The sequence below is a fragment of the Lolium perenne genome, chromosome 5 (assembly GCF_019359855.2).
Source record: "Lolium perenne isolate Kyuss_39 chromosome 5, Kyuss_2.0, whole genome shotgun sequence".
Taxonomy (NCBI): Eukaryota; Viridiplantae; Streptophyta; class Magnoliopsida; order Poales; family Poaceae; genus Lolium; species Lolium perenne.
In genome coordinates, this window is record NC_067248.2 from 116,451,308 (window position 1) to 116,523,126 (window position 71,819).

Here is a 71,819-nt window from a genome sequence, read left to right on the forward strand (position 1 = left end):
CATTGCGTAGGATTACACGAACCCTCAATGCCGGAGTTAACAAGCTCCACAATTAAATGTTCATATTTAAGTAACCTTATAGTGTAAGATAGATCAAAAGACTAAACCAAGTACTAACATAGCATGCACACTGTCACCTTCATGCATATGTAGGAGGAATAGATCACATCAATACTATCATAGCAATAGTTAACTTCGCAATCTACAAGAGATCATGATCATAGCATAAACCAAGTACTAACACGGATGCACACACTGTCACCATTACATCGTGCAGGAGGAATAGAACTACTTTAATAACATTGCTAGAGTAGCACATAGATAAATTGTGATACAAAACACATTGCAATCATAAAGAGATATAAATAAGCACTTCACTATGCTCTTCATAACAGTGAATAAGTATTCTGTGAAATATAGCCTAAGAGACCCACACGGTGCACACACTGTCACCTTTACACACGTGGGACAAGGAGTCTCCGGAGATCACATAAGTAAAACTCACTTGACTAGCATAATGACATCTAGATTACAAGCATCATCATATGAATCTCAATCATGTAAGGCAGCTCATGAGATTATTGTATTGAAGTACATAGGAGAGAGATGAACCACATAGCTACCGGTACAGCCCCGAGCCTCGATGGAGAACTACTCCCTCCTCATGGGAGCAGCAGCGGTGATGAAGATGGTGGTGGAGATGGCAGCGGTGTCGATGGAGAAGCCTTCCGGGGGCACTTCCCCATTCCGGCAGCGTGCCGGAACAGAGACTCCTGTCCCCCAGATCTTGGCTTCGCGATGGCGGCGGCTCTGGAAGGTTTCTGTGGGTTTCGTCGAACGTATCAGGGTTTTCGATCCAGGGGCTTTAAATAGGCGAAGAGGCGGCGCAGGAGGGCTTCTGGGGGGCCCACACTATAGGGGGCGCGGCCCCCCCTGGCCGCGCCGGGGTGTGGTGTGGGGCCCCCAGGGCTTCCCTCTGGTCCTTCCCGGGTGTTCTGGATGCTTCCGGTGAAAATAGGAACTTGGGCGTTGATTTCGTCCGATTCCGAGAATATTTCGTTACTAGGATTTCTGAAACCAAAAACAGCAGAAAACAGGAACTGGCACTTCGGCATCTTGTTAATAGGTTAGTTCCAGAAAATGCACGAATATGACATAAAGTGTGCATAAAACATGTAGATATCATCAATAATGTGGCATGGAACACAAGAAATTATCGATACGTCGGAGACGTATCACCGTCGAACGGAGGTTCAGATGCGCCGTATCTCTCCGGCGGCGACGGCCGGAGTTGGCCGGAGTAAATCGGCGAAGGCGGCAGCGACGCAGGAGTCGCGAGAGCGAGGAGGTTAGGGTTCGCGAGGAAGAGAAGGGAAGGGGACGGGTGCATCCGACCGAGCCCAACGTGCGGCTCGGGTTAGGGTTAACCCACTGGGCCACCCTGACAGGTGCGCCCAGGGGCATTTTGGGTTTTTCACAATTCCAAATAAAGTAGAAACTTTGAAAATGCATAGAAAATTACAAATAGCTCTAAAAAAATTAAGAATATGAAAATTACTCAGGATAAAATTCTCTATCATAATAAAATATGAAATGGAATGTTTGAAGACAAACAAGATTAAGTCCAAATTTGATGATTTAAATAATCATTTAAATCACACCTGATATTTTCAATAATGAAAATAAGTCCATAAATTCTTTTGGACTTTAAAAACACATTGACAACATTTCAAGGTAGTATTTTAACATAAACAGGATATCCCTAAATCATTCTTAGTATTAACCTCTCACATGAAATGATAAAAACACCGGAAGGGGGAAACAACCCTAAAAGCTTAATCATGCATAATTGCTTCTTTAACCATTGCCCTTATCGGACAATGATGCTATTTTTTAGCAACAGAGGACAAGGGTCAGTCCACACCATCCAACTGCAACACTTTGCAGTGTTTAGGCAAGTTCATCACTTGCTCATGTCATTTGAGTATTTTTACCAAATTACTTGCAAAGTACTATGTTTATCACTATTGCATAAAAAGCAAAACCACTATTTTCTTAACTATGAATATGACTAAGTGGTGGGCAATGGAACCATGGATTATGTTGATATGGTGGAGGTTCCATTGCAAGGGTTTATATCCATCTAGGATTAAACAACAAATGTCGTCCAGTGATTCTTGTGCCGTAATACCCGTGTTAACCATAAGATCTGGAGTGGGACGGAATAGTCAATCGTATTTCCACCTCTTGTACATCAACGGATGCGCTTGCCGTAGACACTTGTATCCTGAGGGACAAGCGGTGGGCTGGGGAAGCCTAAAGTCCCCACGGTAATGCGGTCTATGATGGATTGTAAGGTGTCCGGAACGGTCTATCTATGGTTGATAGGGCAGGGCATACAAATTGTTCGGAACGGTCTACCTTATCGGTATAAGGGAGAACAAATGCCTGGGTCGGTCTCACCATAGATATAGGGGAAGACAATCTTACAAAAGGGTGGGTGTGCGAGGTAGCGGAGGAATATGATTGGCTATGACCTTATACCGGGCCTCACACCGAAGGAAGTGTGGACGGGAAAGCTGCCCGGTTGGCACCAAGGTTAAGATCTCTTATGGGTAAAGCAACACACCTCTGCAGAGTGTAAAGAATCGTGACCTGTCACTCCCTGTTCCGGGATTTGGAACTGCGAACGCGGCCGGAAAGGAACTCCATGAAGTTCTAGTAAACCGGTGAAGGCTGACGGACATAGTTCTTTGGAATAAAAGCAACCTCTTGAAGAAATGTTTATGAAAACCTGCATTGGTATTAGACTTTCTGGTCTATATCGTAGCTAGTGCATTAAACACCTCTTTTCTATAATGAACTTGTTGAGTACGCTCGTACTCATACCACTCTTAAATCCCCTGCTTAGATTGTCTGAACCATCTGGAGGAGGACAACGACAACCCTGAAGGAGCCGAAGTCATCGGCTATGAAGAACCAGGCCTCTCTGGAGGTGTTGAACGTGTAGACTATCTCATAGTCTACGGAACCGGGGAGGATTCCGGAGGAGAGCAAGCCTAGACCGACCAAGTAGTAGTAGTATCCGAGCAGTACGAACTCTAAGTACTTAACTGCTCGAGGGAATAAATGTATCACCTATTAAGACTCTTATATTGTAAGTTAAGTTGGGTTCGCCTCGAACCCAGGAGTATCCCTCTTAGGACCCAAGAGGAGCTCCGAGATGATATGTATATGTTGCTTGTAATAATAAATGAATGAGTTATGGACCTGCTATGTTCTGTTGTACTACTCTGAGGGATTCAATATTTGCGGATTGGTACTTCGTGAATGTTATATCAACAACTGGCATACTATAACATGCAGTGGTATGCAGGGTCACCACATGTCTGCACCGTTTTGCTGCTCTAATAGGCTCTGGTCTTTTGGGAATTGGGAGAATGGCTGGGTGCGGAGCTAGCGATCGCTACGTCAGTGTGACATCGACCACGATGAAAGTTACCAGTGAGGGGCCAGAGGCAAGTCGACGCTGCTCCTTCATCTCATCCTCTGGTGGCACGGCGAGTCTGCTAATACGGCGGCAGTATCGCATGGTATCTCCCAAAATTAAATTCCCACTCACTCTCCATACGAGTTTGCTCTCCTTTCAATAGTGCACTCTAATTATTTTTAATTGTTACCAAGATTTGATTTGCAGCATTGCTCGGTGTGGCTAGAGTAGAGGACGGGCAGCCAAACCAAGATTTGTTGGAAATAGTGCTGCAGTGTCCATGGCCTCAGGTATATTTGTGATGTCCGTCCAACTAATGACATCATCATAATGTGTGCGATTGAGAAAATAAGATTTCGGTTAAGTGCCGGGTGTGTTGCCTCTTTCACTGGCCAAATCTTCACGTGAACTCATCTGCACATAGTTAATGGATTACTATAAACTAGTCGTCAACCCGTGCCCGGGCACGGGTAGCAACATTGAAAAAATCAAAAATATTGGTGTTTTGAAGAAAATTAATAACTCAAAAGAATATTTAGAAGAAACTTAATATACTTCTGATACCATTTTAAAAATATGATTGTAGATGTCGTTTATTCATTGCGCATGCATGCATCCCAATTGATAAGGCTTATTTGGCGATGTTGTAACATTTCAAATCAGTTGAGTCATGCTATTTCCCTTTACTATCACATTGTATAAATATATTTTATGCTTAAGCTATTTAATGTTTCATAATAATAATTTATATAAATTGTTGTATTTTATAAAGACTATAGTATGATTTCTTCATGTTGATTTTTCATAGTATTAATGTCATCGAAAGCATTTATCCATGGGAAACTAATTAAGATAATTGTTAAGCTCCTTATTTTTGATTACATCCTCAAGAATGAATAATCCTCTTTCATGTGTTATTATTATTACTTGTATAGATGACATAATAATTTTAATAATTATGTAATGAATATACATTTATGTCCACAACATTAGATGCAAGTATTGATATTTTTTGAATTTGTTTTTTAAAATTATTATTTTGCAGTAATTTACGTGTGAAACTGTTGTTTCCTTCTATTATGTTTATTTCCATACGTACTTGCAATATTCCAACCGGTAGTTATTGCAAAGAGTGGATATGCCCAGTAATGGCAAATTTAATTTGCATGTACTATATGCACTATATAAATAAGTTATAAAGACACTAAATATTGTAGTTTGATCATTGGGTGGAAAAGATATGCTGAGGTTCTTCGAGGGAAATTGTTGGAATTCGGTGCTTTCAAGATATGGCTACCATATTTCATCCATTGTTAGTCTGGAGTATATAGAGCATCCAGACATGATTTAGTGCATATTTCATGTATGTAAAATTAACAGAATAATCAATAGTATTATTATGGTAATATGGTCTGTCGGGATTGATGGCAAATATAGGCGGTACCTGAACCAAAATATGCATACGTTGATCCGCAAGTATGGTGTTTTCAGTTAATAATATTTTATCAATTAGTTGTTTCATCACGGTATAGGGGGAAAGTGATAGATATAAACTTTAGAGCGCACATGGATGCTTACTGAAGAGATGTCGACTTTGAATGCTAGTGGAGTCATCAGTTGGGACTCGGGGTTACATGTAGATAATGTTGACCTGCCGATGAATAAAAAGTGGGTCAGATCAAGGATTGTTCAGATCGCCGTCATATTGCTTCATAGACGTTCAGAAATAGGGGGATTAATAGCTTCTCACTGGCCTGCTTTATATTATTGAACTGATGCCTTCTTGATTCAGTGAGAAACTGCTGGGTGTAGTCAGCCTCAACAGCCACGTTGGCAGCGTCCTTCGGCAACCTGGAGCAAAAATATCATCGGGCAATGCGTTGGAGGATGGATATAGCTTTGAGACCTCTTCGTAGGCCTACATGCATGTAATAATTTCATTAGGAGAGAAGGAACTAAAACATACATGATCAATTGGAGCTGGTCGAGCAGCAATTACTAACTAAGAAAATTCATGTGCCTTGGCTGCCTCACAAAGCTGGGCGCTGATTCTGTCGGCCTTCCGACGCGTTGCGGCCGCTTGCGATCCTATCATCGTTGCTATATGCTTAGCACCTGGCTTCTGTACGGATGGTAGGACCACACCGTAGTTGCTGACGACGGCAGACACACATACTTTGCACTACAAATTACGATCGATATATCTGCGGATCTGCTAGTCAGCTGCCTCGGCCGACGACCATCTAGGGAATTTCTCGGTCAGAAGTAAAACAGCTAGATGCTCAATCTTAGAACAAAGGAGATTAGTACTGAAAATATAAGATCGCATTACATACTCAAAACCTGCCAGATTAGCTAAGTTGAGCATCACCGTCGAACGCCGGCCGGAGATGGTCGCTCGCTACTGCGGCAAGAACATACAATCTGCATGATGCGAGGAGGCCTCGGGTAGGAAGACTGCATGCATATCCACCAGATCAATCTCGTCCAGCTAGATCGGAGTAGAGGCCATTGATTAGAGATGTGTTTTCGGGAGGAAATTGGAAGGAAAAAGTCACGGGCGTGGGAGAGAATAAGTGCGGCATCCAACGATTCACATAAAATTAACTTTTAATCTAACGGATAAAACTTTATAGCCTCCAGAATTACTGTGGTGGCTGGATGGGAGTCTCCAATTAGTAAATATAAGATATAAGATAGGTGTGGCTTCATCTTGAGCCTCACATGCGGTTTGGGCATTCCAGCATCATATCATTAGGAAATAAATTAAAGCTCCCAGACAAGCATGAGCAAAGCCCAACTCTTTCTTTCATGTATGGCACGGTATGTTTAGGATTCCAGCAAATACATTAGTTTTTTATGGCAAAAAAGAGATAAAACCCGAAAGGAGAGCAAGCCACATTACTGTGCAATACAGAAGAACCTTTCCATTTTTTATACCAGATCTTCCTTAGATTTTAGGTTCTACTATGATTCTCAAGCAGTACTAAATCATTCCCTACCATGATCTCCCAGTATATGTGCCGAGGTTGACAGAGAATTTCCTATACCATTGTACCAACTGACAATCAAGTGACTACATATATGATGATCTCTTCTTGATTCATTTAAATTGAAAGAGTCAACTCATTCCATGTTATCAATGCATGATTTTTTTTATAAACATGTAAATGCATGATATCTCCGTGAAACGTTTCTTCTTTATAAGATCCAACCAGATTTAATAAGTAGTTTTGATTGTGTGTATTCAACATTGTGTTGGTATTTTAACTGCAATATATGATATTTCTTCTTGCTCGATTGTCCATGTAGATTTTATATCTGAAATTTTCCTACTATGTCACGGTAATGCGCGGTGCTTCAGCCCTAGAGGACAAAACCCTCAACATCATTATTATGTAACGATTATGATGAGCTCTTATGTGTTCTCCATGTCGAACGCTTTACCAATAACTGTTCTCCAACAGTGAAAGTAAACCGCCAACAATAACGACATGAATATTGGATGGTACTCCATAGGTTGAGGCCACACAATAACTTCACATCAAAAGTGAATCCAATGTACTTTGCAAGATTCTCTTCAATGTGTGTACAAAATGAGTTAGCCGGTTGACAATCAAGAGTTGAATGAACAAAGCAACCATATCTAAGTAAATAGCAATATGCATAAGAGAACTTTTTTCACAATTGTTCATGCTGAAAAAAATCATCCCTAATGCCCGCAGCAACGCGCGGGGTATCAACTAGTGTTTATAGACAAGCTAATTAACCTTATCCCTATTCTCCAGGTCAGCTCCTGGGCTTTTCAAATTCTTATATCGAGACCTGAGTGAAAAAAGTTAGCTTTGAAACAAGAGATAACAAATAAATCTTGTTCAGTTCATATGAACAAATATAATATGAGTTTAATTGCAAAATTTTAGATGTACCATGATCTTAGCTTCCTCTTGGAGGTAGCGTTCTATTGGAATGTATATATCATTTTTCTGACTTGCTGCTAGCACTTCTAAAGACATATAGGAGACTGGGTGAGTATAGGATGCATAACCTTTAGCATTTCAATATACCAAAATTGCACGCAGACGAACCTTGTTTATGGCTATAAATCTAAAAGTACAATTCTTTGATGAATGGAGTTCTCATCATCCTTTGGTTCACCTGGATTCGACAGTAAGAAGAGCAAGTTAGGCTATAAAAACACCCTGTTAAGTTTCACGGTCTTAAATATGAATGGATTATTCAAAGAGAAAACAAAGATATGTCTTCCCCATATTTTTTGCATGAATTTTTAAAATAGCCAGCTATAGCCCCTCAGAGAGGTGTGGCTAAGTGCATTGGCCCGCTAAAAGGTGGCTATAGCGGGTCTAGCCGTTTTCGCAGGCTGCTACTATAGTCTATAGCCGGCTATTTAAAACCCTTAGCCATTTTCTCACTTGGAATGATTTTTCGTCGATTTTCATCGAGAAGTTTTTTCCTAGAAGTTTCCGGAGTCCGGTTAACACATTTTTTAGTACAAGATGCCTTGGAATCAGTCCTGTTAAGGACATGTTTTGTTGTTCATATGTCAAGGGCTAAAGGTGCATAATCGTGTGTGCCCATGTCACTGCAATTTTCTCCAGTTTGTATTGCGTTAACTCTTCTGGCCGATTGAAAACAAGCTTATGACCATTATTGTTAGGTTGACTTGGAAACTGTGTTATTAGTGTTATGTAAGGCTTCCTGATATGCTAATATTTCTTCCAAGAAATATACATAAGCCTATATTTAGCAATAATGCAAATCTTGGTTTTCCCTTTCCAATGAATCTCGCATTGATCTTGTCAGTTGCTATCTCTGAAACGAATAGATAGGGTAACATTAAGCTCTTTCTGCCAAGTATTTGTTAGAATAACTGCACCCAGGAGAATGCCCTTAGAGTTAGCTTTATATGACATGTTCAGAGTAATCAACTAGAGCTTTGATAACACGACCATGTGTCAGGAAAATGTTGTTAATCTCCCCAACCTCTATATAGTCTATACTCTGCTCTGCCATGCAATGTCAATTGAATAGGTTCAGAAGTGCTTTGCACTTCAAATATCTGATGGTAACTGAATGTATGTTGCATGCATAGAAAAGTTTCCTTCAAATGTAAAGATCATGGCTGTGATACTAAAGGCAACTGTTGTTTTGAAAAAGAACAAGGGAAAGAAGATAAGTGAAAATGATGAAGTTGATTCAGGCAAATGGACAGAGGTGCCCAAAGCAAACCTTATTACAAACTAACAAAAATCTTTCGAGAGCTCCAAGCTCCTGATTGCGGCGAGCCACTTCACGGCATTGTTTCTGTCTTTTTTTCGATAAAGGGAATATATTAATATCAAGAAGATACCAATTACACCCAGCCTCTGCAACAACGCACCACCCTAATGGCACTACGGATGCAAACAGCCAAAAACAAGAAAAGAAAACTAAGAAATAAAAGTCCCGCTACAGTATCTCGGGCCTAACAACAGCAATACATCCACCGCCAAGACAACACCTGAATTACAGACTAGTCTCCACTCTCAAAACAAATGCATCCACCAAGGATATTGCCAGGCACAACCAATTAAGGCCAGACCTTGGGTTTTCACCCTGAAAGGTAGGACTCTGCACTTCACCTGTGTTGTCGCCCCCACTTTCATACCGCAGCTGTGAAGCCCGAAACACCAAGGAAGTCCCTCAACATCACAAAGACTTGAACCTCCCTTAGCTAGTCCTCCCCTCTGGCCTTCATGAAATTCTCTTCTTCCGACTTTCATCATGGATCCATAGTCACTTGATGTCAATCAAAGAAAAAGAGCTTCGCGCCGCTCCCTCCAGAACCAATCGGTCGGAATAAAAACATGGGTGCGCACGACCGAATACCTCCGATCCAACAAACTCCAGGCAAAAGCACTGTTACATTCATCGGCGGAGCCTTCCGGAACTCAACAATCCGGCCAAATCACGAGTCCAGGCCTCCGGTAGGTCCTCCTCTTCACGCAAGAGAGGCCCTAGGACCGCCGCCTTTATTCAGGTCGGACCCCCACGTCGGCGACCATCCCGGGCTGGCCACTCCAACCCACCACCGGCGACACCGACGCTGGCTTCCAAGCTCCTCCATCTTGCCGCCGGAAAGTGGTGATAGATCGATGGATCAACCACCACCAACCGCAGGCCGACCCTCTCCGACGAAGAAGATGGCCACCTCCACCGTCGTACCCAAGGCTGCTGCCCCGGGCGACCTCGTGGCGCGAGAGAAACCCGAGATCGCCTCCACACACGGCCGAGAGGCGGGGGGAAAGTGGCGCAGATCATGGCCTGGCCGCTGCCCGCCACCAGCCCCTCCGGCGTGCTGCGGTGAAGATCCGGCGGAAGGCAAGGGGCTGCCGCTTCTGGCCGTCGCGCAGAGGTCTGGCCGCCGCCGCCCATCACCAAATCCGACCGGCCGCAGCGAGCGTCGAGGGATCCCGGTCGCCGTCCCAGCGCGGCAACAAGGAGAGGCCGCCGCCGCCGCCATGCCCCGCGGCCTCTCCTTGTCAAGTCCAAGGAGGGGTTTGGGAGCACATTGACTTTCTATCTAACCATTGACCCCTTTATGTTACAGCTCCCTGATGAAGCCAAGGAGCTGGACAAAAAACTTTGCCAGATAACAAAGGACAAGAATGAGGCTTTGCGTGGCCAAGATTTTGAGAAGGTATACAATTATTTTGTAGATATGCTCTGAGTTTTATATGAAGGTTCCTAAATGGTCTGCTTTAGTAAGATTGTTTTACATGCAACGTATGAGTTGATTTGGCTGTTTGTACATTGTATTGTATGATACCTCGCAAATCTAGTAGAAGCCAGCCTTTTCTTCCTTTTTCTATTGTATTGTAACAAGAAATAACTGTTGCTGTTTCTTCCATGTTATCTTAATGTTGTTGTTTCTTAACAGGCTGGGAAATTAAGAGATGAGGAGATGGAGATGAAGGCTCGATCAAGTAACTACTAGTATTGACAAGAGCAAGGAAATGATTAAATCTGTAAACAAAATAAGGTGTTCAAGGAATAATTTCCAGTTAGATGCTTCGATTTGGGTCACTCCTGGTTAGAGTCTGCTATGTGATTGCAGGTCGCAGACAAATGTTGGATTCTGCAAGTTAGTTTCTATAAGTTAGATTTTGCTTGCAAATGTTGGTTCCCCCGCCAGGGGCGAAACCTAGCGCCGCCAAAGCTCCGCCCCGCCTGGGCCTCCCCTGCCACTGCCACCGGCGGCCTCCTCCGCGGCGGTGGCGGCACCCCGCTGCCAAAGGTGGTCGGGGAGTTCCTGGGCGCGCGGTGGAGGACCAGCTCGTGGGGGCGATGGCGGTCGGGGCTGGAGGATGCCGAGCCGACGGGCTCGGGCGGGGGGCTGCGGTGGTGGCTGCTCGTCGACGCTGCCAAGGTCGCGGCTGCTCTGGCGGCGGTTGCCCTCGGCGCGGGGCCTGCGGGGCGGCCTGGTCGGCGTCCTCCCAGATCGAGATCCGCTCGATTTGGGGGATTGCATGTCGGCCTCGCTCAAGGAGGCCAGGGCGGCAGCCCTGGGACGCCTTAATGGCGTTGGTGGTGACGGGGCCATGCCCCCGACGCAGGCAGCCGGCAGGGGAGGCCGGTCTGCATCTTCGGCGCCGGCGGCTGGCCGGAGACGAGGATGCTGGGGCAGCGGCCCCGGGGACGCGGTGGTGACGGGGATGTGCCGGCCCAGCTCCTCCTTGGCGTGGTGGTCGCGTGGAGGTCGGAGTTCGGGGCGGCTGCGGAGGGCCACCGTGTGTGGCAGGCTGGCTGGGGTGCGGCGGCCCTTGCCAGTTCCTGCAAGCCTGTGGCGGAGGTGAGCCACAGTGCAAGGATGGCGGCGCGGCGTCGCGGCTCTTGGCGGGCGAGGCGCTGTTCCCAACGTCTCGGGACGGCGACAGGTCGACGTGAGGGGTCGGCCTGTTGCGCGTGGAAGCCGGAGCGGCTGCTCCGGGAGCGAGGTGGTGTTGCTACTATGCCTCTGGCCGCGTGGGTGGCAGGGCATGCTTCCGTTGGCGTGGGCGGCGTCCCGGTGGCTGGTGGTCTGTGCTCGTCCGGCATTTTGGGTTGTCCCCACGATAGCCCAGTGGAGGTGGCTATCTTGGGTCTCCGGATGAAAATCTTGCCCGACTTGGTCGGTGCCGACAACGGCGTCGCCTTCGGGCGTCGCTTTCCTACTTGAAGGCGTTGTCGTGGAGTCCAGGCACCCCTCCGCCCATCATTCCAGGGTGAATACCCAAATTCGGCTTGCCAGATTGGATGACGGTGGCGTCTTTGGATGTCGTGACCTCGTTGGAGGCGTCATTTTTTGGAGTCTTGGAAGCCTCTTGTTGTCGATGCTTGCACCACTGGTTTGGGTCGAGGTCTTCGGGTACCGTCGGGTGCGAGTGCCGCTGGCTTGCTTCTTGCGGCCTGCCTCTCCCCGCGAAGCTTGAAAGGCCTAGCCGTTCCTTTCGGCTCTGACTTCCTTTCCAGGCACGTGGACCGGGCCGTCGTGGTGCTTGCCGTTGCCGTCGTGCTGGTGTCATTCGACGACGCTCCATACCTAGTTGAGCTAGGTCGTGTGGCCAAGTGTGGTTTTCGCTGGTTTTCCTTAAAACTGTGCCGTGTAGGTTTTTGTTTGTCCGGTCTTCCTTATAAAACACGGGTGTCGAATTTGTATCGGTTTTCGGTCGGTTTTCCTTATAAACCGGCTAAATTTTCCTGCGAATGATGGTTTCAGACCATGCTGGTTACAAATACTTTTGATTTCGGGTACCAATAAATAATGTCCACATCACTAGGGCCTGACGCAGTGGTACCCCATACGTGTTTTGTGTTCTAGTAGGAATCTGCTTGCATAGCAGGCCTAGTTTTTGAGGACAATTAGGACTGCCGTGTGTCCGTGTCCTAGTAGTGGTGTAGGTTGTCTAGTACGAATCGGTTCTTCCGAGTCGGCTGCTGCGCCTGTATAAGCAGCGCGGTGGTTCATCGAGGTGTTGGTCTAGTTTCATGCCATCAATCGGTGGACGAAATCCATCAATATTGCAGCTACACACATACGTAACGACTCGAGAAGACGAGAATGGCTGAGCTTGCCGCCGGCAATTGCATCCCCGTCACCGACATCACCAACGTCGATGATGGATCCAAGGGCACGCAGCCTGTCGATCTACATGCATCTGAGGGAAATCACTGCCACGCCATCGACATCGACATCGACGTCGATGATGGGTCCGACGGCACGCAGCCTCTTGATCAACATGCAGCTGAGGCAAATCACCGCCACGCCATCGACATCAATGGCGGTATGATCGACCACCCACCAGAGTCTATCGAATGCGCGGTTTGCATGGAGCGTGCCGAATGGGTGGCAGTCGGTCCGTGCGGCCACCGCGAGATCTGCTCCCAATGCGCAGTTCGAATTCGCTTGGTCGAGGGCAATCGTCGGTGCTGCATCTGTAGGGCGCTCTGTCCCACGGTGATCGTTACCGGGGCCGGCGGCGAGAGGCACATCCACAGTAAGCTTGCTGCCGCTTCCGACGGGCGGGTTGGCAAGTACTGGTACCACGAGGCCTCGGCGGCCTACTTCGAAAGCAAGGAGCAGTACAGGGCAGCGAAGAGAGCTTGCTCGGAGCAAGCAGCTGAGGAGGACATTGCAGACGAGAACGACGATGTCGACCCATCTTCGCCTTTCCGTCTTTTCCTAGTTTATCTAGTCATCAATTTTTTTGGTGGCACGATGCTTTGCGCCGGTCTCGCTGCGGCTGACATCCACTGGGGTCATAAACTTGCAATGTTACTAGGGGGCGGCTTTGGCTGCGCAGCGATGGCAACCATTTTCTGGTTTTTGGTTGACTGGTTTAGAGGCGGGCAGTAGTAGGCCCAACATTACAACAGTGGCTTTACTTCAGTACTGGAGTGCCGTGGAGTCTGTATCTGACGAAGCTGTGTGTCTTACCCAAAGTCATACAGTATTTGGGAGTGCCGTGGAATACTCTTGTAGGCTGAATATGTGAGTATAAATTTACATGGATGCAACTGGCCGCCCTCTCTGCGCATGGGGTTTGCTCCTCGAAAATATCTTTTTACAGTGAACGGTACCTACAGCAGTGATGTCAGTAATGATGTCAGCCATGTGCTGACCAATTTTGTCACAAATTTGTGAAACAAATTTGAAACATAATTGAAACATAACTGAAACACTAATATTTTTGTGAAACAAACCGTAGTGACGTCAGCAATGATGTCATCAGTTTCACTTTTTGTCAGACTGTTTCACAATATTTTCCATGTATCACTTTAGTTTCAAAAAAGTTTCACTTATGTTTCAATTATTAGTTTTATATTAGACAAATATTAAAAGCCTCACCAATCTCAAAGCAGAGAGTGGATGGTAGATGTGACACCTACACCTACCGGCTCCTTTAAAATCACTGCTCTCGTTTGCTCCTCTGCTCAATCTATTTTCCACTCCCTAGTGCGGCGCCTTGTAGACCAAGTTACATGTAACTCGTTTAGAAATAAATAAATAATGGCACTTTAAGTTAAAAAAAATATGAAAACGATCCTAGATATAGATAATGATGTATTCTATAAACGCGAAAAAGTTTCAACCCGAAAAAATAACAAGAGTGGAAATGAAGTAGTAGTGAGCGCTGCAAAGTTTGAAACATCAAAAAACTGTCAGATTTTTCATTTTTGTGTACCCCAAAATATAAGGTGTTTTGAGATGAGATTTGGCACGTTAGTATAATGCATCATTATCAACTTCTACGATTTTTTTTCAGATTTCTTTGAAACTTTAAAATACAATTTTTATTTTATTTTAAAAGGCTTACACGTAGTAGAAGCTACATTTGTAGTTGGGTAAAGTCTGAAAAAAACCTTGAACTTGTTGGGGGTGTCCGAATCAAACCTCGAACTTCCAATACCGGAAATCAGCACCCTCAACTCATAAATCCCGGTTCATTCTCGTGAGGCGCTCGTTTTAGGCAGGATTCGCTGACGTGCCCACGATCAACGCTGGGATTGTTGACTTCTTCTTAATTATTAGCATATGATCTGAAGAGGGAAACATAGGCGTTCTTGTTGCCGTCCTTGAACCTTGATCTATCCAATATATCTCTCACACGCACATACCAGCAAATACCGAGCAGCTTGCACATAGCAGCAACTAAGCGCTACCCAGTAGCTAGCTTAACATGCAGCAGAAACGAGAACGCAGAGCAGCTGCGCCTAGCATCAGAACGGGAAGTCGCGCGGTGCACGGCGAGCTGCATGGCCACGGCGGGAGAAATGGAACCTTCGATTCGAGCTGAGCAGACGCCATGGGATGAGCTCCGGCAGGCGCCTCGTGGGCGGAGAGGATCGACCGCAGTGTGAGCCGAGGCAGTTTTGGGCAATCCATGGCGATGCGGACGAACTCGATCGGGCAGACTGCGAGGTGAGGAGCGGTCGCAGTAGCACCATCACCGGCACCTGCTCGCCAAGCTGCTCTTCGCGGTGTCCCTCCTCTCGTCGCAGCTACGTGCACCACCTCTTCTTGCCAAAGTACACCACGCCCAAGGCACCCACTGACCATTACGTACACGGTTCTCTCTGTTGATTAAGCAGGTGCGGGCGAGAATTGGCGGAGGCGCTATGACAGCATGTCTGGGCGCTGGTGGCGGCTGCAGAGTGCAGAGCACGTCGTGGCAAGGTGGCTGGAGCCACCGGCGTCCGATCCACCCGGAGGTGGCGAAGAGGTTGCGTGTGGGGCGGTAGGAGTGGTCTGCGGGCACGAAGCCACGGTGCCTCGCCGTGCCTCACCGACGCGCCCGTGCCTGATGTCAAGCAGCTTCTGCTCTCTGCTCTCAGCCTAAGCCATCTTGTCTGTGTGACTGTTCGGCGGAATCGGCGATTCTGGCTCCCAAGAAAGGGCCAGCGGAGACTGCTCGCACTGCAGCGAGGATCTCACATACCACGAGATCCAGATCAGGGGAGAAGAAAAGGGGAGTGGAGGAAGATGATAGATATGACATGTGGTCCGGAGTTGTCATTGAGAGAGATGTCCCAAGTCTGCAATCCTTGTTTGGTAATGATCTAGATGTAAATTATGACCGGGAATTAAGAGTTTAGGGTGCTGATTTTAAGGATTGAGAGTTTTGGGTTTGATTTCAACTCCCTCTACCAGTTCAAGGTGTGGCGCCGGAGGAGGGCCCTACGGCGTCTGCGGACCCAGAGGGGGTAGGCCCTTCGTCACGAAGCAAGCCCAAGCGTGCGTGCGCAAAGCGGCCAATGCTGTCAATCCGTAAGGGACGGGGTAAGCGCGCCGGGTAGTGATGAGAGGCCTCATATATAATATCCGGGGCTTTGGGGCGTCTGGGAGACGGTCCCAAATGCTTGATTATCTGCGATCTGAGAAAGTAGATTTTGTGGGCCTCCAAGAGAAGATCAGGCAGGAGTTTTCGGCCTCTGAGCTACGCCGGCTAGAGGTCGGTGGCCAATTTAACTGGAATTGGCTGCCAGCAACAGGGCACTCGGGGGGGGGCTGATGTCTACGCCCCCTCCTTTTCCTGTAGACAGTGTTAGGCCTCCAAGAGCAGAGGTTTGTAGAACAGCAGCAAGTTTTCCCTTAAGTGGATCACCCAAGGTTTATCGAACTCAGGGAGGAAGAGGTCAAAGATATCCCTCTCATGCAACCCTGCAAACACAAAGCAAGAAGTCTCTTGTGTCCCCAACACACCTAATAGGTGCACTAGTTCGGCGAAGAGATAGTGAAATACAGGTGGTATGAATATATATGAGCAGTAGCAACGGTGCCAGAAAATAGCTAGCTGGCGTGTAGTTGATGGTGGTAGTATTGCAGCAGTAGTAACACAAGAAACAAGAAACAAGCAGCGATAGCAGTATTTAGGAACAAGGCCTAGGGATCATACTTTCACTAGTGGACACTCTCAACATTGATCGCATAATAAATAACTCTTTCTCATATGTGCTACATACACTCTTTTGTTGGATGATGAACACATTGCGTAGGATTACACGAACCCTCCATGCCGGAGTTAACAAGCTCCACAATAATGTTCATATTTAAATAACCTTAGAGCATAATAGATCATTGCAAAATAAACCAAGAACTAACATAGTGCACACACTGCCCACATTACACTATGAAGGAGGAATAGATCACATCAATACTATCATAATGATAATTAACTCCACAATCTACAAGAGATCATGATCATAGCCTACGACAAGAACCACATGGTGCACACACTAGTCACCTTTACACCATGCAGGAGGAATAGATTACTTTAATAACATCACATGAGTAGCACACAACTAGTAGCGATACAAAGCTCATATGAATCTCAATCATGTTAAGCAGCTCATGAGATCATTGTATTGAAGTACATAGGAGAGAGATTAACCACATAGCTACCGGTACAGCCCCGAGCCTCGATGGAGAACTACTCCCTCCTCATGGGAGACAGCAGCATTGATGAAGATGGCGGTGGTGTCGATGGAGGAGCCTTCCGGGGGCACTTCCCCGTCCCGGCGGCGTGCCGGAACAGAGACTCCTGTCCCCCAGATCTTGGCTTCGCGATGGCGGCGGCTCTGGAAGGTTTCTGTGGGTTTCGTCAATCGTGATAGGGTTTTCGCGACGGAGGCTTTAAATAGGCGGAAGGGCAGCCTCGGAGGGGGCCTGGGGCCACCACACCATAGGGCGGCGCGGCCCCCCCCCTCTGGCCGAGCCAGGGTGTGGTGTGGGGCCCCCAGGGCTTCCCTCTGGCGGCTCTCGGGTGTTCTGGATGGTTCCGGGAAAAATAGGAACCTGGGCGTTGATTTCGTCCGATTCCGAGAATATTTCGTTACTAGGATTTCTGAAACCAAAAACAGCAGAAAACAGGAACTGGCACTTCGGCATCTTGTTAATAGGTTAGTTCCAGAAAATGCACGAATATGACATAAAGTGTGCATAAAACATATAGATAACATCAATAATGTGGCATGGAACATAAGAAATTATCGATACGTCGGAGACGTATAAGCATCCCCAAGCTTAGTTCTGCTCGTCCCGAGCAGGTAAAACGATAACAAAGATAATTTCTGGAGTGACATGCCATCATAACCTTGATCATACTATTGTAAGCATATGTAATGAATACATCGATCAAAACAATGTAAATGACATGAGTAAACAAGTGAATCATATAGCAAAGACTTTTCATGAATAGTACTTCAAGACAAGCATCAATAAGTCTTGCATAAGAGTTAACTCATAAAGCAATAATTCAAAGTAAAGGTATTGAAACAACACAAAGGAAGATTAAGTTTCAGCGGTTGCTCTCAACTTGTAACATGTATATCTCATGGATATTGTCAACATAGAGTAATATAATAAGTGCAATATGCAAGTATGTAGGAATCAATGCACAGTTCACACAAGTGTTTGCTTCTTGAGGTGGAGAGAAATAGGTGAACTGACTCAACAAAAAGAGTAAAAGAATGGTCCTCCATAGAGGAAAAGCATCGATTGCTATATTTGTGCTAGAGCTTTGATTTTGAAAACATGAAACAATTTTGTCAACGGTAGTAATAAAGCATATGTATCATGTAAATTATATCTTACAAGTTGCAAGCCTCATGCATAGTATACTAATAGTGCCCGCACCTTGTCCTAATTAGCTTGGACTACCGGATCATCGCAATGCACATGTTTTAACCAAGTGTCACAATGGGGTACCTCTATGCCGCCTGTACAAAGGTCTAAGGAGAAAGCTCGCATTGGATTTCTCGCTATTGATTATTCTCAACTTAGACATCCATACCGGGACAACATAGACAACAGATAATGGACTCCTCTTTTATGCATAAGCATGTAACAACAATTAATAATTTTCTCATATGAGATTGAGGATATATGTCCAAAACTGAAACTTCCACCATGGATCATGGCTTTAGTTAGCGGCCCAATGTTCTTCTCTAACAATATGCATGCTTAACCATAAGGTGGTAGATCTCCCTTACTTCAGACAAGACGAACATGCATAGCAACTCACATGAAATTCAACAAAGAGTAGTTGATGGCGTCCCCAGTGAACATGGTTATCGCACAACAAGCAACTTAATAAGAGATAAAGTGCATAACTACATATTCAATACCACAATAGTTTTTAAGCTATTTGTCCCATGAGCTATATATTGCAAAGGTGAATGATGGAATTTTAAAGGTAGCACTCAAGCAATTTACTTTGGAATGGCGGAGAAATACCATGTAGTAGGTAGGTATGGTGGACACAAATGGCATAGTGGTTGGCTCAAGTATTTTGGATGCATGAGAGGTATTCCCTCTCGATACAAGGCTTAGGCTAGCAAGGCTTATTTGAAACAAACACAAGGATGAACTGGTGCAGCAAAACTCACATAAAAGACACATTGTAAACATTATAAGACTCTACACCGTCTTCCTTGTTGTTCAAACTCAATACTAGAAATTATCTAGACCTTAGAGAGACCAAATATGCAAACCAAATTTTAGCATGCTCTATGTATTTCTTCATTAATGGGTGCAAAGTATATGATGCAAGAGCTTAAACATGAGCACAACAATTGCCAAGTATCACATTATCCAAGACATTTTAGCAAATTACTACATGTATCATTTTCCAACTCCAACCATATAACAATTTAACGAAGAAGAAACTTCGCCATGAAAATTAAAAGCTAAGAACACATGTGTTCATATGAACCAGCGGAGCGTGTCTCTCTCCCACAAAAGCATTTATTCAAACAAAAACAAAAACAAAAGCACACAGACGCTCCAAGCAAAACACATAAGATGTGACGGAATAAAAATATAGTTTCAGGGGAGGAACCTGATAATGTTGTCGATGAAGAAGGGGATGCCTTGGGCATCCCCAAGCTTAGACGCTTGAGTCTTCTTGAAATATGCAGGGGTGAACCACCGGGGCATCCCCAAGCTTAGAGCTTTCACTCTCCTTGATCATGTTGCATCATACTCCTCTCTTGACCCTTGAAAACTTCCTCCACACCAAACTTAGAACAACTCATTAGAGGGTTAGCGACAATAAAAATTAACATGTTCAGAGGTGACACAATCATTCTTAACACTTCTGGACATTGCATAAAGCTACTGGACATTAATGGATCAAAGAAATTCATCCAACATAGCAAAAGAGGCAATGCGAAATAAAAGGCAGAATCTGTCAAAACAGAACAGTTCGTATTGACGAATTTTATCGAGGCACCAGACTTGCTCAAATGAAAATTCTCAAATTGAATGAAAGTTGCGTACATATCTGAGGATCACTCACGTAAATTGGCATAATTGTCTGAGTTACCTATAGAGAAAAAAGCCCAGATTCGTGACAGCAAAGAAATCTGTTTCTGCGCAGTAATCCAAATCTAGTATGAACTTTTCTATCAACGACTTTACTTGGCACAACAAAACACTAAACTAAGATAAGGAGAGGTTGCTACAGTAGTAAACAACTTCCAAGACACAAAATAAAAACAAAGTACTGTAGCAAAATAACACATGGGTTATCTCCCAAGAAGTTCTTTCTTTATAGCCATTAAGATGGGCTCAGCAGTTTTAATGATGCACTCGCAAGAAATAATATTTGAAGCAAAAGAGGGCATCAAAAGGCAAATTCAAAACACATTTAAGTCTAACATGCTTCCTATGCATAGGAATCTTGTAAATAAACAAGTTCATGAAGAGCAAAGTAACAAGCATAGGAAGATACAACAAGTGCAACTTCAAGATTTTAAGCATATAGAGAGGTGTTTTAATAACATGAAAATTTCTAGCATCATATTTTCCTCTCTCATAATAACTTTCAGTAGCATCATGAGCAAACTCAACAATATAACTATCACATAAAACATTCTTATCATGAGTCTCATGCATAAAATTATTGCTACTCCCAACATAAGCATAGTCAATTTTATTAGTTGTAGTGGGTGCAAATTCAACAAAGTAGCTATCATTATTATTCTCATCATCAAATATAGGAGGCATATTGTATTCATAATCAAATTCATCCTCCATAACAGGTGGTAACAAAAGACTTCTATCATCATCATAAATAGGAGGCAAAGTATCATCAAAGTAAATTTTCTCCTCAATGCTTGGGGGACTAAAAATATCATGCTCATCAAAGCCAGCTTCCCCAAGCTTAGAATTTTCCATATCATTAGCAACAATGGTGTTCAAAGTGTTCATACTAATATTACTACCAGCATGCAAATAAGATTCCATAGGTTTTTTAATTTTCGCATCAAACAATCCATGTTTTAAATCAGGAAATAGAATAAGAAGCTCATTCTTGTTCATTATGCCAAACTAGTGTAAACAAGAAACAAAAATATGCAATTGCAGGATCTAAAGGAAATAGCTTCGAGTACTTACAACGGCGAAAATAGCTTAGTAGCCGAGATCCGGAGTGTGAGTACCTTTTACCTTTCCTCCCCGGCAACGGCGCCAGAAAATAGCTTGATGTCTACGCCCCCTCCTTTTCCTGTAGACAGTGTTAGGCCTCCAAGAGCAGAGGTTTGTAGAACAGCAGCAAGTTTTCCCTTAAGTGGATCACCCAAGGTTTATCGAACTCAGGGAGGAAGAGGTCAAAGATATCCCTCTCATGCAACCCTGCAACCACAAAGCAAGAAGTCTCTTGTGTCCCCAACACACCTAATAGGTGCACTAGTTCGGCGAACAGATAGTGAAATACAGGTGGTATGAATATATATGAGCAGTAGCAACGGTGCCAGAAAATAGCTTGCTGGCGTGTAGTTGATGGTGGTAGTATTGCAGCAGTAGTAACACAGTAAAACAGTAAACAAGCAGCGATAGCAGTATTTAGGAACAAGGCCTAGGGATCATACTTTCACTAGTGGACACTCTCAACATTGATCGCATAATAAATAAATCTTTCTCATATGTGCTGCATACACTCTTTTGTTGGATGATGAACACATTGCGTAGGATTACACGAACCCTCGATGCCGGAGTTAACAAGCTCCACAATAATGTTCATATTTAAATAACCTTAGAGCATAATAGATCATTGCAAAATAAACCAAGAACTAACATAGTGCACACACTGCCCACATTACACTATGAAGGAGGAATAGATCACATCAATACTATCATAATGATAATTAACTCCACAATCTACAAGAGATCATGATCATAGCCTACGACAAGAACCACATGGTGCACACACTAGTCACCTTTACACCATGCAGGAGGAATAGATTACTTTAATAACATCACATGAGTAGCACACAACTAGTAGCGATACAAAGCTCATATGAATCTCAATCATGTTAAGCAGCTCATGAGATCATTGTATTGAAGTACATAGGAGAGAGATTAACCACATAGCTATCGGTACAGCCCCGAGCCTCGATGGAGAACTACTCCCTCCTCATGGGAGACAGCAGCGTTGATGAAGATGGCGGTGGTGTCGATGGAGGAGCCTTCCGGGGGCACTTCCCCGTCCCGGCGGCGTGCCGGAACAGAGACTCCTGTCCCCCAGATCTTGGCTTCGCGATGGCGGCGACTCTGGAAGGTTTCTGTGGGTTTCGTCAATCGTGATAGGGTTTTCGCGACGGAGGCTTTAAATAGGCGGAAGGGCAGCCTCGGAGGGGGCCTGGGGCCACCACACCATAGGGCGGCGCGCCCCCCCCTCTGGCCGCGCCAGGGTGTGGTGTGGGGCCCCCAGGGCTTCCCTCTGGCGGCTCTCGGGTGTTCTGGATGGTTCCGGGAAAAATAGGAACCTGGGCATTGATTTCGTCCGATTCCGAGAATATTTCGTTACTAGGATTTCTGAAACCAAAAACAGCAGAAAACAGGAACTGGCACTTCGGCATCTTGTTAATAGGTTAGTTCCAGAAAATGCACGAATATGACATAAAGTGTGCATAAAACATGTAGATAACATCAATAATGTGGCATGGAACATAAGAAATTATCGATACGTCGGAGACGTATCAGGGGCTGCTGTTGGGTTTCCGGGATGAGACTCTTGAGGTTGGGGTGTGGAGGAAGGGCACATTCTACCTCAGCGCTCATATCCTCCAGCGGAGGTCCAACAAGAAGTGGTGGTTTGTGCTGGTTTACGGACCTGCAGATCACCGGCGTACCGAGGAGTTCTTGGGAGAGCTTACAAGGGAAGTTAGCTCTTATCAGGACCCGGTGGTTCTGGGTGGGGACTTTAATCTTATTCGCCGGGCTGGGGATAAGAATAACGCCAACATTAACTGGCCCAAGGTCCATAGGTTTAACGACGCCATTGCTAACCTGTCGCTTAGGGAGGTGGCGAGGGTAGGGGCGCGGTACACCTGGACGAACAAGCAATTGTCGCCGGTGAGATGCGTGCTGGACAGAGTCTTCGTGTCCCCTGCCTGGGAGGCTTGGTTCCCACTCCGCTCCTTTACGGCGATCACCCGCATTGGCTCGGATCACACCCCCCTCCTTCTTAAAAGCGGTCAGGACGAGCGATGCGGGCCCGCTAGGTTCATGTTCCAGACTTGGTGGTTTGGGATCCCGGGTTTTTTGGATCTAGTTAAGGATAAACTGGACTCCTTTCTGTCGGACTTTGGTCCTCATAGGGGCTCGATTGAGCTTTGGATGTGTGTGGCCAGGTTGTCGCGTCAGTTCCTCAAGGGATGGGGGGCCAACCTCGGGAAGGAGAAGCGGGACCGTAAGGCTGGGCTCTTGGCGCAGGTCGAGGCGCTTGATGCGCTGGCTGACTCATCTGGTTTGGACGAGGAAGGATGGGCCTTCCGATATCACCTGGAGGACCAGGTGGTTTTGCTTGACTCCTTAGAGGAGGAGTATTGGCACCAGCGGAGCCGCATTCAATGGCTGCTCAAAGGGGACGCGTGTACGGCATATTTCCACGCCATTGCCAACGGGCGCCGTCGAAAGTGCGGGATTCCCCGCCTGATTTCGGAACAGGGCGAGCTTTCGGACCAGAAGGCTATCATGGGACATGTGTATGAATATTACCGCGAGCTGATGGGCACAGCCGGTGAGGCTAGGGCTTTCACCCTTGCTCATGACCTTTGGCCATCTTCCAGACGTATCTCTGATGCAGAAAACTGGGAGTTGGAAAGATCGTTTACCTTAGAGGATCGCTTGATGCCGTCCTTCATGATATGAAAGTGGACTTGGCTCCTGGACCGGATGGCCTGCCTGTGGCCTTCTTTCTGAGGTTCTTGGGAACCCTGCGACCCCTTGTTTTCCAGATTCTGAATGATTTTGCCCTAGGGAGGGTGGACATCTCACGCTTGAATTTTGGGATACTATCCTTGATCCCCAAAGTTAAAGGGGCTGACTCTATTAAGCAATTCCGTCCGATCGCCCTTATCAATGTTATTTTTAAGTTTGTCTCTAAGGCTTATGCGTCTCGTCTTGCGCCGTTAGCACATAGGACGATTGACCACTCACAGACTTCTTTTATCAGGGGTAGGGCCCTTCATGAGGGAGTGTTGGCCTTGCACGAGATTGCTCACGAGCTGCGGGTTAAAAGGCTAGGGGGCCTCTTCCTGAAGCTTGACTTTGAGAAGGCTTATGACCGGGTGGATTGGGACTTCCTGCGCGAAGTCCTAGGTCGGAAAGGGTTCTCCGCCACTATGATTCACCGCTTGATGCAGCTGGTCTCGGGTGGCCAAACGGCGGTGAATGTCAATGGGGAAATCGGCCCTTTCTTCCGCAACGCGCGTGGGGTCAGGCATGGAGACCCGCTGTCTCCCATCCTCTTTGACTTCATGGTCGACGCCTTGGCGGCCATGTTGTCGCGGGCTAAGGAGGCTGGACACATATTGGGGCTGGTGCGGCATTTGATTCCTGGGGGAGTCACTCACCTGCAGTATGCCGACGACACTATGGTGATGATTGAGCCGTTAGATGAGGGTATTGCCAATCTAAAGCTCGTTCTGATTAGTTTTGAGCTGATGTCTGGCCTTAAGATCAATCTTGCTAAAAGTGAGGTTCTCGTGGTTGGGACCACGCCTCTGGAACAGGAGCGGGTGGCTCGGCTCCTTAACTGCCGTTTGGGGAAATTTCCCATTAAGTACCTGGGGTTGCCTTTGAGCAACAAAACGCTTCGCGCCTCGGACTGGGATTTCCTGACGGCGAAAGTGGCCAAATGGGTGGATCCTTGGCAGGGTATCTTTTTGGCTTCAGCGGGACGTCTGGAGCTGACGAATTCTTGCTTGTCAAGCCTTCTGTTGTTTGCAATGAGCTTGTTCATGCTCTTTGACTCAACGCATGCGTCCTTTGACAAGGTGCGCTCCCGCTTCTTTTGGGAAGGGGTGGGGGATAAGCGCAAATACCACATGGTCGACTGGGCAACGGTGTGCCGGCCTAAGGAGGTTGGGGGTTTGGGTATCCTCAACACTAGGCATATGAACATTGCGCTCATGCTTAAATGGGTTTGGAAGCTCTACCACAATGCAGATGGGCTTTGGCTGATCTGATTAGAGCTAAGTACCTTGGGAAGCATGACCTCTTCTCGCCGCTGGTGCCTACCAAGGGATCGCAATTCTGGAACTCGATCCAGAGTGTCAAGTGGTATTTTAAACTTGGCGCGAAGCATTGCGTTCGTAACGGGAAACGGACGTTCTTCTAGCTGGATTGGTGGTTGCGCACCGCTCTGCTCAGGGACAAGTATCCGGTGCTTTTCAGTTGTTGTGACTCACCGTTCATTATGGTGTTGGGGGCCAGGGATGGCCCGGGTTGGCGCTTGCGGTTTAGGCGTCCTTTTTCCCTCGCGGAGTTGGTGGAATGGGACAATCTCACTAGGGAGCTAGACTTCACCCAGGCCAGCGATGATGACGACGTGGTTTCTTGGTGCTTGGAGGCTTCAGGCGACTTCTCTGCTAAGTCTCTGTACTGTCGGTTGTCGCAGGGCGCGGCGGTTACGCACTTTAGGGAGGTCTGGCGGACGAGGGTGCCACCGAGGATAAGGGTATTCTTGTGGCAACTCCTCTGGGGCAAACTGCCTTGCTCTATGCAGGTGGCCAAACGGAGAGGTCCGTCTAATGGGCTTTGCTCTCTTTGTGGTGAGCCTGAGGACTGTGACCATATCTTCTTCACATGTCCACTGGCTCGCTTCCTATATGCGGGAGTTAGGGAGCTCCTGCATTGCTCCTGGAACCCTGCAGGGGCAGGCGATTTCCTTGCTATCTCTCATGGTTTGACCGGGGCGAATAGACGAGTAGTTTGGTTCTCCTTCGCGGCGTTAGCTTGGGCTTTATGGAATATTCGTAATAAGCTAACTTTGGAAAAAGTCCTTATTGGCAAACCAGCTGATGCCTTGTTCAAAATGACCATCTACATGCAGCAGTGGAGGATGCTGGTGAAGTGGAAGGATAGAGGACTCGTGGATGCGGCGATGGACTCTCTTCGGCGGATGCATGCGGACCTGGCGGTGTCGATGGGCTCCTGTTGCCGTCTTGTTTTTCTTTTCTGCCTTGTACCAGGGGGATGGTGCCGGATGTTGTGCTGAACCTTGTTTTATCTTGTGTTGTGGTCATCTTGAACCTTAGCTATGGTTAGGTCTGGGGACCTGATTATCGTTCTGTGCGGCGTGGGAGCGTTTGCTCGTTATGTATCCCGACTTTGTATGGTTATGTTGGTGCTTTATTAATTTATAGCAGGGCTGAGGCCTTCAGTTTTTTTAAAAAAAACAGACTTTACTCTTTGTAGTTTCCGCTCCCGGCTGATGTTTCAATCGAAAATGAAACCCACCCAAACTCAAACACAACAACACCTTAGATCACTCGATACTCCTTCACAATTAAGGACATGATGATGTTTTGTGCCTAATTAACGAATAGCTAATTTGTATGTTAGCCATGAAGAAACATGCACGGCGGTGGTGGTCATGCCCACAAGTGTTGGGATCATTGGAATCTTCGTTGGGAAGTGATAATCAAATTTATAGTTCAACACGATGGGAGCACAAGAATAACAATAAGACATTACAAATTGAGACGTCACTCTGATCTACACATGTGTATCTGTTGAGTAACATATTGTATATTGTATAGGTATAGGTCCCAGTGTTTTTTCAGGGTTGTACCTGTAATTGTACATGTGTCCGCCTATATATATGAGAAGCCGGCCCTATTGGTGTTGTGCAATCTCCAATAACTATTCTACATGGTATCAGAGACCCTTCGGGTCTTGACCTAGCCGCCGCCCTCTTCCCCTAGGGGCGCCGCCGGACACCTCTTCCCACCCCAACCCTAGCCCTAGCCGCTTCTACCTCCTAACACCACCACCGCTTCCGCCATGGACCGCTTCGACTCCTCCGGCTCCGGCTTCAACTCCTCCGGCTCCGGCAGCAGCAACCCCTTCGTCGGCCCCTCCTTCGCCGTCATCCGCGACATCCCCATCGCCGAGCGCGTGCCGGTGAAGCTCTCCACCACCGCTGCCAACTTCTTCCCGTGGAAGACGTACTTCGGGCTGCTCTTCCGCGAGTATGATCTCCTCGATCACGTCGACGACACCATCGACCTCCTCGCCATGCCGCACGACCCTGAGTGGCTCGCCATCGACGCCACCATCATCCGCTGGTTCTACCAGACCGTCTCCAACGACATCTTTCGCACCGTCGTCCGCGACGGCGACTCCGCCCACACGGTCTGGGCTCAGATCACCGGCCCCTTCACCGACAACAAAATCCAGTGGGTCACCTTCCTCCAGCAGGAGTTCTTCGGCACCCACCAGAACGACTTGTCTCTCGACGACTACGCCCTCAAGCTGAAGAGTCTCTCCGACGAGCTCCGTGAGTTGGAGTTTCCGATCGATGACAAGATCATGCTCTCCACCCTGTCGGCGGGTCTCGGCGAGGATCTCAGCAACGCCGCCTCCAACCTCACGCTCCTCACCACGCCCACCTTCGACCAGGTCGTGGCCTACCTACGCCTCGAGGAGGGCCGCCTCAAGCATCTCCGGGCTCGGGCGGCTCACACCGCCTTCGTAGCCGGCTTCTCCCACGGCGCTTCGACTCCCGCGCCTCGCGCACCCGCGCCTCGCCCCACGGGTCCGCCGTCGGGCTTCCCTGCAGCCAGTCACCAGGCCAGTCAGACCGCCCCCTGGACCGGCCCGTCCAGCCAACAGGCCGGTCAGACCGACACCTGGACCGGGCAGGCGGCTGCTTCTGGCGGTGGTCGCCGCGGCTGTCGTCGCTGTGGCGGTGGTGGCAACGGCGGTGGCAATGCTAGTGCCAACGTCCCTGCGCCTCATCCACCTCAGCACACAGCTCCTCCGCCATGGACCGCCGGTCACAATCCGTGGACCGGGGTCGTTCACGCCTACTCCATGCCCGTGCCGCGCCCCCTACCCAGGCATCATGGGGCCGCGTCCAGCCACCCACCAGGCGTTCTACGCGGCGCCCCAGCCCACCCCGGCCTACGCCGCTCCCCCGGGCGCGACCCCGTGGGATCCCGCGCTCCTGACCGCCCTCCAGAGCGCCCCCTCCGCTGGGGCATATGGTGGCGGCGGCGACTTGTTCATGGACACCGGCGCTTCCGCGCATATGGCTGCGCACCCCGGTAACCTCTCATTTTCTTAACCTGCTTCCACTTCATCTCGCATCATCGTTGGCAACAGTCATGCTCTTCCCATTACTCACACTAGTTCTGTCTCTTTTCCTTCCACTTCCACTCCTTTCTCTCTCCATAACGTTCTTGTTTCTCCTGACTTGATTAAAAATCTTGTTTCTTTTAAATCTTTCTGTCGTGATAACCCTGTGATTGTGGAATTTGATGCTTTTGGTTTCTCTGTCAAGGATGGTCGTACCCGGATGCTCCTCCACCGATGTGACAGCCCCGACGATCTCTACCCTGTTGGCGCGGCCTCCACCACCATCGGCCGCCCACTCGCCCTCTCCTTCGGTGTCGACCTTTGGCACGCCCGTCTTGGCCATCCTAGCTCCGCCACTCTGCGTCAAATAATGCAAGGTTTCTGCTTTCCTTGTAATAAAACGGATGCCCAGTCTTGTGAGGCATGTCGTCTAGGCAAACATGTTCGCCTTCCATTTAGTTCCTCCTCCACAGTCGCATCTTTCCGTTTCAACTTATTCATAGTGATGTTTGGACCTCGCCGGTTCCGAGTAATTCTGGTTATAATTTCTATCTTGTGATTCTTGATGATTACTCGCATTTTGTATGGACTTTTCCCCTTCGTCGTAAATCAGATGTTGCCGCCACCTTCACCGCCTTCTTCACTTTCGTCTCCACTCAGTTCGGTCGCCCCATCCACGCCTTACAAACGGACAATGGCAAGGAGTTCGACAACATCACCATTCGCTCACTTCTCGCCACCCACGGCACCGTCTTCCGCCTCACGTGTCCATACACTTCTTCACAGAACGGTCGTGCTGAACGGATGCTTCGTACCCTCAACGACTGCGTCCGCACCCTTCTGTTCCACGCCTCCATACCCCCGCGATTCTGGCCGGATGCCCTCGCCACGGCGACTCTCCTCGTCAACATCCGCCCGTGTCGTGTGCGTTGGTCCTACACGCCGCATCACCTTCTCTATGGTGCGCCGCCTGCCTATGATGACCTTCGCATCTTCAGCTGCCGGTGTTATCCTAACACTGCTGTCACCGCCACGCATAAGCTTGCGCCCCGCTCTCTCCCTTGTGTGTTTCTCGGCTACCCCGCCAACACCAAGGCCTACCGCTGTTACGACCCAGTCTCCCATCGTGTCCTCACTTCCCGGCATGTGTACTTTGACGAGTTGGTTTTTCCGTTTCAGCAGGGACTCTTGGCGACACCTCCGACGACTCCCCCGGCGCCCGCTGGCCCTCTTGCGGCCGCGCGCCGCCGACTGACCGCGGTGGCCCCCTCTGCGCCGGCCCCGCCTGGTCCCTCGGCGTCTCCGTCGCACGCGGCGCCCCCGCCCGCGATGCCCGAGGCGCCCCATCGCCCGCGGCGTCTCCTTCGGCCGGCTCTTCGTCGGCTGCCTCGTTGCCCGCCTTGCCGCCCGTCGCTGCGGCCCCTGAGCCCATGCTCACCCGCGCCCGTGCGGGCGTGCGGCGGCCGTCTACACGCTAGCCCGCCGACCAGTACGTCTGCACGGCGTCTCCGTCCACCGCGTCTGCCTTCTGGGCCAGCGGCAACAGCATATTGCCGCACGACGGCGGCGTACCTTCCAGCAGCCGACCCGGCCCAGAACCCGGTCAAACCGGGCAGACGACCGGCCGGCCCCGTCCAAACCAGCCCTCTGACTGGTGCCAACCGGAGTGGTATCCAGGGGCCTCCGCCCCCTCGCCCGATCGGCCGCCGGTTCAAACTGGCCCCCCAGCCGGACCGTCCGGTCAGCAGGCCGGTCCAACCGGTCCCCTGGCCGGCCCGTCCGGTCAAGCGGTCGGTTCAACCGGCACTGCGACCGGCCCAGCGACTGACACTGCATCCTCCTCCGCTCCTTCGCCGGTGCCCACCTCGGCTCGCGCCGCCTTGCGTGACCCACATTGGCGAGCTGCCATGCAGGAGCAGTACGACGCGCTGCAACGCAACCGGACCTGGGAGCTGGTTCCCCGGCCCCCTCGCGCCAACGTCATCACCGGCAAATGGGTCTTCAAGCACAAGCTCGGTTCTGACGGTACTCTTGAGCGCTACAAGGTGCGCTGGGTCGTGCGCGGCTTTCAGCAACGCACTGGCATCGACTTCACGGATACGTTTGCCCCGGTTGTCAAACCGGGCACGATCCACACGGTGTTGCACCTTGTCGCCTCTCGCCCGTGGCCGGTGCACCAGATGGACGTCTCCAATGCCTTCCTCCATGGCCATTTGTAGGAGCGGGTGTACTATCAGCAGCCCATCGGCTTCGTCGTCACCGAGCGTCCCGATGACGTGTGCTTGCTCTCTCGGTCCTTGTATGGACTGAAGCAGGCGCCCCGCGCCTGGTACCAGCGCATCGTCGGCTTCCTGCATCAGCTTGGCTTCCGCTCCACGCGTTCGGATGCGTCGCTGTTCGTCTATCGGACCGGCAATGACATGGCCTACCTACTGCTGTACGTCGACGACATCATCCTGACGGCCTCCACTGTTGGGCATCTTCGACAGCTCGCCGACAGTCTTCGCGCTGAGTTCGCGCTGAAGGACCTTGGCCCGCTCCACTACTTCCTCGGCATCGAGGTTGTCCGGCGTGCGGATGGGTTTTTCCTTCATCAGCGGAAGTACGCCCACGAGCTTCTCGAGTGTGCAGGGATGCTTAACTGCAACCCTGCACCTACTCCTGTCGACACGAAGGCCAAGCTCTCCGCCAGTGATGGGTCGCTGGCGTCCGACGCGCCGTTCTACCGCTCCATCGTCGGTGCTCTCCAGTATTTGACGTTGACGCGCCCGGAGCTCCAGTACACTGTGCAGCAGGTGTGCTTGCATATGCATGCTCCTCGAGATGCTCATTGGGCCGCGCTGAAGCGGATTCTACGCTACGTCTGCGGTACCATTGGCTACGGCTTGTCGTTGCATGCTTCGCCCTCGACGTCGACCGACCTCGTCGCCTACTCGGACGCGGATTGGGTGGAATGCCCGGACATGCGGCGCTCCACCAGCGGTTATTGCGTCTACCTCGGGTCGTCGCTTGTCTCCTGGTCTTCCAAGAGGCAGCCCACCGTGTCGCGCTCCAGTGCTGAGGCTGAGTACCGCGCTCTGGCCAACGCTCTGGCCGAGTGCACGTGGCTTCGCCAGCTTCTGTCTGAGCTCTCTTGTCATGTTGACAAGGCTACGGTGATCTTCTGCGATAACGTGTCGGCCGTCTACCTCTCCGCCAACCCCGTTCATCATCGGCGAACCAAGCACATCGAATTAGACATCCACTTCGTTCGTGAGCAAGTTGCCCTCAGTCGCGTTCGAGTTCTTCACGTACCGATGTCTCAGCAGTTTGTCGATATCATGACGAAGGGATTGCCGTCCACGACTTTTCCGGAGTTTCGCTCCAGTCTATGTGTCGGTACCGACCCTTCGACTGCGGGGGTATTGAGTAACATATTGTATAGGTATAGGTCCCCGTGTTTTCTCAGGGTTGTACCTGTAATTATACATGTGTCCGTCTCTATATATATATATATGAATGAGCAGCCGGCCCTATTGGTGCTGTGCAATCTCCAATAACTATTCTACAGTATCAATATTCTTATAAGCAAAGGTTGTGAAGTGCAGTTGTTGTAACAAAACAGTAAAACAAAGTAAAAGACAACAATATCAAATTTTTAGTTTTCACCGAAAAGCTTTAAAAAGTATAACTTTCGGAAATTAAAAACGTAGGCATGAGGTGAAATAGGGATGTTGCATGGATGAAATCATGCATGCATATAATAGCAGCATAATTTGCAGCAATACTTGGCTCTAACTCAGGTGCATTTAGGTGTGAGTTTCTATTATAGTCGTAAACGCCAACAGATAACTTGCACAATATGTTTTTTCTAATGAATTGTGAGGCAAAAGCCCCATGGCTTTAAAGTTTATTAATCAAAATGATATGTACAAAAAGGGTATATACAAGTGACTAAGGCATATGATTTAGCCAAAGCTTAACACTATCTGCCACGAGGGAGATAAACTCTTCCTTTCTTCCTCTCCTCTTTTCGTCCTACCACCGCTTCGTTCCTTGAGAGTCGCACCACTGCCCCCGGGCCAAGCCGAGGTCGCCGCCAGCGGCGATGCCGTCTGGAGGAGGCTGAGGTGCGGCGCCGGCATCTGTACAGTAGTTTCTTGTTGGAGTCTTAGGTTGTTTGCCTTGATGGCGTCTGGGAATAGGTCGCCGGATTTTCTTGGCCGGATCTAGCGCGCTCCTGCCGGCGTCCACGTCGTGGTGCTGCTCCGGTGGGGATGGCGGCTTTCGGCGTGGAAGCCCCGGGACATTTCCGTCAATAAGGCCTCTCTTGCAAGCCTATCCTTGGCGCTTCCGAGCAGCGGTCGAGGCATGCTCTACTCTCTCCTCTCGGCCACGATTTAGAGGACGAATTAGTCGGGGAGCAGAGGGTCTAGCGGTCTGCTCCATAAGCTCGAAGGTAATCGGAGGTCCAAGTTCTTGTGGTTGGAGCGACTCCTTCCTTGCCTCTCATGTCGTCTTGGTGGCGGTACGAAGGCGTGGGGAGTAGATGCTCGACTCCATCGACGGTGGACTTCGCAGGATGATGGTGGGTGTGCGGGTTCGTGCACCCCGGAAGCACAGCTCTGTGGAGTTCCCAAGCAAAGGCATGCTTGCCGATGCTATCATGGGCTGACGAGGCCACTCCACGCTCGGAATCATCCGAGCCTTTTCTTCCTCCAGGCCACGATGCCAAGTCGGAGGATCTTCGACCTCGGTGCCGGGAGCTTCGTCGGTGTCACTCCAAGTGGTTTTGTACCCGGTGGTGGCGTGGGTGCTGGCACTGCAAGGTCTCCAGCAACCGGTGGTGTAGACGAAGGACTTGATTGCTCTTGCAAATTTTTAGTTTGGGTCATGTATGCAAAGTCCGAGGACTATGTTGTATTTTCTGTTTTTCTTTGGGTCCTCCGTGTAACTTGTTCACCGCTTTAGGGCCATCCTGGTTCAAAAAAAACACTATCTGCCACCATCTTTGGGAAACTATACAACCTCGGCACCCCAAAGCTGATCTTAGCATTAGAAGCCATCAGCCAGATCCCATCACCCGACTTCTATTCAATCTGCAAATAGTTCCACGCACGCTGACTGAAATTACACTCGAAGAAAAGTGTTGACCATCTTCGTAATCCTTGCCCATACAAAGCTGGCAATGCTAATCCTTAGTCACTTTCCATTTACACTGCTTTAACATATCACAAGCATTTAGCCGTATAGATGGAATCTAAGATTCAGATTTTCTATTGTGTGAAGAAAAGGTCTAGACGGAATCTAAGATAAGAACCTAACAGAAGTTTTGCGACTCCTTCTAGGCAAAGAAAGCCAGGTCCCTGGCTCACCCGAAGTCAGTTCGAATCTGACGAGTCGTCTTACTCGTGTCTATTTTCGTTTGGCCAGCTCAGTTCTATTATCCATCGGTCCAATGCACCGGCTCATCTCATGGAGGGAAAAAGCAAATGTAGTTAGTTGTCTTGTTGTTGTTCGCCGCCTCGACACATTCCCCGGCATCGTCCCACACAGAAAGAAAGAGCGTGGAGCCCCAGGCTTCCTTCTCGCACTCGAAGCGGTAGCGGTACTGGAACGAGTTCTTCCCTAAAAAACCAATGAGATATGGTTTCATTCCACCAGTCCCCTAACATAGATAGCACTGGGTCAAAGGGCTGAACTTCGGAACCTTTTCTTGCCTTCCATCTCATTTCTTGTGCCTTTTTGGCTGAAGGCTATCGATTCCACGACTTTTAGGGAGGGCCGTCCTACGTACCCGTGGCTAGTAATCGCCTTCTTGTGGCTTGTTCTTTTGCTCTCGCCTGCACTTAGAGAGATAAGATTTCTCTTCATACGCGCGCGATTCTTTACTCACAGAATAGATGGAGCTCAATTAGTTTCTGCTAGATGAGTGGGTTGACTGAGCATCGAGAGTAGACTGGATCTTTTTCAGATAGGGGTGCGGGGGACATGAAGGAGTGCCAACGGAAAAAGCACGGATTGATTCTTCTCTATATCTAAAGCTTTCACTATCAATGGTCGGCTGCTCCATCTATTGGATCTTCGAGCGAAGCTCAGTTGTTTTCACATGAGGGTAGGGGACAGGAAGACAGCTCTTAGGTTGACTGTTTCGGTTTCAGCTTGAGGAAAGTGCTTTAAATCGATTCAATGTCATTCTTCTTTCCGGATCAACGGTGAAATTGAATCAAAATATGAGGGAGGTTGCTTTTTTGCTTTCGACTCTCCTCATCAGCACAACAGGTGCTATAGCAAAACTGATTGCAAAAGAGGGTAAATCAGCCACTTTAAGATTACCATCTGGGAGGTCCGTTTAGTATCCCAAGACTGCTTAGCAATGATGATCCACAAGTATAGGGGTGTATCGTAGTACTTTCGATAAATAAGAGTGTCGAATCCAACGAGGAGCAGAAGGTGTTGACGAGCAGTTTTGATCGAGGATGCACTGTAAACACTAGCAAACAGGTTTGTAGGGGTATTTGGTATTGCAGATAAATAAAGTACGAGTAAGTAAAATGCAGTAATAATAATTGCAGCGAGCATCTCAATCATTTCTATAGAAAAGGACAAGTTGGTTGTTTTACTTATAATGACCAAACGTTCCTGATGACACATGGGAATTACATCAAGTGCGTTCGCTTCACATAGTTCAATAATCTTCAATGGTTTGATAAGTGTTGTGTGGGTGAATCTATGCTAATGCACTACCCCATACTTGGACTAATAGATACTGGTGACTATACCTCTGGCAAGCATCCGCAACTACAAGAAAGTAATTAAGATAAATCTAACTGCCACTACAAGAAAAGTTGCCATGGCCGACGAAGTTGAAGTCGCGCCGTGGTTGCTGGTGTACCATGGCCGACGATTTTGGGTCCCTCCGTGGTGCATGTCAAAACTTTTTTTTTCTCGTTTTTGAGGCCACCTAGCCCGACGAAAGCGGCCAAAACGTCGCGTATGGTGGCCCGGGACGTGGTGCATCTCGAAATCTCGGGTTCGCCGGCCGAGTCAACGCAAATCCGCACCGCCGAGGGATGTAGGGCCCAGATGGCAGCCTCTCTGGCATTGTTTTTTTCTCGATCGCGCCATCTCGTTCAACGTTCTCCGATCGAGCCGTTTACGATGCAGGATCATGGGTCCCGCATGTCATCCTCTATGAACCAAAATTCTTTCTATTCTTGGATTTTTTTTGACCCCCTGATTTCTGGCTACTTCCTTTTTCTTTTGATCCCTTGCCGCCTTGGAAACGTTGAGACCGCTGCTGCTAAATGGGACCTGCATGTCATCCTCTATGTGCAATCAACTTTCTTTTCTTGGAGTTTTTTTTGGCACCTCATATTTGGTCACTTGCCTTTTTTTTCGATCCCCTGCCGCCTCTCAAACGGTGATACCGCTGCTGCTAAATGGGACCCGCATGTCATCCTCTATGTACTATAAAACTTTCTTTTCTTGGATTTTTTTGGCACCTCATATTTGGTCACTTGCCTTTTTCTTTCGATCCCCTGCCGCCTCTCAAACGGTGATACCGCTGCTGCTAAATGGGACCCGCATGTCATCCTCTATGTACTATAAAACTTTCTTTTCTTGGATTTTTTTTTGGCACCTCATATTTGGTCACTTGCCTTTTTCTTTCGATCCCCTGCCGCCTCTCAAACGGTGATACCGCTGCTGCTAAATGGGACCCGCATGTCATCCTATATGTACTATAAAACTTTCTTTTCTTGAATTATTTTTGGCTCCTGATATTTTTTCACTTGCCTTTTTCTTTCGATCTCATGCCACGTTTGAAACGTTGAGGAACCTGCAGGCTCATGGGACCCGCATGTCATCCTCTATGTACTATAAAAGTTCATTTTCTTGGTTTTTTTCACCCTCTGATTTTTGGCAATTTTTTTTTTCTTTTGAACCCCTGCCGCCTCTCAAACGGTGATACCGCTGCTGCTAAATGGGACCCGCATGTCATCCTCTATGTACTATAAAACTTTCTTTTCTTGAATTATTTTTGGCTCCTCATATTTGGTCACTTGCCTTTTTCTTTCGATCTCATTCCACGTTTGAAACGTTGAGGAACCTGCTGGCTCATGGGACCCGCATGTCATCCTCTATGAGCTATAAAAGTTTATTTTCTTTATTTTTTTTTCACCCTCTGATTTTTGGCTATTTCCTTTTTTTTTTTTTTCCCTGCCGCCTTGGAAACGTTGGGTAAGCTGCTGACTCATGGGACCCGCATGTCATCCTCTATGTACAATCAACTTTCTTTTTCTTTTGATCTCAAGCCGCATTTGAAACGTTGATACCGCTGCTGCTAAATGGGACCCGCATGTCATCCTCTACGTACAATAAAGTTTCTTTTCTTGGATTATCTTTGGCTCCTGATATTTTGTCACTTGCCTTTTTCTTTCGATCTCATGCCGCCTTTGAAACGTTGAGTAAGCTTCTGGCTCATGGGTCCCGCATGTCATCCTCTACGAACAATAAAAGTTTCCTTTCTTGGAGTTATTTTTTACCCCTAATTTCTGGCTATTTGCCTTTTTCTTTTGATCTCCTGCCCCCTCTGAAACGATGAGGACGCTGTTGGCAGGTCGGTCCCACATGTCATCCTCTATGAACAATAAAAGTTTCCTTTGGTGGATTTATTTTTGACCCCTAATAAATTTCTGGCTATTTCCTTTTTTCTTTTGATCCCTTGCCGCCTTGGAATTGTTGAGAATGCTGCTGCCTCATTTTTCTTTTGGTCCTGTGTCGCCTTGGAAACGTTGAGACCGCTGCTACAAAATGGGACCCGCATGTCATCCTCTATGTACAATAAAGTTTCTTTTCTTGGATTATTTTTGGCTCCTGATATTATGTCACTTGGCTTTTTCTTTCGATCTCATGCCGACTTTGAAACATTGAGGATGCTGCTGCCTCATGGGTCCCGCATGTCATCCTCTCAGAACGATAAATGTTTTCTTTTCTTGTATTTTTTTACCAACTGATTTTTGGCTTTTTTTTATTTTCGGTCCCCTGCCGCCTTTGAAACGTTGACGACGCTGCTGGCTCATGGGTCCCCGATGTCAGCCTCCCCGTACAAGAAACATGTGATATTTTATTTTGCAGACAATAAACGTTGTATTTCGCTCTGAGCTATTGCAAACGGATAAATTAAATCTTTATATCTACATAAACAAACTTATATGTTGAATCTCCTTGTTTTTTGTTTTTGCGAATCATAGGACTTTCCTGTTTTTTTTTTTGAGAAAAATCCAACCTTTCCTGTTTTGGAGTGGGCTGAAATTGTACGAGTCAAAAGGCCCATCAGGATAGTTCGAAGGCCCAGATGTCCAGATACAGCCCAATTGAAATCTTTCTTTTCTTGGATTTTTTTCACACCCTGATTTCTGGCTACTTCATTTTTCTTTCGGTCCTGTGCCGCCTTGGAAGCGTTGAGACCGCTGCTACAAAATGGGACCCACATGTCATCCTCTATGTACAATAAAGTTTCTTTTCTTGGATTATTTTTGGCTCCTGATATTATGTCACTTGCCTTTTTCTTTCAATCTCATGCCGACTTTGAAACGTTGAGGAAGCTGCTGGCTCATGGGTCCCGCATGTCATCCTCTATGAACAATAAAAGTTTCCTTTGTTGGATTTATTTTTTTCCCTAATTTCTGGCTATTTGCCTTTTTCTTTTGATCCCCTGCCCCCTTTGAAACGATGACGACGCAGCTGGCAAGTCGGTCCCACATGTCATCCTCTATGAACAATAAAAGTTTCCTTTGATGGATTTATTTTTGACCCTAATTAATTTCTGGCTATTTCCTTTTTTCTTTTGATCCCCTGCCGCCTTGAAATAGTTGAGGATGCTGCTGCCTCATGGGTCCCGCATGTCATCCTCTCAGAAAGGTAAATGTTTCTTTTCTTGAATTTGTTTACCAACTGATTTTTGGCTTATTTTTTCTTTCGATCTTCTGCCACCTTTAAAACGTTGACGACGCTGCTGGCTCATGGGTCCCCAATGTCAGCCTCCCCATACTGCAAATCCTCTTTCTGCAAAGGTTGTATTTCTAGATAGATAAGGTGGATTCGAATCTGCCATGGTTCAGGCAGCTCAGGTAAGCCTTCTTGCACTGATTAATGGAAGTAGTGTATAGCAAGGTCAAGACATGTGGCTCGGTGTAATGAATCTATTTGAATCATGTTGTGGGTTCAATCTGATAGTTCTCTAACAGGTCAGCCAAAATAGAAATTAAGTTTTTTTCTAAAACGGAAATGCAAATTAAGATGAACACAAACATTAGTTATCATAATAGCTGATCATACCTACATACTTGCTAAGAGCAAAAGCTTGCCAGAGTTTTACCACCCATACAATTAATTAGCAGTTCAGATAAGATAACCTTATATAAGTATAACTACAAATGCATTTGCTAAGGACTCATGGGGCAACAGAACTAGACAACCATGAACTTTATGACCAGCATGTCACAGTGGCATCGAAAGATCTTGACCTTCAACTTTGATCCAATGCGAAGTTTGGCACCGTCAATGAACTTTTTCCACCTGGAAGTAACAGCCAAGCGGCCATCTGTGGGACTGACGGAGTACCGTCCCTCCACGGTGAGACCTTCACTCTCCATGACGAGGATATCTTGCCCCTTCGGCCAGCATTGAGATCCTTGGAGATACTTTTAGGCAATTTCTGATTCAAAGCAAGAGATACCACCAAAAATTAGTCAATGGCACCAATGCACTAAACCATGTGAGACTTTGAGCAGAGAAGACATCAAGATAAGAGCAGTTATGCTATCATATACTCACGAACATAGCCTTCAGATGCGTCCTGGTCACCACACGGGTGGCCACAGCAATGAGCTGAGACCTCGGTGATCTGGCTGGGGCAGGTGCAGGAGCCTGGGCTGGTACACGAGCTGGTGCTGATGCAGGAGACTGCTGGGCAGGTGCGATAACGGTGCCTCTAGAGGAACCGGTGCTGATGCAGGAGACTGTTGGGCAGGTGCGATCGAACGGTGCAGCTAGAGGAACCGATCTTGATGCAGGAGCCTGCTGGGCGAGTGTAGTATATGGGGCCTCTACAGGAACCAATGCTGATGTAGGGGACTGCTGGGTAGATGCAGTAAACGGAGCTGGTACAGGAACCGGTGCTGATGCAGGAGAGTGGGAAGCCGGTGCCGGTGCTGGTGTGGTTGCCCTTTGTGACATCCGCTCATGTTCCATCAGGGGATCTGCAGCTTTGATCATGTTAAACCCAGCAAGCTAGAACAGAGGGAATGGTTTAGAACAACTGCTCAGAACAGTTATCAAAAGATATGAGTAGAAAAAAGTTACATATTATATATTTGGAAGTGTCTCCAACTCTGTAAGCAGTTACGTATATCTGCCCGTTTGAGTTTCTGATCCTCAGCTCGTCGCCCTTCTTCAGACCGTAGTCAAAAGCAAACTTTTTCCAATCATGTCCATACAAATATGTGATGGCCTGCATCTTGTAGACATACACCTCATAGACCGTGTAGGTGTTCATCAATTTGCCATTGCCATGCATAGTGAAAGACCCTTCATGCGGACACATCTGGTTAATCATTGGACGAAGTTCACAAGGTACAGTCTGCATGTGAAAATTGATACAAATGTAAGAAGCAGGAAGACTAAAAACAAGACTTTACTATATGCCAATTCATGCTAAACCACTGAGAATACATACCTGTAACTCTGTGAAGGAGCTACTAGAAAGGTAGATAGAGCCATAGGAGGTGTTATATGCGGGGTATGTACATGGGCCCGCCATATTCCCGCAAGCTCGGCATCGGGATGGTGAAGGAAACATGGGAGGTACTACTGGTGCGTAGCGCTGAATGTAAGTGGAAGAATTAGGTTGTGTAAAGTGCATAGTTCAGAGCAATGCAAATGTTGACAAGCGAGTGCATAACACTATGTTACAACCTGAACAGTGAAAAATTAGTGTATGATGAATATAAGCATGCTAATTTGGTGTTTCCGAATTCCAAAAAGCATTAGACAGAGCCGGTGATAATATCAGACATAAATCATGGCATGTATATGTGGCTTAAGAAAATATACCCGAACCCTTGGATGGTTACGGCCCGGCTGGTCCTTGGACTTGAGCTTATATAAGCATCCAGAAGGTGGGGCTAACAGTAACTTGGTGGCAGCCTCTATAGATGCCTCATCAGCAGCAGTTGCAATCCTTTTGACCAATGAAGGGTTAGCAGTTTCAGTCTGCATATGAAAATTGAAGAGCAACAGACATCAGCAGTGATATATAAAATGAATCTATGAGACACTGATGCATATAGTGCTGGATGTAAGTGTAAGAATAGGTGTGTGTGTTTCTGAACTATTGGTAAGCATTAGACAAAGCCGGCAATAAACAGACAAAAATCAAATCATGTATGAGGATTAAGAAAATATACCTGCTTACTGAAAAGGGTACCACCCAGCTGGCCCGTGGCCTTGTGCTTGAGGAGGTTTTCAGAAGATGGTGGCGGCACCATCGTCTTCACAGCAGCCTCATCAGGATCATTTTTTATCCATTTGAGTAGAGGCACAGAAGTTTCATCCTGCATATGAATAGCAACAGAACTCATCATTGATATTTAATAAATCTATGAGATAGACTGATGCAAATAGTGCGGGTGTAAGTGGAAGAATAGGGTTGTGCATAGAGAACAGTCGACAACAATGCAAATGATTACAAAACAAGCCAATGGAAATCAACAGTTTATATACTGGATGAGACAGACTGAAAAGTGAAAAATTAGTGTATGATGATTGTAAGCAAACGCAGTGTTTCTGAACTTTTGGTAAGCATTAGACAAAGCCAACAGTAATTAAACAGATAATAATGAAATCATGTATGTGGATTAAGAAAATATACCAGATTCATTAAAAGGTCACCACCCAGCTGGCCCATGGCCTCGTGCTTGTAGAGGTTTTCGGAAGATGGTGCCGGCACCATCGTCCTCACAGCAGCCTCATTAGCCTCATTTTGCATCCACTTGAGTAAAGGCGCAGCAGTTTCAGCCTGCATAAGAATGGGAACAGATCTCAGCAGTGATATTGAATGACTCTGAGACAGACTGATGCATATAGTGCTGGATGTAAGTGGAAGGGTATGGCCGTGTATGGACAACATTTCACAAGAATGCAAGGGTGTGTTCGGTTCTGAAACAGCGTGGAATGGAATGGAATGGTTCCATTTCAGAGGAATGGAATGGTTAAATTTTTGTTCGGTTGGGATAAATGGAGAGCAGAAGAGATCGAGGTTAAACTAACCATTTGTCTCAAAATTGTAATTAACAATTGCAAATGACATTTTAATCTCAAAGTCGTAATTAACAGCGCCTAATGGTGCTCTTTTAATCTAAAAATCGTAATTAACATATTTTTTTGTTGGGTTAGGGGAACTGGAGTAGATGAACATTACTGTATGATGATTGTAAGCAAACAAATTTGGTGTTTCTAAACTTTTGGCTTCGAGATCTTATGGGTTTCAACTCTAGCCTACCCCAACTTGTTTGGGACTGAAAGGCTTGGTGGTTGTTGTTGTTGTTGTAAACTTTTGGCAAGCATAGAAAAAACCGACAATAAACAGAGAAAAATCAAGGCATGTTTTGTGGATTAAGAAAATATACCATATTCATTAAAAGATCACCACCCAGCTGGCGCGTGGCCTTGTGCTTGTAGAGGCATTTAGAAGATGGGGGCAGCATCAACATACTGGCAGCCTGATCAGCCACAGTTTTGATCTTCCTTTTGAGTAAAGGCCCTAAAGTTTCAGTCTGCATATGAATAGCAAAACAAAAGGCAGACCTCAGCAGTGATATTGAATTACTGTATGAGATAGACTGATGCATATAGTGGATGCTCTTAGCCTTTTGCAGCGTGAACACTAGCTATGGACAGACAAAAAACTAGTTAACTCAGCTTTGTCTAGATATGAATGTACTACCCCCATCCAAAAGCTTAAGCCTTATTTATTTTTGAGAAATCAAAACAAGCAAAGTTTGACCAAAATTTTAGAACATTCTATCAACAAATATAATACTGTGTAGATACCGTAGGAAAATATATTTTATTATCTATTTAATGATATTAATTTTGTATTTTGCATGTAACTGATTTTTGGTAAAAGCTTAGTCAAACATGGTATAGTTTGACTTTCTAAAAATAATATAAGCCCAAAGCTTTGGGATGGAGGCAGTAGTATCTAGAGCTAAAACACATCAAGATACATCCGTATCTACAGATAGTTGAGTCAATTAATTTGGATCTGAGGGAGTATCAGATTCAGACTACATCATGGTAAGTTGGTTAAAAAAAATTACCCCTGGGCGGTCCCTGCCCAGCTCGGCAGTGGCATTTCGCTTCTTGTCTTGCAGATCGGTCCATGCTCCCGCAGCAGGTGGGGCGCTATTCTCGTTCCCCATAGCCTCGACGGAACCTGGAGGTACCAACCTGATACAGAGAATATAGAGCATGGTGTCACGGAGGCTTTACGCACAAACACACGAAGACATGTGCTACTTTAAGCATATTCCGTAACAGGAACAGATTGAGGATGCAGAGAGACACTTAAAAGGTAAAGAGTGGATAAGCAAACGGAGTACAGCCGCGGGGCTGGGGACGCAGCTCGGGCTCAGCCAACCGCCCACATGCGTGGTGGCCTTACGCTCCATTGCCCCCACCGCCGAGGTCTTACCTTTCTGTACAAGCCGACAAAAGATCCAGTGAGGATCAGCAGAAACTACAAAGGTTGCAAATGTCGACAAATAAAGGAAGAACACCCCAATCCAAGCAAAGGTAGCCCCCGCCCCCACCCCCATCAATCACTCCCAGCTCGAGGGTGACCAGAAAGACACCCCTTCGCCCAGAATAGGAAAGAGATGCGCAAGATATCGAGGAGAGGAAAAAAGAACCGATCTCGAGAAAGGAAAGAACATTACTAGTCCTACCTAATCCGCTTGGTCTAGATGCAGCTTGCCCCTCCAAGCTGGATGCCTGGACGGTGGAGGCGAAAGGAGGGGATCGAGCTAGCGGCTTGCATCCGTCGGCAATCGGCACTCGATCGGGAGAGAAGGGGTGCTACATAAAGGGGAGGGGTAACATATTTTATTACACAGTGAACTTACTGATGTGACTATAGTCATTACATGTCTCACTGAAACTAGGGCCCATAGCGTGGCACCCCAAATTCACTTGAAGCTGCCCGGCGGGACGCATTGGCGCGTCAAGAAACCCCCGAATTGTAGCGGGGAAATGAAACATTTCACAAAAATTCGAAATTCAAGCACACCGCCACGCGCCAAGCATGCGGTTGTTCCTTCCTCTTCCTCGGTTCCTCCTCCCCTATCCGAAAAAACCCCAAATCCCAAGCTCAAACCAAAAAAAAAAATCCCCTGGCCGCCATGCATGTCCTCGTTAACCCGCTGGAGATCGTTCCCGGACGATGCGGACCCCCCGCCCTGAGATCCAGAATTCCGTCCACCTCGAGGCACTGCGTGCTGTCTCGCAGCAGCGGCTTGAGGGCGAGGCAGAGGAAGTTCCGCCGGAAAGTGCTCATGGCAACCGTGCAAGCTCACCGGCGTGCTGCATCCCGAGAGGAACTGGTCAAAGCTTTGCTATTCGCCACACACACAAAATTGCGGGCCAAGATCTGGTCAAAGCTTCGTCGATGGCTTGCCGCGAGAGGCTTGGAGTCCAGAGTCAATAAACTAGCTGCTCGAGGACTGGGCGGTTTACACGGATTCATATTAACTGACTCAAGTTTGTTAGTCTAGTTAACAAATGCATCTAGATACATCCATATCTAGACAGAATTGAGTCAATTAATATGAATCAGAGGGGAGTACCTGAAAGTGTTTCATGCTACCAACTAATGCGCTGGCAGGAATCGCTGTAGAAGTAATTGTGCTACTACTCATACGATGAACTGATTGTGTGGGTGTCGAATTTTGCAACGCGATCATCCACTGAATGCTTAATCTAGCGCCAAAGGCGTACAAATCATAACATACTACAGCACCAGAACATAAGAGTACGAATCATAAAGTAGCTCAACATTTTGCATCAGGGCTGGGTGGTCCTGAGACTACCGGGACGCCCCTGATGATCTCCGGGTGTGCATCCTCTTCAACGCAAAGCTGTGTACTCGGTCCACGGCCTCCTTCTGTAGGCTGGATAATCTCAGGTGCAGGACCTTCGTCTATGAGAGGCTCGTCATCAGTACCATCCACAGGTGCATCAGGGCTGGGTGGTCTTGAGACTACCCGGACGCCCCTGATGATCTCCGGGCGTGCATCCACTTCAACGCAAAGCTGTGTACTCGGTCCACGGCCTCCTTCTGTAGGCTGGATAATCTCAGGTGCAGGACCTTCATCTATGAAAGGCTCGTCATTAGTACCATCCACAGGTGCATCAAACTGAGATTCATCTTCAAATCTCCCATCAAACTGAGAGACCTCTTCAACTCTATGCTTCTGCAATTAGTACATCAACCGATTAGACAAACATCTAAGGGATGCAACCTGAACAAATGCCGTTTTACATATTTACCTTCTCATCTGGCACAAAGACATGTCCCGTAGCTGAAACCCGTTTCTGAAGCAAGCGCTTTTTCTCTCCTTCCCGTCCATCCATACGCAACAAGTTAAATTTGAGTACAGAACCTTGCACAACAATGCAAACTATTGATTGAAACAGCGGCAGCATCAATATAAATAATTAACTACATATGCCAGCACACATACAGTGTGAGCAAGATCTGCTTCTCCTGCTAAAGGATCATTATATGGTTCACCATGCTAAACCCGCCTAACATATGTGCGGTCCATCCCAAAAATGTGTAAATGATCTGCCACTACAGGGTGAGGCCTCTTCTCACCATTCATACATGTGCAGCGCGGGCAATACACGTCCAGGTTGTGACCTTCATGAGCTCTAATAAACCCCATAAAGGGTTGAACACCATTTATATATGAAGGGGGACATAAGTGTCCATGCAGTATCCAAGTTCTGTCCATCTGTTTAATTATGAGATACAGTGGTTGGTGATTAATTTAAGGCGAAGTAGGAAATGTATATCCATCGAGTACAAAACTATACTACATGATTATGCATTTCAGCAATCATGTTGAGTACAAAACAAAAAATGCCCATCGACATTTTAGCAAACAGATCGTGTACAAAACTCTGCCATGGCATTTCAGCAAATTAACGGATCGAGTGCAGAACTGACTCTATATGCCCATGCAAATGAACAAATTGATCGATGACAAATCGAGCGGAAAACTATAAAGTGCCAATTAGTTCGAGCATACTGACGAATTTTTTTAGCAGCATCAAGAAAATATAAATCGTTAGGCCGTCTTGCCCGATAGATGATTGAGCTAGAGATAGCAGCCCTACCGTGGATCAACTTGACCGCCGGTGTGTCTCGAGAAGAACGACGGGGAGGGGAAGCTTCTTCTTCGCATGGACGGGACGGGGAGGGGAAGCACTTCGCACGGACGGGGATAAGTTGTGTAGGGGTGGGTGGGGGGTCATGCGGCCGGGCCGCTGATGGCGTGTAACTCACACGTTCGTTGGGAACCCCAAGAGGAAGGTATGATGCGCACAGCAGCAAGTTTTCCCTCAGAAAGAAACCAAGGTTTATCGAACCAGGAGGAGCCAAGAAGCACGTTGAAGGTTGATGGCGGCGGGATGTAGTGCGGCGCAACACCAGGGATTCCGGCGCCAACGTGGAACCTGCACAACACAACCAAAGTACTTTGCCCCAACGAAACAGTGAGGTTGTCAATCTCACCGGCTTGCTGTAACAAAGGATTAACCGTATTGTGTGGAAGATGATTGTTTGCAGAAAACAGTAGAAACGATATTGCAGTAGATTGTATTTCAGTATAGAGAATTGGACCGGGGTCCACAGTTCACTAGAGGTGTCTCTCCCATAAGACGAACAGCATGTTGGGTGAACAAATTACAGTTGGGCAATTGACAAATAAAGAGAGCATGACCATGCACATACATATCATGATGAGTATAGTGAGATTTAATTGGGCATTACGACAAAGTACATAGACCGCCATCCAACTGCATCTATGCCTAAAAAGTCCACCTTCAGGTTATCATCCGAACCCCCTCCAGTATTAAGTTGCTAACAACAGACAATTGCATTAAGTATTGCGCGTAATGTAACTAGTGACTACATCCTTGAACATAGCACTAATGTTTTATCCCTAGTGGCAATAGCACATCCATAACCTTAGAGGTTCTTGTCACCCCTCCAGATTCACGGAGACATGAACCCACTATCGAGCATAAATACTCCCTCTTGGAGTTACTAGCATCAACTTGGCCAAAGCATCTACTAATAACGGAGAGCATGCAAGATCATAAACAACACATAGATATAACTTTGATAATCAACATAACAAGTATTCTCTATTCATCGGATCCCAACAAACGCAACATATAGAATTACAGATAGATGATCTTGATCATGTTAGGCAGCTCACAAGATCCGACAATGATAGCACAATGGGGAGAAGACAACCATCTAGCTACTGCTATGGACCCATAGTCCAGGGGTAGACTACTCACACATCACTCCGGAGGCGACCATGGCGGCGTAGAGTCCTCCGGGAGATGATTCCCCTCTCCGGCAGGGTGCCGGAGGCGATCTCCTGGATCCCCCGAGATGGGATCGGCGTTGGCGGCGTCTCTGGAAGGTTTTCCGTATCGTGGTTCTCGGTACTGGGGGTTTCGTCACGGAGGCTTTAAGTAGGCGGAAGGGCAAGTCAGGAGGGGGCACAGGGGCCCCACACCATAGGCCGGCGCGGCCAGGGGGGGCCGCGCCGCCCTAGGGTTTGGGCACCCTGTGGCCCCACTTCGTTTCGTCTTCGGACTTCTGGAAGCTTCGTGGAAAAATAGGCCCCTGGGCTTTGATTTCGTCCAATTCCGAGAATATTTCCTTACTAGGATTTCTGAAACCAAAAACAGCAGAAAACAAAGAATCGGCACTTCGGCGTCTTGTTAATAGGTTAGTTCCAGAAAATGCACGAATATGACATAAAGTGTGCATAAAACATGTAGATAACATCAATAATGTGGCATGGAACATAAGAAATTATCGATACGTCGGAGACGTATCAGCCGCCGGGGTGATAATTAAGGTCGGTAGGTGGCGTTTAATGGAGTTGCGTGTGTAATTTGCCGTGCACAAGGTTGAGGAATAGGCGGTTCCCTTTGCCGCGCGCACAATTCAAACTATCCCGCCCATGTAGTTTAAATTCGCCATATTTTCGTTAAATCGACATAAAGTCATGTTAGTGGGGGAAAATTAGCAAAGTTGCTTGAAAAATAGTAAAACTCTGGAATTATCCTTTAAATATGCTCTACTTCGTAACATGTAAAGGCATAAAGCAATAATTCAAAGTAAAGGCATTGAAGCAACACAAAAGAAGATTAAGTTTCAGCGGTTGCTTTCAACTTGTAACATGTATATCTCATGGATATTGTCAACATAGAGTAATATAATAAGTGCAATAAGCGAGTATGTAGGAATCAATGCACAGTTCACACAAGTGTTTGCTTCTTGAGGTGGAGAGAAATAGGTGAACTGACTCGACATTGAAAGTAAAAGAATGGTCCTCCATAGAGGAAAAGCATCGATTGCTATATTTGTGCTAGAGCTTTGATTTTAAAAACATGAAACAATTTTGTCAACGGTAGTAATAAAGCATATGCATCATGTAAATTATATCTTATAAGTTGCAAGCCTCATGCATAGTGTACTAATAGTGCCCGCACCTTGTCCTAATTAGCTTGGACTACCTGGATTATCACCGCAATACATATGCTTTAACCAAGTATCACAAAGGGGTACCTCTATGCACTTTGTACAAAGGTCTAAGGAGAAAGCTCGCATTTGGATTTCTCGCTTTTGATTATTCTCAACTTAGACATCCATACCGGGACAACATAGACAACAGATAATGGACTCCTCTTTTAATGCTTTAAGCATTCAACAACAATTAATTCTTTTCTCATTAGAGATTTGAGGATGTTTGTCCAAAACTGAAACTTCCACCATGGATCATGGCTTTAGTTAGCGGCCCAATGTTCTTCTCTAACAATATGCATGCTCAAACCATTCAACTCAGTGTAGATCGCCCTTACTTCAGACAAGACGAACATGCATAGCAACTCACATGAAATTCAACAATGAAAAGTTGATGGCGTCCCCAGTAAACATGGTTATCGCACAACAAGCAACTTAATAAGAGATAAAGTGCATAATTACATATTCAATGCCACAATAGTTTTTAAGCTATTTGTCCCATGAGCTATATATTGCAAAGGTGAATGATGGAATTTTAAAGGTAGCACTCAAGCAATTTACTTTGGAATGGCGGAAAATACCATGTAGTAGGTAGGTATGGTGGACACAAATGGCATAGTGGTTGGCTCAAGTATTTTGGATGCATGAGAAGTATTCCCTCTCGATACAAGGTTTAGGCTAGCAAGGCTTATTTGAAACAAACACAAGGATGAACCGGTGCAGCAAAACTCACATAAAAGACATATTGAAAACATTATAAGACTCTACACCGTCTTCCTTGTTGTTCAAACTCAATACTAGAAATTATCTAGACCTTAGAGAAACCAAATATGCAAACCAAATTTTAGCATGCTCTATGTATTTCTTCATTAATGGGTGCAAAGCATATGATGCAAGAGCTTAATCATGAGCACAACAATTGCCAAGTATCACATTACCCAAGACATTTATAGCAATTACTACATGTATCATTTTCCAATTCCAACCATATAACAATTTAACGAAGGAGAAACTTCGCCATGAATACTATGAGTAGAAACCAAGGACATACTTGTCCATATGCTACAGCGGAGCGTGTCTCTCTCCCATAAAGTGAATGCTAGGATCCATTTTATTCAAACAAAACAAAAAACAAAAACAAACCGACGCTCCAAGAAAAAGCACATAAGATGTGATGGAATAAAAATATAGTTTCAGGGGAGGAACCTGATAATGTTGTCGATGAAGAAGGGGATGCCTTGGGCATCCCCAAGCTTAGACGCTTGAGTCTTCTTAATATATGCAGGGGTGAACCACCGGGGCATCCCCAAGCTTAGAGCTTTCACTCTCCTTGATCATGTTGCATCATACTCCTCTCTTGATCCTTGAAAACTTCCTCCACACCAAACTCGAAACAACTCATTAGAGGGTTAGTGCACAATATAAATTAACATATTCAGAGGTGAAACAATCATTCTTAACACTTCTGGACATTGCATTATGCTACTGGACATTAGTGGATCAAAGAAATTCATCCAACATAGCAAAAGAGGCAATGCGAAATAAAAGGCAGAATCTGTCAAAACAGAACAGTTCGTATTGACGAATTTTAAAATGGCACCAGACTTGCTCAAATGAAAATGCTCAAATTGAATGCAAGTTGCGTACATATCTGAGGATCATGCACGTAAATTGGCTTAATTTTCTGAGCTACCTACAGGGAGGTGGACCCAGATTCGTGACAGCAAAGAAATCTGGAACTGCGCAGTAATCCAAATCTAGTACTTACTTTTCTATCAACGGCTTAACTTGGCACAACAAAACACAAAACTAAGATAAGGAGAGGTTGCTACAGTAGTAAACAACTTCCAAGACACAAAATAAAAACAAAGTACTGTAGGTAAAAACATGGGTTGTCTCCCATAAGCGCTTTTCTTTAACGCCTTTCAGCTAGGCGCAGAAAGTGTGCATCAAGTATTATCAAAGGATGATGCATTCTCAGCGGGGTGCGGAGTTTTCTCAACCAGGCATAATATATTAGATACATAAGTTTTAGCATCTCCCTTTTCATTAGTCTTAGGCGTGCTACTCTCATCAAACAAATTTTCAGGAACAAGCCAAGCATAGTTATTTTCTAGTGCATTATTCATAGCTAAGAGTTTACATGGTATTGGTGCTTTGATCTCCACTCCATCATCAATATTATTAGTGTATCTTATTCTATCCATGTCCATCTTTTCAAGGAGACTAACAAAATTAGTATGAGAACCAAGCATATTAAATTTAGCAAAGACCTTTCTAGCTTCTCTTGCTAGACCACCAAATTCTCTAAGAAGGGTTTCTAAAACAAAATCTTTCTTTTCCCCTTCTTCCATATCACCAAGTGTGAGAAACATGTGTTGGATTATAGGATTAAGATTAACAAATTTAGTTTCCAACAGGCGAACTAAATGCGCAGCAGCAACTTCATAAGTAGGCGCAAGGTCTACCAAGTGTCTATCTTCAAAATTTTCAATGGTACTAACATGATTGAAAAATTCTTCTATATTATTTCTCCCAACTATAGACCCATGTCCTACCGGTATGTCTTTCGTGGTAAAATTAAAAGGAAACATGATGAAATAAATAAAGTAAATGCAAGTAACTAATTTTTTTTGTGTTTTTGATATAGCAAACAAGATAGCAAATAAAGTAAAACTAGCAACTAATTTTTTTGTATTTTGATTTAGTGCAGCAAACAAAGTAGTAAATAAAACTAAGCAAGACAAAAACAAAGTAAAGAAATTGAGAAGTGGAGACTCCCCTTGCAGCGTGTCTTGATCTCGCCGGCAACGGCGCCAGAAAAAGAGCTTGATGGCGTGTAACTCACACGTTCGTTGGGAACCTGATGCGTGTGGTTGGCACGTCCGTTGGGAACCCCAAGAGGAAGGTGTGATGCGCACAGCGGCAAGTTTCCCTCAGTAAGAAACCAAGGTTTAATCGGACCAGTAGGAGTCAAGAAGCACGTTGAAGGTTGATGGCGGCGAGATGTAGTGCGGCGCAACACCAGGGATTCCGGCGCCAACGTGGAACCTGCACAACACAACCAAAGTACTTTGCCCCAACGAAACAGTGAGGTTGTCAATCTCACCGGCTTGCTGTAACAAAGAGTTAACCGTATTGTGTGGAAGATGATTGTTTGCAGAAAATAGTAGAACAAGTATTGCAGTAGATTGTATTTCAGTAAAGAGAATTGGACCGGGGTCCACAGTTCACTAGAGGTGTCTCTCCCATAAGACGAACAGCATGTTGGGTGAACAAATTACAGTTGGGCAATTGACAAATAAAGAGAGCATGACCATGCACATACATATCATGATGAGTATAGTGAGATTTAATTGGGCATTACGACAAAGTACATAGACCGCCATCCAACTGCATCTATGCCTAAAAAGTCCACCTTCGAGTTATCATCCGAACCCCTCCGTATTAAGTTGCTAACAACAGACAATTGCATTAAGTATTGCGCGTAATGTAACTAGTGACTACATCCTTGAACATAGCACTAATGTTTTATCCCTAGTGGCAACAGCACATCCATAACCTTAGAGGTTCTTGTCACCCCTCCAGATTCACGGAGACATGAACCCACTATCGAGCATAAATACTCCCTCTTGGAGTTACTAGCATCAACTTGGCCAGAGCATCTACTAATAACGGAGAGCATGCAAGATCATAAACAACACATAGATATAACTTTGATAATCAACATAACAAGTATTCTCTATTCATCGGATCCCAACAAACGCAACATATAGAATTATAGATAGATGATCTTGATCATGTTAGGCAGCTCACAAGATCCGACAATGAAGCACAATGGGGAGAAGACAACCATCTAGCTACTGCTATGGACCCATAGTCCAGGGGTAGACTACTCACACATCACACCGGAGGCGACCATGGCGGCGTAGAGTCCTCCGGGAGATGAGTCCCCTCTCCGGCAGGGTGCCGGAGGCGATCTCCTGGATCCCCCGAGATGGGATCGGCGGCGGCGGCGTCTCTGGAAGGTTTTCCGTATCGTGGCTCTCGGTACTGGGGGTTTCGTCACGGAGGCTTTTTATAGGCGGAAGGGCAGGTCAAGAGGCGGCACGGGGGCCCCACACCACAGGGCCGCGCGGCCAAGGGGGGGCCGCGCCGCCCTAGGGTGTGGCCCCTCCGTGGCCCCTCTTCGTCTCTCCTTCGGACTTCTGGAAGCTTCGTGGAAAAATAGGCCCCTGGGCTTTGATTTCGTCCAATTCCGAGAATATTTCCTTACTAGGATTTCTGAAACCAAAAACAGCAGAAAACAGCAACTGGCACTTCGGCATCTTGTTAATAGGTTAGTTCCAGAAAATGCACGAATATGACATAAAGTGTGCATAAAACATGTAGATAACATCAATAATGTGGCATGGAACATAAGAAATTATCGATACGTTGGAGACGTATCAGCATCCCCAAGCTTAGTTCTGCTCGTCCCGAGCAGGTAAAACGATAACACAGATAATTTCTGGAGTGACATGCCATCATAATCTTGATCATACTATTTGTAAAGCATATGTAGTGAATGCAGCGATCAAAACAATGTATATGACATGAGTAAACAAGTGAATCATAAAGCAAAGACTTTTCATGAATAGCACTTCAAGACAAGCATCAATAAGTCTTGCATAAGAGTTAACTCATAAAGCAATAATTCAAAGTAAAGGCATTGAAGCAACACAAAAGAAGATTAAGTTTCAGCGGTTGCTTTCAACTTGTAACATGTATATTTCATGGATATTGTCAACATAGAGTAATATAATAAGTGCAATAAGCGAGTATGTAGGAATCAATGCACAGTTCACACAAGTGTTTGCTTCTTGAGGTGGAGAGAAATAGGTGAACTGACTCGACATTGAAAGTAAAAGAATGGTCCTCCATAGAGGAAAAGCATCGATTGCTATATTTGTGCTAGAGCTTTGATTTTGAAAACATGAAACAATTTTGTCAACGGTAGTAATAAAGCATATGCATCATGTAAATTATATCTTATAAGTTGCAAGCCTCATGCATAGTGTACTAATAGTGCCCGCACCTTGTCCTAATTAGCTTGGACTACCGGATCATCACAATGCATTGTTTTTACCAAGTGTCACAAAGGGGTACCTCTATGCCGCCTGTACAAAGGTCTAAGGAGAAAGCTCGCATTGGATTTCTCGCTATTGATTATTCTTCAACTTAGACATCCATACCGGGACAACATAGACAACAGATAATGGACTCCTCTTTTATGCATAAGCATATAACAACAATTAATAATTTTCTCATTTGAGATTTGAGGATTGTTGTCCAAAACTGAAACTTCCACCATGGAGCATGGCTTTAGTTAGCGGCCCAATGTTCTTCTCTAACATATGCATGCTTAACCATAAGGTGGTAGATCTCTCTTACTTCAGACAAGACGGACATGCATAGCAACTCACATGAAATTCAACAACGAATAGTTGATGGCGTCCCCAGTGAACATGGTTATCGCACAACAAGCAACTTAATAAGAGATAAAGTGCATAATTACATATTCAATACCACAATAGTTTTTTAAGCTATTTGTCCCATGAGCTATATATTGCAAAGGTGAATGATGGAATTTTAAAGGTAGCACTCAAGCAATTTACTTTGGAATGGCGGAAAATACCATGTAGTATAGGTAGGTATGGTGGACACAAATGGCATAGTGGTTGGCTCAAGTATTTTGGATGCATGAGAAGTATTCCCTCTCGATACAAGGTTTAGGCTAGCAAGGCTTATTTGGAACAAACACAAGGATGAACCGGTGCAGCAAAACTCACATAAAAGACATATTGAAAACATTATAAGACTCTACACCATCTTCCTTGTTGTTCAAACTCAATACTAGAAATTATCTAGACCTTAGAGAAACCAAATATGCAAACCAAATTTTAGCATGCTTTATGTATTACTTCATTAATGGGTGCAAAGCATATGATGCAAGAGCTTAATCATGAGCACAACAATTGCCAAGTATCACATTACCCAAGACATTTATAGCAATTACTACATGTATCATTTTCCAATTCCAACCATATAACAATTTAACGAAGGAGAAACTTCGCCATGAATACTATGAGTAGAAACCAAGGACATACTTGTCCATATGCTACAGCGGAGCGTGTCTCTCTCCCATAAAGTGAATGCTAGGATCCATTTTATTCAAACAAAAAGCAAAAACAAACCGACGCTCTAAGAAAAAGCACATAAGATGTGATGGAATAAAAATATAGTTTCAGGGGAGGAACCTGATAATGTTGTCGATGAAGAAGGGGATGCCTTGGGCATCCCCAAGCTTAGACGCTTGAGTCTTCTTGATATATGCAGGGGTGAACCACCGGGGCATCCCCAAGCTTAGAGCTTTCGCTCTCCTTGATCATGTTGCATCATACTCCTCTCTTGATCCTTGAAAACTTCCTCCACACCAAACTCGAAACAACTCATTAGAGGGTTAGTGCACAATATAAATTGACATATTTAGAGGTGACACAATCATTCTTAACACTTCTGGACATTGCATAATGCTACTGGACATTAGTGGATCAAAGAAATTCATCCAACATAGCAAAAGAGGCAATGCGAAATAAAAGGCAGAATCTGTCAAAACAGAACAGTTCGTATTGACGAATTTTAAAATGGCACCAGACTTGCTCAAATGAAAATGCTCAAATTGAATGAAAGTTGCGTACATATCTGAGGATCATGCACGTAAATTGGCTTAATTTTCTGAGCTACCTACAGGGAGGTGGACCCAGATTCGTGACAGCAAAGAAATCTGGAACTGTGCAGTAATCCAAATCTAGTACTTACTTTTCTATCAACGGCTTAACTTGGCACAACAAAACACAAAACTAAGATAAGGAGAGGTTGCTACAGTAGTAAACAACTTCCAAGACACAAAATAAAAACAAAGTACTGTAGGTAAAAACATGGGTTGTCTCCCATAAGCGCTTTTCTTTAACGCCTTTCAGCTAGGCGCAGAAAGTGTGTATCAAGTATTATCAAAGGGTGGTGCATCGTTATTCTTACCAGGGGTGTTGCTCTTACCTTTCTTACTCTTATTCCTACTCTTTGGTCTAGGGAATACATGACCGCATCCGGGTGTAGAGGTAAAATTTAGAGTGCCTTTCCCAACATCTATGACTGCTCCCATGAGTTTCATCAGGGATCTTCCAAGTGTGATTTGTCCTGTCCCTACACATTCAATAACGAGATAATCAGTGGATGCCGTCCTTCCAAGAAAAGTTGTGAAAACACCTTCAGCTATGCCCATAGGAATTACAACAGAGTTATCCGCAAGAGTTATTTCTTCTCCCCCTTCAGTAAGTCCCCAAAGTGTCAAAGATTTATAAATTTTTTCAGGCATGAGGCAAAATTCGGACATAATATCACAACGAGCAGGAAAAGTTTCACCACCAATAGTAATTTTAACAGTAGGCACCCACATTGAAGGTTCAAAGCTTAATGGAACATAATCATAATATTCGCAAATTCGATTATACACTTCTTTTAAACAGGATATATTTGTTTCAATAGTGTCCAACCTATTATTCATACTAGCATGAGATGGATCAAAATTATTATCGGAGCTAAATGATGTAATCAATTTCCTTATAGCATTAAAAGCTTGATCCCCATCACAATGAAGGAAATCTCCTCCCACTACAGCATCCAAGGCATATCTATAGCGAAGAATAAGCCCGAAATAGAAATTACTAAGAAGCAAACTTAAGGTCATTTTAGGTTCAGTTCTACTATAAGCATCAAAAATTCTAGACCATGCTTCTTTAAAATTCTCTTCACCTCCTTGTTTAAAAGTGAAGATTGATTCCTCAGGTGATAGAGTAACAACTACGGGACTAGACATTATAATAAGGTAAATGCAAGTAAACTAATTTTTTTGTGTTTTTGATATAGCAAACAAGATAACAAGTAAAGTAAAACTAGCAACTAATTTTTTTGTATTTTGATTTAGTGCAGCAAACAAAGTAGTAAATAAAACTAAGCAAGACAAAAACAAAGTAAAGAGATTGAGAAGGGGAGACTCCCCTTGCAGCATGTCTTGATCTCCCCGGCAACGGCGCCAGAAATTTGCTACTGGCGTGAAGTTGACGTGGGAGATAGAAATCTTTGTGGTGTAACTTTTCTTCAAGTCCCCGGCAACGGCGCCAGAAATTTGCTTGATGCGTGTGGTTGGCACGTCCGTTGGGAACCCCAAGAGGAAGGTGTGATGCGCACAGCGGCAAGTTTCCCTCAGTAAGAAACCAAGGTTTAATCGGACCAGTAGGAGTCAAGAAGCACGTTGAAGGTTGATGGCGGCGAGATGTAGTGCGGCGCAACACCAGGGATTCCGGCGCCAACGTGGAACCTGCACAACACAACCAAAGTACTTTGCCCCAACGAAACAGTGAGGTTGTCAATCTCACCGGCTTGCTGTAACAAAGAGTTAACCGTATTGTGTGGAAGATGATTGTTTGCAGAAAACAGTAGAACAAGTATTGCAGTAGATTGTATTTCAGTAAAGAGAATTGGACCGGGGTCCACAGTTCACTAGAGGTGTCTCTCCCATAAGACGAACAGCATGTTGGGTGAACAAATTACAGTTGGGCAATTGACAAATAAAGAGAGCATGACCATGCACATACATATCATGATGAGTATAGTGAGATTTAATTGGGCATTACGACAAAGTACATAGACCGCCATCCAACTGCATCTATGCCTAAAAAGTCCACCTTCAGGTTATCATCCGAACCCCCTCCAGTATTAAGTTGCTAACAACAGACAATTGCATTAAGTATTGCGCTTAATGTAACTAGTGACTACATCCTTGAACATAGCACTAATGTTTTATCCCTAGTGGCAACAGCACATCCATAACCTTAGAGGTTCTTGTCACCCCTCCAGATTCACGGAGACATGAACCCACTATCGAGCATAAATACTCCCTCTTGGAGTTACTAGCATCAACTTGGCCAGAGCATCTACTAATAACGGAGAGCATGCAAGATCATAAACAACACATAGATATAACTTTGATAATCAACATAACAAGTATTCTCTATTCATCGGATCCCAACAAACGCAACATATAGAATTATAGATAGATGATCTTGATCATGTTAGGCAGCTCACAAGATCTGACAATGAAGCACAATGGGGAGAAGACAACCATCTAGCTACTGCTATGGACCCATAGTCCAGGGGTAGACTACTCACACATCACACCGGAGGCGACCATGGCGGCGTAGAGTCCTCCGGGAGATGATTCCCCTCTCCGGCAGGGTGCCGGAGGCGATCTCCTGGATCCCCCGAGATGGGATCGGCGGCGGCGGCGTCTCTGGAAGGTTTTCCGTATCGTGGCTCTCGGTACTGGGGGTTTCGTCACGGAGGCTTTTTATAGGCGGAAGGTCAGGTCAAGAGGCGGCATGGGGGCCCCACACCACAGGGCCGCGCGGCCAAGGGGGGGCCGCGCCGCCCTAGGGTGTGGCCCCTCCGTGGCCCCTCTTCGTCTCTCCTTCGGACTTCTGGAAGCTTCGTGGAAAAATAGGCCCCTGGGCTTTGATTTCGTCCAATTCCGAGAATATTTCCTTACTAGGATTTCTGAAACCAAAAATAGCAGAAAACAGCAACTGGCACTTCGGCATCTTGTTAATAGGTTAGTTCCAGAAAATGCACGAATATGACATAAAGTGTGCATAAAACATGTAGATAACATCAATAATGTGGCATGGAACATAAGAAATTATCGATACGTTGGAGACGTATCAGAACCCCAAGAGGAAGGTATGATGCGCACAGCAGCAAGTTTTCCCTCAGAAAGAAACCAAGGTTTATCGAACCAGGAGGAGCCAAGAAGCACGTTGAAGGTTGATGGCGGTGGGATGTAGTGCGGCGCAACACCAGGGATTCCGACGCCAACGTGGAACCTGCACAACACAACCAAAGTACTTTGCCCCAACGAAACAGTGAGGTTGTCAATCTCACCGGCTTGCTGTAACAAAGGATTAACCGTATTGTGTGGAAGATGATTGTTTGCAGAAAACAGTAGAACAGTATTGCAGTAGATTGTATTTCAGTATAGAGAATTGGACCGGGGTCCACAGTTCACTAGAGGTGTCTCTCCCATAAGACGAACAACATGTTGGGTGAACAAATTACAGTTGGGCAATTGACAAATAAAGAGAGCATGACCATGCACATACATATCATGATGAGTATAGTGAGATTTAATTGGGCATTACGACAAAGTACATAGACCGCCATCCAACTGCATCTATGCCTAAAAAGTCCACCTTCAGGTTATCATCCGAACCCCCTCCAGTATTAAGTTCCTAACAACAGACAATTGCATTAAGTATTGCGCGTAATGTAACTAGTGACTACATCCTTGAACATAGCACTAATGTTTTATCCCTAGTGGCAACAGCACATCCATAACCTTAGAGGTTCTTGTCACCCCTCCAGATTCACGGAGACATGAACCCTATCGAGCATAAATACTCCCTCTTGGAGTTACTAGCATCAACTTGGCCAGAGCATCTACTAATAACGGAGAGCATGCAAGATCATAAACAACACATAGATATAACTTTGATAATCAACATAACATGTATTCTCTATTCATCGAATCCCAACAAACGCAACATATAGAATTACAGATAGATGATCTTGATCATGTTAGGCAGCTCACAAGATCCGACAATGATAGCACAATGGGGAGAAGACAACCATCTAGCTACTGCTATGGACCCATAGTCCAGGGGTAGACTACTCACACATCACTCCGGAGGCGACCATGGTGGCGTAGAGTCCTCCGGGAGATGATTCCCCTCTCCGGCAGGGTGCCGGAGGTGATCTCCTGGATCCCCCGAGATGGGATCGGCGTTGGCGGCGTCTCTGGAAGGTTTTCCGTATCGTGGTTCTCGGTACTGGGGGTTTCGTCACGGAGGCTTTAAGTAGGTGGAAGGGCAAGTCAGGAGGGGGCACAGGGGCCCCACACCATAGGCCGGCGCGGCCAGGGGGGGCCGCGCCGCCCTAGGGTTTGGGCACCCTGTGGCCCCACTTCGTTTCGTCTTCGGACTTCTGGAAGCTTCGTGGAAAAATAGGCCCCTGGGCTTTGATTTCGTCCAATTCCGAGAATATTTCCTTACTAGGATTTCTGAAACCAAAAACAGCAGAAAACAGCACCTGGCACTTCGGCATCTTGTTAATAGGTTAGTTCCAGAAAATGCACGAATATGACATAAAGTGTGCATAAAACATGTAGATAACATCAATAATGTGGCATGGAACATAAGAAATTATCGATACGTCGGAGACGTATCAGCCGCCGGGGTGATAATTAAGGTCGGTAGGTGGCGTTTAATGGAGTTGCGTGTGTAATTTGCCGTGCACAAGGTTGAGGAATAGGCGGTTCCCTTTGCCGCGCGCACAATTCAAACTATCCCGCCCATGTAGTTTAAATTCGCCATATTTTCGTTAAATCGACATAAAGTCATGTTAGTGGGGGAAAATTAGCAAAGTTGCTTGAAAAATAGTAAAACTCTGGAATTATCCTTTAAATATGCTCTACTTCGTGTGGAAATCGGGGTGTGGAAGCATGTTGAGCTGTTTTATTTGTACTTTCTTCATTAAAACTCCCATTTTATGCACTTTGGATGGAAAGAAATCATTTGTACATAAATTTTGACAAAGCCATTTGCAAACACTAATTGTTTTACATGCCAAGATGGACCCATCCACCAAATATATATGGGGCAAAAGTTTATCACAATCTAGCAGATATGCACAATTAGTGAGGGACCCCTTTTGATTTTGTGCAATTTCCACTAATTAGGTAGAGAGAAGGGGTTAATTAATTAGGCCATGTTAGGGGTTATGTGTTTTAGATTAGGTTGTGTGGATTCAAATACAACTTCTTTATTTGTGTGCTATGATTAATCAAAACTAGATTGATCGACTGCGCACACATTATTAGAGGCGCATGCCTTTGCGCACAAAGTGCATGTGTGTGTTGTTGGCCACCAATTAACGAGAGAGAGAGAGACAGAGAGAGAGAGGTAGAGAGAGATCTACATACGAGAGAGCGATTGAAATCCCCAAATTAAACACATATATATATGCATGGCACATTTAATTTAATTAGAGGACCGCGAGCTAAGTCCGGCACCCCTGGCCTGCTTGATGCACAATTAAGTGTCATTGGCCTATATATAGGGTTTAATTAGGGTTTAGGGTTTAGGGTTAGGAGGTTAGGGTTTAGGGTCTAGGGTCTAGGGTTTAATGTTTATGGTGTTTAGGGGTTTAGGGATTAGGGATTAGGGTTTATTTAATTAGGGTTTAAGGTTTATGGATCATCGATCGAGTGCGCACACACACATTATTAGAGGCACACGCGCCTTTGCGCATAAAGTGCATGTGTATATGTGTATGTTTTTTTGGCCAACAACGATATATAGATGATCGAGAGAGAGAGAGATTGAAATCCCCAAGAATATGTTCGATCAAATATATATTAAAATATATGCACGAATGCATGCATGGTAGGCCATGCATACACACTAATTATATATATATATTATGAGGAAACTTAATCAAATGTGTTTTCATTCGAGAGAACTTGTCAAAATTCAAGTTAATTAATTTATCATCGATAATTATATAATTAATTAATGAATCTCAGGGAGATGTTATACAACATATGATCGATATAGGCCATATCGTATATATTAATTGGTGTTAATCTACCGTTTAATTTGCTAGCTAGCTGCTATATATAGATCGAGCATGTTTTTATTAGATCGGGTTATAGCTAGCTAGTATAGTTTAGGGTTATGTGTTTTAATGAACTAGGGTTTGATTAGCTAGGGGTTAGTTATATATATGGTTTAGGGTTAATGCATGGCACATTTAATTTAACTAGAGGACCGTGAGCTAGGCACCCCTGGCCTGCTTGATGCACAATTAAGTGTCGTTGGCCTATATATAGGGTTTAATTAGGGTTTAGGGTTAGCTAGGGTTTAGGGTTTAGGGTTTAGTGTTTAGGGTGTTTAGCTAGGGTCTAGGGTTTAGTTTAGGGTGTTTAGGGTCTAGGGTTTAGGGTTTAATTAGTGTTTAGGGTGTTTAGGGTTTAGGGTTTAGTGTTTACGTACGGTGTTTAGGGTCTAGGGTTTAGGGTTTAGTGTTTAGGGTGTTTAGGGTCTAGGGTTTAGTGTTTAGGGTTTAGGGGAGTTTTAGGGTTGTTTAAGGTTTAGGGATCATCGATCGAGTGCGCACACTAATTATATATATATTATGAGGAAACTTAATCAAATGTGTTTTCATTCGAGAGAACTTGTCAAAATTCAAGTTAATTAATTTATCATCGATAATTATATAATTAATTAATGAATCTCAGGGAGATGTTATACAACATATGATCGATATAGGCCATGTCGTATATATTGATTGGTGTTAATCTACCGTTTAATTTACTAGCTAGCTGCTATATATAGATCGAGCATGTTTTTATTAGATCGGGTTATATATAGCTAGCTAGTACAGTTTAGGGTTATGTGTTTTAATTAAGTAGGGTTGATTAGCTAGGGTTAGTTATTACATATATATGGTTTAGGGTTAATGCATGGCACATTTAATTTAATTAGAGGACCGCGAGGCACCCCCTGGCCTGCTCGATGCACAATTAAGTGTCGTTGGCCTATACATAGGGTTTAATTAGGGTTTAGGGTTAGCTAGGGTTTAGGGTTAGGGTTAGGGTTAGGTTAGGGTTTAGGGTCTAGGGTGGTTTAGGGTCTAGGGTTTAGGGTTTAGGGTTAGCTAGGGTTTAGGGTTAGGGTTAGGGTTAGGTTAGGGTTTAGGGTCTAGGGTTTAGGGTTTAGTGTTTAGGGTGTTTAGGGTTTAGGGATTAGGGATTATTAGGGATTAGGGATTTAATAAGGTTTTAGGGGTTGTTAAGTTTAAGGTTTAGGGATCATCGATCGAGTGCGCACACACATTATTAGAGGCACCCGCGCCTTTACGCATAAAGTGCATGCGTATATATGTGTGTTTTTTGGGCCACCAACGATATATAGATGATCGAGAGAGAGAGAGAGAGAGAGAGAGAGAGAGAGATCGAGACTGAAATCCCCAAGAATATATATGTTCAAATATACATTAAAATATATGCACGAATGCATTGTAGGCCATGCATGCACACTAATTATATATATATTATGAGGCAACTTAATCAAATGTGTTTTCATTCGAGAGAACTTGTCAAAATTCAAGTTAATTAATTTATCATGATAATTATATAATTAATTAATGAATCTCAGGGATATGTTATACAACATGATCGATATAGGCCATGTATATTTTAATTGGTGTTAATCTACGGTTTGCTAGCTAGCTGCTACATATAGAGCATGTTTTTATTAGATCGGGTTATAGCTAGCTAGTATAGTTTAGGGTTATGTGTTTTAATTAAGTAGGGTTGATTAGCTAGCTAGGGTTAGTTACATATATATGGTTTAGGGTTAATGCATGGCACATTTAATTTAATTAGAGGACCGCGAGGCACCCCCTGGCCTGCTCGATGCACGTACAATTAAGTGTCGTTGGCCTATACATAGGGTTTAGTTATGGTTTTAGGGGTAAGCTAGGGTTTAGGGTTAATTAGGGTTAGGGTTTAGGGTCTAGGGTTTAGGGTCTAGGGTTTAGGGTTTAGGGTTAGCTAGGGTTTAGGGTTAGGGTTAGGGTTAGGGTTTAGGGTTTAGGGTTTAGTGTTTAGGGTGTTTAGGGTTTAGGGATTAGCTAGGGATTATTAGGGATTAGGGATTTAAGGTTTTAGGGGTTGTTTAAGGTTTAGGGATCATCGATCGAGTGCGCACACACATTATTAGAGGCACCCGCGCGCGCCTTTATGCATAAAGTGCATGTGTATATATGTGTGTTTTTTGGGCCACCAACGATATATAGATGATCGAGAGAGAGAGATCGAGATTGAAATCCCCAAGAATATATATGTTCAAATATACATTAAAATATATGCACGAATGCATTGTAGGCCATGCATGCACACTAATTATATATATATATATATATATTATGAGGCAACTTAATCAAATGTGTTTTCATTCGAGAGAACTTGTCAAAATTCAAGTTAATTAATTTATCACGATAATTATATAATTAATTAGTGAATGTCAGGGATATGTTATACAACATGATCGATATAGGCCATGTATATTTTAATTGGTGTTAATCTACGGTTTGCTAGCTAGCTAGCTGCTATATATATATAGAGCATGTTTTTATTAGATCGGGTTATATCTAGTATAGTTTAGGGTTATGTGTTTTAATTAAGTAGGGTTGATTAGCTAGGGTTAGTTACATATATATGGTTTAGGGTTAATGCATGGCACATTTAATTAATTTAATTAATTAAGTGTCGTTGGCCTATACATAGGGTTTAATTAGGGTTTAGGGTTAGCTAGGGCAGAAGGTTAGGGTTAGGGTTAGGGTTAGGGTTTAGGGTCTAGGGTCTAGGTTTTAGTGTTTAGCTAGGGTGTTTACGGTTTAGGGATTAGGGATTAGGGATTTAGGGTTTTAGGGTTGTTTAAGGTTTAGGGATCATCGATCGAGTGCGCACACACATTATTAGATCGAGGCACCCGCGCCTTTACGCATAAAGTGCATGCGTATATATGTGTGTTTTTTGGGCCACCAACGATATATAGATGATCGAGAGAGAGATTGAAATCCCCAAGAATATGTTCAAATATACATTAAAATATATGCACGAATGCATTGTAGGCCATGCATGCACACTAATTATATATATAAATATTATGAGGCAACTTAATCAAATGTGTTTTCATTCGAGAGAACTTGTCAAAATTCAAGTTAATTAATTTATCACGATAATTATATAATTAATTAATGAATCTCAGGGATATGTTATACAACATGATCGATATAGGCCATGTATATTTTAATTGGCATCAATCTACGGTTTGCTAGCTAGCTGCTATATATAGAGCATGTTTTTATTAGATCGGGTTATATCTAGTATAGTTTAGGGTTATGTGTTTTAATTAAGTAGGGTTTATTAGCTAGGGTTATTTACATATATATGGTTTAGGGTTAATGCATGGCGCATTTAATTAATTTAATTAGAGGACCGCGAGGCACCCCTGGGCTGCTCGATGCACAATTAAGTGTCGTTGGCCTATACATAGGGTTTAATTAGGGTTTAGGGTTAGCTAGGGCAGATGGTTAGGGTTAGGGTTAGGGTTTAGAGTCTAGGGTCTAGGGTTTAGTGTTTAGGGTGTTTAGGGTTTAGGGATTAGGGATTAGGGATTTAGGGTTTTAGGGTTGTTTAAGGTTTAGGGATCATCGATCGAGTGCGCACACACATTATTAGATCGAGGCACCCGCGCCTTTACGCATAAAGTGCATGCGTATATATGTGTGTTTTTTGGGCCACCAACGATATATAGATGATCGAGAGAGAGATTGAAATCCCCAAGAATATGTTCAAATATACATTAAAATATATGCACGAATGCATTGTAGGCTATGCATGCACACTAATTATATATATATTATGAGGCAACTTAATCAAATGTGTTTTCATTCGAGAGAGCTTGTCAAAATTCAAGTTAATTAATTTATCACGATAATTATATAATTAATTAATGAATCTCAGGGATATGTTATACAACATGATCGATATAGGCCATGTATATTTTAATTGGTGTTAATCTACGGTTTGCTAGCTAGCTGCTATATATAGAGCATGGTTTTATTAGATCGGGTTATAGCTAGCTAGTATAGTTTAGGGTTATGTGTTTTAATTAAGTAGGGTTGATTAGCTAGGGTTAGTTACATATATATGGTTTAGGGTTAATGCATGGCACATTTAATTTAATTAGAGGACCGCGAGGCACCCCTGGCCTGCTCGATGCACAATTAAAGTGTCGTTGGCCTATACATAGGGTTTAATTAGGGTTTAGGGTTAGCTAGGGTTTAGGGTTAGGGTTAGGGTTAGGGTTAGGGTTTAGGGTCTAGGGTTTAGGGTTTAGTGTTTAGGGTGTTTAGGTTTAGGGATTAGGGATTAGAGATTTAAGGTTTTAGGGTTGTTTAAGGTTTAGGGATCATCGATCGAGTGCGCACACACACTATTAGAGGCACCTGCGCCTTTACGCATAAATTGCATGCATATATATGTGTGTTTTTTTGGCCACCAACGATTTATAGATGATCGAGAGAGAGATTGAAATCCCCAAGAATATGTTCAAATATACATTAAAATATATGCACGAATGCATGGTAGGCCATGCATGCACACTAATTATATATATATTATGAGGCAACTTAATCAAATGTGTTTTCATTCGAGAGAACTTGTCAAAATTAGAGTTAATTAATTTATCACGATAATTATATAATTAATTAATGAATCTCAGGGATATGTTATACAACATGATCGATATAGGCCATGTATATATTAATTGGTGTTAATCTAAGGTTTGCTAGCTAGCTGCTATATATAGAGCATGTTTTTATTAGATCGGGTTATAGCTAGTATACTTTAGGGTTATGTGTTTTCATTAAGTAGGGTTGATTAGCTATGGTTAGTTACATATATATGGTTTAGGGTTAATGCATGGCACATTTAATTTAATTAGAGGACCGCGAGGCACCCCTGGCCTGCTTGATGCACAATTAAGTGTCGTTGGCCTATATATAGGGTTTAATTAGGGTTTAGGGTTAGGGTTAGGGTTTAGGGTATAGGGTTTAGTGTTTAGGGTGTTTAGGGTTTAGGGATTAGGGATTAGGGTTTCAGGGTTGTATAAGGTTTAGGGATCATCGATCGAGTGCGCACACACATTATTAGAGGCACCCGCGCCTATGCGCATAAAGTGCATGCGTATAGTTTAGGGTTATTTGTTTTAATTAAGTTGGGTTTGATTAGCTAGGGTTAGTTACATATGTATGGTTTAGGGTTAATGCATGGCACATTACATATAGTTTAAATCTCAAGAATGTTTATACATGATAGGCCATATGTGCAAAGGATTTTTTTTCCCTGTGAACTTGTCAAAATTCAAGTTTATCAGTGCCAATGGAAACTAGTCCAAAAAATTACATAGAGGACCAAAAGTACTAGACAATAACTAATAGAACCTACAACTTTACAAAAAGGACCCCAAAACATATAGAAGAAAATCAATCGAGTCCTTCTCGACCGCACATCAGATCTCTGCTCCGCATCCTTTCCAGCAACTCCGTCGCCGGGGACGCACCACTTGGGACGGTGTCGCCGGTAGTCGCCAGGACGAAGGAGAAGAAGGGCCTCAGCAACGGCATATTGGCTCTGAGAAGGGCCGCTGAAAGGCCAAGATGTGCACGGGCAAGACGGATGACGCCGTCGTATGCCCCGAGCTTGTGAACTTTAGCAGCTTGACTTCCCCATTGACCAGATCTGAAGCACTGACCAAAGCAAGCCTCACCGTTAGCGCCATCACATTGATGGCACCAGATCGGGGTTTGGCCGGCAAGATCCGCCAGATTCACCATAGGCCAGATCTGAAGCCGATGACGAGATCCCCGACTCCATTGCGCCATTCTGCTCATGGGAAACACTGGATCTAAGCTTACAACAACACTAACTCCCTCGGATCCAAATTAGCTGACTCAACTTTGCTTATCTAAATATGGATGTATCCACACATGTTTTTACTCTAGATACATACACGTCTAAGGAAAGTTGAATCAATTAATTTAGTTCGGAGGGTGTACAATATACAGAGAGAAGTCGGCCTCGTCTCCGGCCGGCGAGGCCGCCGGAGAGAAGGGGGAGAGGAGCCGGGGAGTGGGAGAGACTCGAGAGAGAAAGAGAAGAGGAAGAAATGAGAGCTCCCTGGGGAAGAACATTATTTTTGTCGTTCTGCTCGTAGCTTGAAACTGAAAATTTCGGCCGCGCGCCAAATCATCCCGCCGCATCCATTCGAAAATCCCATGACCAGTTTTACCCTTTTAACCCTGGTCCGGAAGCTACAACCCACCAACCATGGAGGGCTCATTCGGTAACAATGAAATATCTTGCCTAGATCCCGAACCCTCCCCACAGGCCCACACCCACCCACCAACCATTCGCCCCATTAGCTCAAAAATACTCTCACACGCCAAAGCTCTGACTCTCTACAGTACTAGATCTGCTTCGCCGCCGGCATACTCCTCCACGGCGTAGCCTTGATCGTGTTGGCTGTCCACCCACCTGATCCGCTCCCCCGCCGCCCTCGTCACCGACGGATCTGCTTCACCGCCGACCTCGCCACCGACGGATCTGCTTCACCGCCGACCTCGCCACCGACGGATCTGCTTCACCGCCGACCTCGCCACCGACTACCTCGGCGCAGCGGCTGTATCAACTTCACTGAATCCCTTGCCAGCCAACCAGATCTGCTTCACTAACGCCCGCTTCTACTGAAACAGGGTCGATTCATCGTCTCCCGCGTTCGCCGCCGCTGGAATGCAAGTTGCTGCCCCCGTCCACCCCGCCGCAGCTTGGTTAGTACGCTGGCCCGTTAGATCGCGGTGTTTCTTTAGCCATGTTTTGTGTAGTTATTTGCAGATCTCATATGCCGTTAACTTTCTTGATGTGTTGCTTCGCATGAAGTTTGTTTAAATATTGTACAGTACAAAAGCATTATCCGGCCGCTACCATCCTGTTCATTCTACTGACACCTGTGTGCATCCACATATTTATAGCCTTATACCCATTCATTTGCTGCCTACTGTTTTTGTACTGCATGCTATTGTCGCACTGCTTTTATAGTCATGCTATGGGCATTTCCAATCTGCTTGTTCTTATACCACGTCATTAGCTCACCGCTAGCTGCTAGCTATTTTCTCGTGTCTGCTATTCTCACACTGCTTTTATAATCATGCTATGTGCATTTCCAATCTGCTTGCTCTTATACCTCGTCTTTAGCTTATATAGTTATTGCTGCGTGCATGTCTGGTCTTTGTATTATCGTAGACTGACTTGTCAATGTTATTTTTCCTAGGGATTGATCATGCGAACCACTTATCAGAACATCCAACATTAACAGCGGGGACGCTAGGGAAGGTTGGAATCTGAGTTCTTGGTTGGTAATTTTGGCAGTTTACTTCCGTTATTATCTAACCTATATGCATTGTTCCTTATGCAAGAGATTAACACTTGGAACCCTGCCATAGCAATGCCATTCATGCTTTACTATGTTTCTGCCTATTTGATATGCTTGTCTTGGAGAAACTGCGAAGGTGATTTGAACCTGACATTTGGTCATTCTTAATGCCAGTTTACTTTATGTGGAAAACCTTGGCATTACGCTACTCTAAATCTGAATGTCTGAAATTCGTATCTCATGCAAAGCAACATCTAGTTGGTTTTAATCTGATATCTGGTAAATATTGGCTTATTCATTTGGCAGCTCAAGTTTTTTGTTATTTGAAACCAGCTGACTTGGTCTTAAATGTGATATCTAAACACAGATTAAGGACAATGGAGCAGGAGGATTAGCATTTCACTTGATGGCTGAACCTAAAATGACAGGCATGTTGACCACGACTAGTGCACGCAAGAGAAGGACCTGCAGCGAGCCAGTATGTGCTTAGTACATGCATCTTATCTTATCTTGTGCTTATTTCTGCTACATGCTGTTATCTGATCTCTACATTGCGTAATACATGTTTGAATAGTTAATTGTTGTAACTATGTTTGCAATGTTACCAGAATGCAATTTTAATGAAGCAGTCATCATTAGAAGATAGTCGCCAAAAAAGGATCTCAGTAGCGACCACTGTGCAACATTATGATGTAAGTTTGTGCTTAGTACAAGTTCCATACATTGTCTTATTTATGCAACTTGTTATTATCTTATATCTACATTGCATAATAAATGTTTGCATAGTTCATCGTTTAACTCTTTTTGCATTATTATCAGAATGCAGTTGTGATGAAGCAATCTTCATTAGAAGTGAGGCCCACAAAAAGTTCTGACATTTCTTCTGATGCATCTTCTCATAGCCGTCAACCTAGACCATTGCTTTCATCAAACAGTAAATATCACAAGGCTATACTTTATAAAAGACATGGTATTGCTGCTTTAAGATCTGTAGCTGATATGTTGACAAAGAGTACACAAGATTCAATCAAGGCGATTGCCAAATGTCAACGTGTTATTGATGATGCTAATAGAAGTCCTCAATGATTCTATGTAATTTTTTTGTTTGGGCACATTAATTGCCTTGTAATTTTCCTACCTGTTTTATTTGTGTATGTAATTGTGTGTATCATTGATATCAGATTTTAGGCTCATGAAATGTAATGCAAGTTGACTAGTCAAACAAGTAGGGCACTACAACAGATTGGGCCGGCCCACTTACAGTAGTGTGGGACCCACTTTCATTTTGGGCCAGCCCACTTCTTTAGTAGGCCGGCCCGGTTACACGATAGTGGGATCCACATGCTTATTGGGCCGGCCCACTATCTTGTTGGGCCAGCCTATTTGCTATATGGTGGTCCCACATGGTAAATGGGCCGGCCCTTTAACAGGAAGGTGGGACCCACCTGTGTTTTTGGCCCGGCCCACTATCTTGTTGGGCCGGCCCACTTACTATATGGTGGACCCCACATACTAAATGGGCCGGCCTTTTAACTGGAAAGTGGGACCCATCTGTGTTTTTGGCCCGGCCCACTATCTTGTTGGGCCGGCCCACTTGCTATATGGTGGACCCCACATACTAAATGGGCCGGCCTTTTAACAGGAAGGTGGGACCCACCTGTGCTTTTGGCCCGGCCCACTATCTTGTTGGGCCGGCCCACTTGCTATATGGTGGACCCCACACACCAAATGGGCCGGCCCTTTGACAGGAAAGTGGGACCCACCTGTATTTTTGGCCCGGCCCACTATCTTGTTGGGCCGGCCCACTTGCTATATGGTGGACCCCACATACTAAATGGGCCGACCCTTTAACTGGAAAGTGGGACCCACCTGTGTTTTTGGCCCGGCCCACTTGCTATATGGTGGACCCCACACACTAAATGGGCCGGCCCTTTAACAGGAAAGTGGGACCCACCTGTGTTTTGGCCCGGCCCACTTGCTTCTTGGGCCGGCCCAGTTGCTGTAAGGTGGACCCCACATGTTAAATGGGCCGGCCCATTTAAGTTTTGACCAGTCAACCTTAGAGGTTAGGCCCGGCCCACGTAACTAATGGACCAGCCCAGCTATATAGTTGACCGGTCAAACTATGTCAGCTGGCCCGGCCTGCTTAAGACGTGGCAGGCCTCGTGTGGGCCTACCATCTACCACGGGGTTTCAGTCAGTTAACGCCGTTAACTGGCACAGTTAACGGCGTCTGCCACGTGTCAGTTTGCATGACATCAGCAGTCAACGGGCTCCCGGAAACACTTGGGCAACGGTCTGATTTTCCGTGGCGGAAGGGCGCCCAAGCGCGACGGACCGAAAAAATCGTCGTAGGAGTTTGCCTGACGCAGTTTCAACAACAGAACTCATATCGTCGGGTTAGGCCCATAGGCGACGAAAAACACCCCTTAGCGGACGATTTTGAGACGTTGCCTATCAGAACTTTTCTTGTAGTGTGCATCGTTAAACTTTGAGGTCCTACACTCCCTCGTGCACCGGTTTCCTAACAGGGCTTTGGGTTTCTGTCGCTCCCGCAACCCCACAATTAGTAGCCAAATGCACGATGCATTCCCCTAGGCCATAAAGGTGAAGTATCATGTAGTCGACGTTCACATGACACCACTAGAAGAATAGCACCATAACTTAAATATCAAATCATTGCATATTACTCAACATAGTTCCACTACTAACAGCATGACTTCACCCATGTACGTCCTTAAGAACTAAAACGAACTACTCACGAGACATCATATGGATCCTAATCAGAGGTGATATAATGATGAATAACAATCTGGACATAAACCTTAATTCAATGGTTTCACTCAATAGCAGCAACTACAAGGATTAATCAACACCAGGAAAGTAATTAGACAAGTATCAAACCCAAGATGTTACAGCGGGACGGCGTGGAGATGGTGGTGATGATGGTGCTGATGGTGGAGATGATGGCGATGATGATCCTGATGAAGTCTAGCTTGATGGCGGTGACGATGGCGACTATCTCCCCTCTCCGGGAAGGAATTGCCCCGGCAGAATTCTGCCTGCCGGAGAGCTTTTCTCTCTCTCTCTGTGTGGTTCTCCGCCCCTTAGAGGCGGCGGAATATTTCTCTCGTCATGCCCCAGATCTTAGGTTTCCCGAGAGGTTAAAATACGCGAGGGGCATCATCAGAAGTGGTCCAGGCCGGCGCCCAGACCATGCCTAGGCGCGGCCTGGGATGGGCCCGCGCCTAGGGGTGGTTTGGAGCCCCCTTGGCCCATCTCGGCCTCCCCTTCTGGCTTCCTCCGTCATCTGGAAAAATATAATTTTATGTATCTTTGTTGGGAATTGTTGGTCTTCAGAAATATGGTGCCTTAACGGTCCTTTTTTCAGCAGATTCCTGGCTCCGGTGGTTAATTCGCCAATAATCATCAAACATGCAAAAATAGATGGAATGGTATAAGTATCAAAATATATCAATGAATAACAGTAAATTATGATATAAAATAGTGATGCAAATTGGACGTATCAACTCCCCCCAAGCTTAGACCTCGCTTGTCCCCAAGAGAAACTGAACTTGGTAAACCAGACCACGGGTTTATGGAGTGAAGTGTCGA

The 71,819-nt window shown here is 45.4% G+C and overlaps 4 protein-coding genes across 4 annotated transcripts; all 4 read left to right on the plus strand.

Moving 5' to 3' along the window:
* Nucleotides 1-8,608: 8,608 nt before the first annotated feature.
* LOC127299711 (chaperone protein ClpC1, chloroplastic-like) lies at nucleotides 8,609-10,601 on the plus strand. The gene is made up of 3 exons (XM_051329735.2): nucleotides 8,609-8,725; nucleotides 10,101-10,190; nucleotides 10,431-10,601. The coding sequence occupies exons 1-3, from the start codon at nucleotides 8,630-8,632 to the stop codon at nucleotides 10,485-10,487; spliced, it is 243 nt and encodes an 80-aa protein (XP_051185695.2). The 5' UTR covers nucleotides 8,609-8,629; the 3' UTR covers nucleotides 10,488-10,601.
* A 1,989-nt stretch (nucleotides 10,602-12,590) lies between these two features.
* LOC139831571 (uncharacterized) lies at nucleotides 12,591-26,034 on the plus strand. Its single transcript, XM_071820866.1, has 5 exons — nucleotides 12,591-13,287; nucleotides 22,651-23,641; nucleotides 23,989-24,927; nucleotides 24,984-25,097; nucleotides 25,188-26,034. The coding sequence occupies exons 1-5, from the start codon at nucleotides 12,591-12,593 to the stop codon at nucleotides 26,032-26,034; spliced, it is 3,588 nt and encodes a 1,195-aa protein (XP_071676967.1).
* Nucleotides 26,035-26,822: 788 nt separating this feature from the next.
* Nucleotides 26,823-29,596, plus strand: LOC139831572 (uncharacterized). Its single transcript, XM_071820867.1, has 4 exons — nucleotides 26,823-28,043; nucleotides 28,324-28,495; nucleotides 28,732-29,040; nucleotides 29,301-29,596. The coding sequence occupies exons 1-4, from the start codon at nucleotides 26,823-26,825 to the stop codon at nucleotides 29,594-29,596; spliced, it is 1,998 nt and encodes a 665-aa protein (XP_071676968.1).
* A 429-nt stretch (nucleotides 29,597-30,025) lies between these two features.
* On the plus strand, nucleotides 30,026-33,206 carry LOC127303514 (uncharacterized mitochondrial protein AtMg00810-like). Its single transcript, XM_051334239.1, has 3 exons — nucleotides 30,026-30,229; nucleotides 30,338-31,321; nucleotides 33,069-33,206. Exons 1-3 carry the CDS (start codon nucleotides 30,026-30,028, stop codon nucleotides 33,204-33,206), a joined length of 1,326 nt encoding a protein of 441 aa, XP_051190199.1.
* Nucleotides 33,207-71,819: the final 38,613 nt, after the last annotated feature.

Bases quoted from the DNA above. Each gene is read 5' to 3' on its own strand.
- LOC127299711 (XM_051329735.2), top strand. From the start codon at position 8,630: ATGGCTGTGATACTAAAGGCAACTGTTGTTTTGAAAAAGAACAAGGGA. The intron at 8,726-10,100 runs GTGCCCAAAGCA...TTTATGTTACAG, and splicing joins ATTCAGGCAAATGGACAGAG to CTCCCTGATGAAGCCAAGGA. The intron at 10,191-10,430 runs GTATACAATTAT...GTTTCTTAACAG, and splicing joins GTGGCCAAGATTTTGAGAAG to GCTGGGAAATTAAGAGATGA.
- LOC127303514 (XM_051334239.1), top strand. From the start codon at position 30,026: ATGCAGGAGCAGTACGACGCGCTGCAACGCAACCGGACCTGGGAGCTG. The intron at 30,230-30,337 runs GTTGTCAAACCG...GGCCATTTGTAG, and splicing joins TCACGGATACGTTTGCCCCG to GAGCGGGTGTACTATCAGCA. The intron at 31,322-33,068 runs GTTCATCATCGG...TCACCGCTTTAG, and splicing joins TCTACCTCTCCGCCAACCCC to GGCCATCCTGGTTCAAAAAA.
- LOC139831572 (XM_071820867.1), top strand. From the start codon at position 26,823: ATGGACCGCTTCGACTCCTCCGGCTCCGGCTTCAACTCCTCCGGCTCC. The intron at 28,044-28,323 runs GTTCATGGACAC...TTCTCTGTCAAG, and splicing joins TATGGTGGCGGCGGCGACTT to GATGGTCGTACCCGGATGCT. The intron at 28,496-28,731 runs GTTTCTGCTTTC...GTCGTAAATCAG, and splicing joins TCTGCGTCAAATAATGCAAG to ATGTTGCCGCCACCTTCACC.
- LOC139831571 (XM_071820866.1), top strand. From the start codon at position 12,591: ATGGCTGAGCTTGCCGCCGGCAATTGCATCCCCGTCACCGACATCACC. The intron at 24,928-24,983 runs GCATATGAACAT...ACCACAATGCAG, and splicing joins TTGGGTATCCTCAACACTAG to ATGGGCTTTGGCTGATCTGA. The intron at 25,098-25,187 runs GTATTTTAAACT...CGCTCTGCTCAG, and splicing joins TCGATCCAGAGTGTCAAGTG to GGACAAGTATCCGGTGCTTT.